We start from the raw sequence: 72,089 nt of genomic DNA, 5'->3' as shown, positions 1-72,089 counted from the left end.
TATGTGACATGACCAACCTACTGAAGCAGATACAGCTAAATCAACAATAACATCAGCCTCCCTCATCACAACAAAGTCAACAGTTGGTTCCTCAAAGAATATGCGGAATATGTGCTGATTACACTCATTACACTGATGAGTGTCCGCAGCTCCAACAAGAAGACAACAATATGGCAGCTACTCATAATTTCTATGACCGCCCGAATCAAGGATACAATCAACAAGGTGACAATTACAGCCAAGGTGGAAACCACAATCAAGGTTGGCAAGACAACTCCAACCAGGGATGGAGAGATAATTCCAAACAAGGATGGATGGACAACTACAACAGAGGAGGCAGAGACAACAATAGAAATTAGAGGTGGAACAACAACAAGAGACAGCAGAATCAAAACCAGCCTTACAAAGCACCTCACCAAAGGCAGTCCCAAGCGCCTCAGAACAACCAACAGCAGGTCCCTCAAATCACTTACCCATCTTCCTCTCCCAATGACAAGTTGCTTCACTCTCTTGCACAAAGACAAACGACCATGGAAAACACACTTACTGGTCTGACTTCTGCTATACAAGCTCTCATCTCTCAGATGGGATCGTCGAGTACCTCCAACACTCAACCTTCAAGCTCCAGTACAATTCCTTCTCAACCTATACCCAACCCCAAGGGTGGAATCAATGCCATTACTTTAAGGTCCGGAACCACACTACAGGAGAGGAATCATGAGGAGCCAAGCTCAGAGGAAAACATACAAGTTGAAGGCGTTGTGGAGGTAGATGATGCTTAAAAAGAGGATGTAGTACAAGACTTGGTTGAAGAAGAAGCAGCTCAGCCAAGGAATGGTGCACCGAGGGACGCAGAAGCTGCAAGTGGCACCATTCCTATCCCATTTCCACATCTAGCTAGGAAGTCCAGAAAGCAGATGGAACTAGACCCTAAAATGGTAGACATATTCAAAAAGGTTGAGGTAACCATTCTACTTTTTGATGCCATTCAGCAAGTACCTAAATATGCTAAATTTCTAAAGGATTTGTGCATGCATAAAGATAAATTACAGAATTTAGAAACTATTCCTCTAGGTAGTTCTATTTTTGCATTGGTAGGTAATATACCTGAAAAATGTAGTGACCCAGGTCCATGCATGGTTACTATTACTATAGATGGTGTGAAATTTCCTGAATGTATGTGTGATTTAGGAGCATGTGTTAGTATAATGCCATTATCTGTATATGATGCTTTGAGGCTCCCTCCCTTAAAAAGGTCGGCAGCTCATTTTGTTTTAGCAGATAAAAGTATTATCTCTGTCGTTGGAATTGCTGAGGACGTGTTGGTGAGCATTAAGGGGCTCACATTTCCAATTGACTTCTATATTTTGGAAATGCCCCTAATGACTCAGGAAGACCATCATCTATCCTACTTGGAAGGCCATTCCTGAAGACTTCAAAATTCAAGCTGGATGCCTTCTCAGGAACTTATTCTTTTGAGATAGATGGCAGAGCAGTGAGCTTCAATCTAGATGAAGCTATGAAGCATCCTCCTGAAGATCATTCCATCTTCCAGTGCGACATCATTGATGAGACAGTAGTTGCAATTCACCAGGAGGAAGTAGAAGAGAGGCATATGGAGCAAGATGCAAGTGTGGGGACACCCCCCGGACAAGATGAAGACACGTTACAACTATCAATGGTTCCAGACGATCAAGTGCCTAACCATGAGCAGAAATTGGAATTAAAGCCCCTTCCACCCCACCTCAAGTATGCTTACCTTGAGGATAATCAGAAGCTCCCAGTTATCATTGCAAGGGAACTCACTTCCCAACAGGAGGAGCAACTACTCAGTGTGCTGAGAAGACACAAGAAAGCAATTGGGTAGAGCTTGGCAGATATAGTAGGCATCAGCCCTCAAGTTTGTGAGCATAGAATATTTTTAGAAGAGGGAGCAAGACCTGTCCGTCAACCCCAAAGAAGACTGAATCCCACCATCTTAGAAGTTGTCAAGAAAGAAGTGACCAGGATACTTGAAGTAGATATCATTTACCCCATCTCAGATAGTGAATGGGTCAGTCCAGTACAAGTGGTACCCAAGAAGTCTGGAGTCACACCAGTAAAGAATGAGCATGGAGAGCTCCTGACAACTAGAGTGCAGAATTCATGGAGAGTTTGCATTGATTACAGGCGTTTCAACCAAGCTACTCGCAAGGATCATTACCCCTTACCATTTATTTATCATATGCTTGATCGCCTATCAGGTAAATCACATTACTGCTTTTTAGATGGTTATACAGGCTATTTTCAAATTCATATAGCTCTTGAAGATCAGGTGAAGACTACTTTTACATGTTCCTTTGGAACATATGCATACAAGTGGATGCCTTTTAGCTTATATAATGCACCGGCTACTTTCCAAAGATTCATGATGAGTATCTTCTCAGATCTTATTGAGAAATGTATATAAGTTTTCATGGATGATTTCAGCGTATATGGTGATTCATTTAGCCTTTGCTTGGATAGTTTAGCTCGAGTATTAGACAGGTGTGTTAGTTCAAACCTTGTATTAAATTTTGAAAAATGTCACTTTATGGTAAAACAAGGTATTGTACTAGGACATGTTGTTTCTAATACTGGTATTTCTGTTGATCCAGCAAAGGTAGATGTCATTTCTAGTTTACCTTACCCTCCTCCGTGAGGAAAGTCTGTCGTTCATGGGCCATGCAGGTTTCTACAGGAGATTTATCAAGGACTTCAGTAAGGTAGCATTGCCTTTATCCAGACTGCTGCAGAAAGATGTTGAGTTCGAGTTGAGTAAGGAATGCATTTGATCAGCTAAAGATCGCCTTAACTCAAGCTCCGATTGTGAGAGGACCAGACTGGAGCCAGCCATTTGAGATTATGTGTGATGCCTCCAACCATGCAGTAGGAGTGGCACTGGCTCAGCGTGAAGGTAAGGATCCTTTCGTAATTGCTTATGCTTCTAAGACCCTAGATGCTGCTCAGTCAAACTACACTACCACTGAAAAAGAGCTTTTGGCTATTTCTTTTGCTCTGGATAAATTCCGAGCCTATTTACTTAGTACTAAGGTGGTAGTGTACTCAGACCATGCAGCTCTAAAATATTTATTAGCAAAAAGGGAGTCCAAACCAAGGTTAATACGTTGGATACTGTTGCTACAAGAATTTGATTTAGAAATTAAGGATAGGAGTGGTAACCAGAATTTAGTGGCAGACCACTTGAGTCGCCTTGAGCACATTAAGACTGACTCAACTCCTATCAATGATGCTTTTCCATTTGATAGATTGCACACAGTATCTGAAGTAGTTCCTTGGTATGCACCTGTAGCTAATTATCTAGTTAGCCATACTTTCCCTCCTAATTTTACTAAGCATCAAAGAGACAAGCTAAAAAGCGAGTCTAAATATTATATATGGGATGACCCATATTTATGGAGGTGTGGTACTGACCAGGTAATTAGAAGTTGTGTGCCCCAATCAGAATTTCAGTCCATTTTAGAGGCCTGCCACTCTTCTGAGAGTGGAGGACATTTTGGCCCTCAAAGAACAGCTAGAAAAATTATGGATGAGATTCTGGTAGCCTACTCTTTTTAAAGATACTACTACCTTCTGTAAATCTTGTCCCCCATGCCAAAGGTTTGGTAATATATCCAAGAGGGATGAGATACCCCAACAAATTATGCTTTTCTGTGAAATTTTTTATGTTTGGGGCATTGACTTCATGGGTCCATTTCCAAACTCTAGTGGTTACCTTTATATACTGTTAGCTGTAGATTATGTTTCTAAATGGGTGGAAGCAATTCCTACCCGCACTGATGATGCTAACACTGTTATCTCCTTTGTTAGAAACCATATTATCTGTTCCTTTGGATCACCACGAGAAATCGTGAGTGATCAAGGCACTCACTTTTGTAACAGGAGACTAGCAGGACTACTGAAGAAGCATGGGATCGTTCATAAAGTGGCACCAGCTTACCATCCCCAGACCAATGGACAAGCAGAAGTGTCTAACAGAGAAATAAAGCACATTCTGGAGAAGATAGTGAAACTTCATAGGAAGGACTGGAGCACCAGACTTGTTGATGCGCTCTAGGCGTATCGGACAGCGTACAAGACACCCATTGGGATGAATCCCTTCTGCTTAGTGTACAGAAAGGCTTGCCACCTTCCAGTAGAGGTGGAACACAAGGTTTTCTGGGTTGTGCAGGAATGCAACATGGGATTTGAGAAAGCTGGTGCTGAAAGGAAGCTGCAACTGGCAGAACTGGAGACCCTTCGACTCGAAGCTTATGATAACTCCAGATTATACAAAGAGAAGGTGAAGGCTGTGCATGACAAGCATATCAAAAGAAGAGATTTCAGACATGGAGATCTGGTTCTTCTCTATAACTCCAGGCTGAGACTCATGCCAGGCAAGCTGAGATCCAGATGGGAAGGTCCCTATAGAATGGAGAATGCAGAGCCCTATGGAGTCTTCCACCTGAGTCATCCTTCAAGTTCCAATTTCATCAAGGTCAATGGACATCGCTTAAAGCTTTATCATGGTGAGAAGATGAAGGAACACAAAGAGCTAGAGGTCTTCCTATTGGAAGATCCACCAACAGAAACAGATTGAGCTTGTGGACCGTCCAACTTAAGGACGTTAAAGCAAAGTGCTGGGTGGGAGACAACCCACCATGGTATGATCGTTCTTTTCTCTCTTCTTAGTTTCAATTAGTGACTCTTCTCATGATTTCTGCAAATAGTCTGCATCTACATCTGCATTCTGCATAAAAAAAGGAGAAAGTGGCAGAAAGTTGCGTGGGAGCAATGCAAAAAGTGTGCCAATCGCACAAGCATCACCATGCGCACGCGTCCCTCACGCGTGCGCGTCACTTGATTATTTGGCACCTCACGCGTACGCGTCACTGACGCGCACGCGTGACCTAGGAAATCGATGTAAAAAGGTGTCAGGCCGAAAGTTGTTATGGCCTGGTGCGGGAACTGTGCCCAAGGCACTAAGTCACTCACGCATACGCGTCCTTGATGCGTGCGCGTCATTTTCAAATTCTGCACACTCATTGACGCGCACGCGTCGTATACCATTTTGGCACACACCCCAAGACAAACAGAGTGTTGTGCGTGCGCAAGGCTGCCTTCGCGCGAGTAGCACAAACACGGTCACGCATATGCGTGACCGACGCCTACGCGTCGCCTCCCTATTTGCGCGACCCACGCGTACGCGTGGAGTACGCGTGCGCGTCACTCGCGCAACACCACCAGATCCCTGCGCCGCCACTTTTCTTATCTTTTCTTTTCCAATCCTAATTTCTTTCTTCTTTCTTCTTTCTTTCTCTTCTTTCTTCTTTATTCTACATCCTTTTTCTCCTTCTTCTTTCCTTACTCTTTTCTTCTTCTTCCCCCTTCCATCATATTTTCTTCACCTCACATTCTCCATTACCTCTCTTTGTCACCTTCTTCTCAAGGTTCTTTCTCTCTATTTTCTTTCTTTTCTCCTTATTATTTATTTTTTTTGCATTATTTTACTTGGTGTTAGAAATCTAATTGGGTGATTATTTTCTTCCATAATTGCTTGTGGATTATTAAGGAGTTGTTTGATAAATATCACTAATTATTTTTGGGTTGCTTGCACATTCAAATTTAATACTTTCAATAACATATTTACCATGCATACTAAGTGTTTGTGAAAAAGCCCGTATGGCATTGTGCATTTTTAATTATTCTATCCTTCTACTCTAATGCCTGTTTTTCAGAAAACCCTTTCAGTATTTTATTAATTGAATATAATTGTCAATACAAACGTGATTGTTAGTTTCTTACGAGTGATAATACATTTTAACTATTGATGCTTGATCTATGCTACTCATGCCTTTGCTGGCATGCCAATAAACATCTTGCATCTACTTGCCATACTATGCACTTGCTATATTTCCATTGATGAACTGATCACATGTAGTCGCGACCATGTGTTAATGACATCTTTCTTTACCTTGGCATTGATTATCACTTGTAATGTCCTCCTCCTTGCTTTAACACTTGGCTTTACACGTTACTTTCTTTTTCCCTTTTCAGGATGGCCACCAAGAAGCGTAAAGAGAAAGCTGCTCCCAAACCACCGGCAAGGAGAGGAACAAAAAGAGCGCTATCTGCAGAACCATCCTCAGCATCAGTCAAGCCATCCACAAAGCGAGTCAAGAGGATCATCAAGGTCGATGAAACAGAGAAAGATTTTCCAGCAAGGGACACTGCGCGGTTCACTAACCGCAACTGTGAGCAGATGTTCCCCATCATGGCTGAGCGGAATTACAACAATGAACACCTACTCATCCTTCCTACCCACATTATTTAGTTGGTAGAGCCCCGCATTGAGCGCAGATAATGGAGATTCTTACGAAAACAGCCACGGCAGGTTAACCTTTCACATGCCAACCCTGTAGTCTGTCTATGTCTGTCAGAAGCAAGTCTCTATCTCTGAAGGGGCCATTCAGCAAGCATTGGATCTCTCCCCTGCTCCAGAAGGATTGGACGCATACCAAGAAGCCTCTGCCAAATGCCAAACATACCAATTCAACTAGGATGACGTCCTCTGAGTTATCGCACAACCTGGCAGCAGATGGATCTATGGATACCATCGATCCCGACCTAAGGGCATATTGGCTTCAGCACTTACATTGGAGGCTCGAGTGTGGGCACAGATTATGTCCCACTACGTCTTTTCGAGTACTCACGAGTCCTCCTTCACTGCAGATATGGCTGTTCTTCTCTGGTGTATCTGATAAACCACTATTTTATGGTTTATCTTGTGCTCAATTGAGTGGTTTTTATCAACACTTTACCCACTTATTCATACTATTTGCATGGTTTTACATTTGCCTTCCTAATTATGTGCTATGATTGAAAACATGCTTCTTTGATCTTATATTTGCTTATTATTAACCCTCTCTTATTACCATTAGATGCCTTGATATGTGTGTTAAGTGATTTCAGAGATTACAGGGCAGGAATGGCTCAGAGGATGAAAAGGAAGCATGCAAAAGTGGAAGGAATACAAGAAGTTGGAGAAATTGCTAAGCTGTCCAGCCTGACCTCTTTGCACTCAAACGGCTATAACTTTAGCTACAAAGGTCCAAATGACACAGTTCTAGTTGCGTTGGAAAGCTAACGTCCGGGGCTTCAATTTGATATATAATATGTTATAGTTTCCCTGACGCTAGATGACGCGACCGCGTGATCCATGCGGCCGCGTCGCAGTGACGGAAATCCAGCGTGGCAAAATTCGAAACCAGCGAATTCTGGACTGTTTCTGACCCAGTTTGCGGCCCAGAAAACACAAATTAGAGGATATAAAGTGGGGGACTGCATCCATTCATAAAGAGGCTCTCATAATTCATAATTTTAGGAGTAGATGTAGTTTTTAGAGAAAGAGGTTCTCTCCTCTCTCTTAGGATTAGGATTTAGGATTTCTCTTAGTTTTAGAGTGACTCTCAATCCCAGGTTCAATGTTCTTTTATTTCTTTTCTCAATTTTGTTTATGACTCTCTATGTTTAGATTGATTTTCTATTTAATATATTTTTGAGGTATTTTAGACTTATGATTGCTCTTTTTTATTATATAAATAATTTGGATTTTTCTCTTTTGGCTTTGGTTGAGGCCTTGGTAACTCTTGAGTTATCAAACTCATTGTTGATTGAAAATTAGAATTAATTTGTCCACTTAACTTACCTTCATAGTTAGAGGTTAATAAGGTGGGGAAAGAATCCAATTCTCATCACAATTGATAAGGATAACTAGGATAGGACCTCCAGTTCTCCATACCTTGCCAAGAGATTTTATTATTGTTAATTTATTTTACTTGTCATTTAAATATACCTGTGCACATTGCCCAAACTCCAAATTTCTCAAACCCCCAAAATTACAATCTCCATAAACAATAATAAGAACATACCTCCCTGCAATTCCTTGAGAAGACGACCTGAGGTTTGAATACTCGGTTATCAATTTCAAAGGGGTTTGTTACTTGTGACACCCAAAACGTTTGTATGAAAGGACTTTTGAAGGTTTAGAGACTATACTTGCAACGAGGATTTATCCGCAAATTTCTAGACCACGCAAAAGTTCTCTTATCAGTATCCTTACAGACCAGCCTCTCAACTTACCAAGACACCTCCGGCACACCATGGGACACGTACAGATTGCGGGCAACCTATCCTTTCCCGCCTTGGTTTCAGATCTAGTCTCGGCAGTCGGAGTCTTCTGCAGAGCTGGGGACACTAGAACCATACTTTCGTGGGATGATCAGATTGTCCCCAACGGGAAATACATCAGACCTCCAACAGCCACTATCAGTTAGACCACAGACCCGGCTGGAGATATTCCTTCTCCTTCCATATCACAAGCACCTTCAACAAATCAGCTGCTCCTATAGATACTTCAGAGGTTGGACCGGTAGGCAAAGCGAATAGAGTGCCGTAAAAAGCGCTAATTTACATAGCTCAAGGAGCTGATTATTAGCAACCACCCACCTGAAGAAGAACCAGACACTCCAGACTCCACCTCACCTACCAGCACCGGGAGCCATGACTGATAGCACCGAGGAGATGCTGTTACAAGCCCCCCTTTGTTCCTAACTGATAGCACCGAGGACGGTGCCAAGCTTTAAGTGTGGGGAGGTCGGTCAGTACCTGATTTCCGGTGGTAATCTCTCTCTTAACACCAACATTTTAGATTTTCTTTTGTTAGATAGAATAGATTGCATGATAATAATTGTTTGCATGTATGTTCGCTTGGTTAAAGTAATAAATTTCTTTTCAGGACTCTATTTTATAATATTTCACTAATTTAAATTAAAACTTTTTTTGTTAAACTTGTTTGAAGACTATAAATTGGAACATGAATCATAGCTAAGAACACACAACCCAGTGAGATTTTTGAGCCTAATTGTATGGTTACATCATCTAACCATGATATTTTATTCTTGTGTGTTTTCTTTTCTATAATTGTAATCTTTACTTTGTTCTTTTCTATATGTCCAATATTTAGTGTTGTTACGATGGGTAACTAGAGATTAATGGGCTGGACTTGCTGGGCTAGCCCTATCGTCTGAGGGAGGAAGCCTACGAGCAGGCTGGCCTTTAGGAGCCTCCTTCCGACTTGTAAGTGAGAATGAATGGGGGGCGGTACCTGCAAAGACACTCTGATGCTTAAGTCAGCAAGGGTCTAAGCAAGTTTAGAGAGTATTGGAACTTAGTGATACCTGAGGGGTGTCAGTGAATTTATAGTGGTGAAATAATGACCACTGCTGAAGTAGTTTCACCTTTTAAGGAGGATAACTGCCCCTTTATCTTAGGGAAGTTGGGATATGGCTCTTGGAAGTGGGTTGAGAGATTTTAGGGGCAGTTACTTATTTGAGTGTTATCTGCCAACTAATCTTTGTTCCCGACTTCTTTGGACCAAGTCGTTACTGAGACCGACTTCTTTAAGAGAAGGTCGGTGACGAGTGAAAGCCAATATTTGGATTGGGTTTCTTATTTGGGCCTTAGTGTTTGGGCTAGGGTATGAACAGTGCCCCTACTCGAGTCCAAATTCTTTGTAAGTTGGGCTCGAGTATGCAGCTCGGGACTCTAACCGATGTGTTGAGGAACCGACGTGGTTTTCAGGAACCGACGTGATTTAAGTTTTTCAACCGTCGCGTCTAATCAAACGTTGCGTCTCTTCGGGGGTTTGAGCATTTACGCGCGGGGAGCAATTACATTGGTAACGGTGCACCTCTTAAATGGTTACGTCATTTTACCTTTATACCCTTAACGCGTTTATAAATACTTTTCCCTCTCTTCCCTTGTTTCATTTCTGAAAATTTTCTCACTCACACACTCTGTTTTGGAGAAAGCTTCGTTTTTCCCTGGTCAACTACTGCTATACCTGTTACTTTGGAAGTAAAGGTCAGTTCTTTTTTCTTTTCCTCTTTTAAAAATACTTTTATTTGCGTGTTTTTTATTAGAGTGTTGACCGTAGTTCTAGCGATTCTGATGATTTAAAAAACTCACCTCAAACACTCAGAGACCCTATTTTGATTCTTTTCTTTCTCTTTGTACGATTTGCCACCCTTTCTTTTTTTAAAAAGATGTCTACCCTAGAGTCTCTTTCATCATGGGTTGATGGCACTGTTCTAGGGGAGAGCCCTCTGGTAGATGCCGATTATATTACTGATTTGCGTACCCATCACAGAATCTGCGTTCTTGATGAGGATGAGCCGAAGTACGAACTGGTTGCCCCGGGTCCGGAAGGCTGGGTGTATTTTGGGAGAGCGTATGACGCAGACCCTCACTTTTTCTTTATGTATGAAAGCCTGTTCACCTGTTTGGGCATTTTTCTTCCTTTTTCCGACTTCGAGATAGCCGTTTTATCTCATTGTCGTGTTGCCCCTACCCAACTTCATCCCAACTCTTGGGATTTTCTGAAAATTTATCAATTTATCAGCCATGCACTAGATTTTCCGACCTCTTTGAAGATTTTCTTTTTCCTCTTTCATATGACCAAGCCCTTCAGCGGGCAAAATAACAAGCAGTAGTGGGCGTCTTTCCGGGCTATACAAGGCCGGAGAGTCTTTACCCTCTTTGTTGAATCCTTTCATGATTTCAAAAACTTCTTTTTTAAAGTTCGAGCTGTAGAGGGTCACCACCCCTTTTTCTTGGATCAAAATTTGTCTCCTCACTTTCCCCTGTACTGGTTAGAGGCCTCTCCAGTGGAAAAATATAGTTTGGATGCCCTGGATGAGGTGGAGGCAGCCATTGTGAGATTTTTCATGAAATATGGGGGAGAGTTCCATATCTTGACACAAAGAGGTTCCTCCAGGTGTCTCCGACCTTTGTGCAGCCCCAGATAGGTAGCCCACCATTTTTTGTTTGTTTTTATTGTTGTTTTCTGACCTGATTAATATCCGAGTTGTTTGTTCTGACTTGTATGCTGACTCTTCTATTTCCTAATGTTTTTATTGCAGAAATGGCGAAGAAGAATTCTAGAGAGTCCTGTCAAAGAGTTCAGCAGGCCAAATCGAGGTCTCGCGCGAGGGTTGGTGCTGTCAGGGCTGCTGGCCCTCCCCCTCCTCCTCCCCTTCCTCCTTCTTCTCACAACTTGGGGACCCCCTCCAAACCTATTGTTATATCCTCTTTAGCCTCTTCTCTTCCATCCCCTCCACCTCGATCTTCCCCTGAGCTAGAGAAGAAAAAGCACAAGACTTTAGAGTCTGGCTCTTCTTTTGAGGGTGAGGCCAAGTCTAATGTGCCTCAATTTATTCGGAATCATATCTATCCTTATACTCGTATAAGTATGGATGATGCTTCTGTTCAAAACCACCTTAATGTTCTGATTGAGGGAAGTGTTAGGGCGGTGGGGGTGTGTGCAAAACTTCTAGATATTTTTGAGAAGACTCCCCTCAGCTCTTTGGGTTCATCCCTGAGGGTTAAGGAGCTAGAGGGGAGAATTCTCTTATAACAAGAAGAGGAGAAGCGGTTGAAGGTGGAGGTCGCCGAGTTGAAGGAGGAGAGGGATCGTCTCCGGGAGAGGGAAAAGAAGTTGCTGGGCCAGTATGCCATCGCAGAGGGCCTGAAGGAGAAGGCAGAGCAGAGTTATATGAGTTTGATTGAGGATCACGTGGACATGAAGAAGGAGCTAACGAGATGTCGGGAGGCTTATTTGGAGCTGGAGGACTCTATTGTTGAGGGAGCCGAGGAGGCATGGAGGATCTTCAAGGAACAGGTCGGGGTTATTGCTCCCGACCTGGATCTTTCTCCTCTGGATCCTGATAAGATCGTAGTTGATGGGGCCATTGTTTCTCCTTCCCGACCTTTTTCCGAATCAGAGTTGAAAACTCGGGGGCAGAGGATAGTGGAATCCCCTCCCCGATCTAAAGATGCCCCTTTTTCTTCAAAGGCTCATGAGAAGGGTCCCGGTCAACTTGCTCCGTCCTCCATTAGTGCTACTCTGACTTCTCTCCTTGGCTCTCGTGGTGATGGCCCTTTTCTTAGTGGTGGTGACCTTCCTCCTTCTAATTGAATTATAATGGCTATGTGGGGGCCCGGCCTGTGGGTCCCCCATTTTTTAAACAATTTTTCTTTTATGTCCTTGTGGTGGTATTTGCTGACACTTTTTAGGCCTTTTATGGCCATAAACAAAATATTAAAAATACCCTTTTTTGGATAAGGGTTTAGGATATCTTTCTTGTGTGTTATGCGCATGCTTTTTCTGTTTAGGTTTCGAAAAACCTTTTTGATCTTTCCTTTGAAAACCTTTTGTCCTTTGTCTAATTTTCTTTTAAATTTTTCTCAAAAACTTGGGACAGCCTCTGTCTTTGTGTTTTCGATGAGTTTTGTTATCCCTTTTTTGGTATTCCTGGTACTCAATTTTTTTTCTATTAAGTTTCTATAACTTAGGTTATTTTTGTGATGTATTTTGTTTCTTCTCGGGATTTCTGACTTGTAGGTAGATTAATCTCCGAGTTCTTACATGACCTACTTTTATAACCTCTTTACACCGACTTGTACCTCATCGTTTTATCCTAACGACCATCTAGGTCGGTTCATTGGATTTTCACGTTTTGTCGAGCTTAAGTTGGCGCGTTTCGTAGAATAATAAAATAAGAAGAAATTTTATAAAGAGATATTTGAAAAAAAAATCTTTATTTATTTGCAAAGGTACTTTATTGCTACTAAGGGTTTTTGACAATTTACAGTCCCTTAGCCTCCACTTTGATGCCTCGTTAAAAACCCCCCTTCAGTAAAATCCTATGGGAAACAACCATGAAGTTGGGAAAAGAGTATATCAGGGAATGGAGTTCTTATTTTAACTGTAGTACCTTTCCATATTACAAGCATGCCACGACCTAGGTAGCTCGGTGCCCTTTAAGTCGGTCACCTTATAGTAGCCTTTCCCTAAGACCTCACCAATTTTGTATGGTCCTTTCCAATTAGCAGCGAGCTTTCCCTCCCCAGATTTATTGACTCCAATGTAATTTCTAATTAAAACCAAATCGTCTGGTGTGAAACTTCTTCGAATGACTTTTTTGTTGTATCTGGTAGTCATCCTTTGTTTCAATGCTGCTTCTTTTATCTGGGCTTGTTTTCGGATTTTACGGAGCAGTTCAAATTCTTCTTTGTGCCCCTGTATGTTCCCGACCTCGTCATAGAAGATCACCCTTGGACTTTGCTCACTGATTTCTATTGGTATCATGGCTTCTACGCCATAGGCAAGTCGGATGGGCGTTTTCCCTGTGGCAGACTGAGGTGTCGTCCGATAAGCCCATAGCACTTGGGGGAGTTCTTCAGCCCAAGCTCCCTTTGCATCTTGCAATCTTTTCTTTAATCCTGCCAGTATAACTTTGTTGGCTGCCGCGGCTTGTCCATTTGCTTGCGGATGTTCCACCGAGGTGAACTGGTGTTTGATCTTCATACTGGCTACTAGGTTTCTAAAGGTTGAGTCGGTGAACTGAGTGCCATTATCCGTGGTGATGGAGTGAGGTACCCCATACCTTGTGATGATATTTTTGTAGAGAAACTTCCGACTTCTTTGGGCAGTGATGGTGGCCAATGGTTCTACTTCTATCCATTTTATGAAATAGTCTACTCCCACAATTAAGTACTTTACTTGTCCTGGAGCTTGGGGAAAGGGTCCTAACAGGTCCAATCCCCATTTAGCAAAAGGCCATGGAGAAGTTATACTTATGAGCTCCTCAGGGGGAGTGACATGGAAGTTTGCATGCATTTGACATGGTTGACACTTCTTCATGAACTCGGTGGAATCTTTCTGCAGAGTCGGCCAGTAGAACCCGGCTCGGATGACTTTCCTAGCCAGGGACCTTGCTCTGAGATGATTTCCACAGATACCATTGTGGACCTCTTCCAAGACTTCAGTCGTCCTCGAGGTTGGGACAAACTTCAACAATGGTGTTGATCTCTTTTGTAAAGGATATTTCTCACCAGAGTGTAGTTTTGTGCTTCCTTCCGGATTTTCTTAGCTTCTTTTTCCTCTTTGGGTAGGATGTCAAATTTTTGATATTCAATCAAGGGGTTCATCCACCCTAGGTCTAATTCAGAAACTTTGAGGACGTCTTCCTTGGCCTCTGTTTTTGCTACAGAGGGCTCTTGGAGGGTTTCTTGGATCAGGCTTCTATTATTTCCCCCTGGTTTGGTACTTGCTAGCTTGGAGAGGGCGTCTGCTCTACTGTTAAGATCCCGGGTTATATGCTTGATCTCAGTTTCTGCAAAGCGCCTAAGGTGCTCCAAGATTTTGTCCAAGTATCTCTTCATGTTGTGGTCTTTAGCCTAGTCCTCTCCACTTATCTGAGAGGTCACCACCTAAGAGTCGCTGTATACTACTACTTTTATTGTCCAAGTATCTCTTCATGTTGTGGTCTTTAGCCTAGTCCTCTCCAAGGCTTTGTATTCTGCCTGGTTGTTAGAAGCTGGGAATTCAAACTTGAGGGAGACTTCTATTTGGGTTCCCCCTTCGTTGACCAGTATTGTGCCTGCTCCACTTCCTATTTTGTTAGAAGATCCATCCACGTATAACTCCCACGTGGTGGATTCTTCCTCTTGGTCTCCTGCATATTCGGCCACGAAGTCGGTGAGGCACTGGACTTTTATTGCTGTCCGAGTTTCATACTTTAACTCAAACTCGGATAGCTCTATTGCCCATTGAACCATTCTACCTGCAATATCCGTCTTCTGGAGGATTTGCTTCATGGGTTGGTTCGTTCTGACTCTTATGGTGTGAGCTTGAAAGTAAGGCCGTAACCTTCAAGAGGCTACTATTAAGGCGTATGCAAACTTTTCGAGTTTTTGATACCTTAATTCAGGGCCTTGTAGAACTTTGCTGGTGAAGTATACAGGATGCTGCCCGACCTCGTCTTCTGTATTAGGGCTGATACTACAGCTTTGTCTGCTATGGACAAATACAGGACGAGTTCTTCCCCAACTTTAGGTCAGGTCAGAATGGGAAGTTGGCTTAAAAAATTTTTGAACTCCTGAAATGCTTCTTCGCATTTTGGAATCCATTCAAATTTGTATCCTTTTCTTAGTAGGGAGAAGAGTGGTAGGGATCTTAGTGTTGATCCTGCCAAAAACCTGGAGAGGGCGGCAAGTCGGCCGTTCAACTGTTGGACCTATTTTAAGCAAGTTGGGCTTTTCATTTCTAGGATTGATTTACACTTGTTGGGATTGGCTTTGATTCCTCTTTGTGTAAGCATAAAACCTAGGAATTTTCCATCCTCTACTATGAAGGTACATTTTGCGGGATTTAATCTCATCCCATGCGACCTTATGGTGTTAGATACTTGTGTGAGGTCTGCCAAGAGGTCGGTCTCATCCTTGGCTTTTACTAGCATGTCATCTACATAGACTTCCATCAGCCCTCCAAGGTGAGATGCGAACACCTTATTCATCAACCTTTGATATGTGGCTCCCGCATTCTTTAGCCCAAACGGCATAACCACGTAGCAATAGTTTGCTCTGGGTGAGATGAATGATGTTTTTTCTTGATCTGGCTTGTACATCGTTATTTGATTGTATCCCGAGTATGCATCCATAAACGACAAGTATCGATACCCTGAGCTGGAGTCTACTAGAGTATCAATGCTTGGAAGTGGATATGGGTCTTTGGGACACGCCTTGTTCAGGTCGGTATGATCGATGCACATCCTCCACTTGCCATTTTATTTTTTGACCAGCACTACGTTTGCTAGCCATGCCGGATATTTTACCTCTTTGATAAATCCGGCTTCTAAGAGTGCTTGTACTTATTCTTCCACCACTTGAGCCCTTTCAGGTCCAAGCTTACGCCTTCTTTGTTGAACAGGTTGTGATCCGGGATAAACTGACAGTTTGTGTGATAATAGTTTGGGATCTATCCTGGGCATGTCTGAAGCTTTCCAGGCAAAGAGGTCGGAATTTTCTTGTAGGAGCTTTATGAGCTTCTCTTTCAACTCTTCTTTCAGGTCGGCTCCTATGTTGGTGTTTTTTCCTCCCTCTTTTCCGACCTGTACCTCCTCAGTTTTTCCCCTGGTTGTGGTCGCAATTCTTCCATAGCTCTGACTCCTCCAAGCTCGATGGTGTGCACTTCTTTTCCTTTCTCTCTTAGGTTTAGGCTTTCATTGTAGCATTTCCTTGCTAACTTTTGGTCTCCCCTGATAGTCGCTATCCCCTCCGGTGTTGGGAATTTCATGCAAAGATGGGAGGTAGATACCACTGCTCCGAGTCGATTTAGGGTAGTCCTGCCGATTAAGGCATTGTATGCTAACCCTACATCGATAACTATGAAGTCAATGCTCAGAGTTTTAGATTTTCCCCCTCTTCCAAAAGTGGTATGAAGGGGGTATGTATCCTAGTGGTTTGATGGGTGTATCCCTGATGAGCGGATAATTTATACGCTTTTTGGCATTGTTTTTACATAGTTTTTAGTATGTATGATTTGATTAGTTTTTAGTATATTTTTATTTACTTTTAATTAAAAATCACATTTCTGGACTTTAGTAGGAGTTTGTGTGTTTTTCTGTGATTTCAGATATTTTCTGGCTGAAATTGAAGGACTTGAGCAAAAATCTTATTTAGAGGCTGAAGAAGGACTGCAGATGCTGTTTGATTCTGACCTCCCTGCACTCAAAGTGGATTTTCTGGAGCTACAGAGATCCAAGTGACGCGCTCTCAACTGCGTTGGAAAGTAGACATCCAAGACTTTCCTCAATATATAATAGTCCATACTTTGCACAAGTTTAGATGACGGAAACTGGCGTTTAACGCCAGTTTTCTGCCCTATTCTGGCGTTAAATGCCAGAAACAAGTTGCAAAGCAGAGTTAAACGCCATCAACAAGTTACAAACTGGCGTTCAACTCCAAGGAAGACCTCTACACGTGAAAGATTCAACGCTCAGCCCAAGCACACACCAAGTGGGCCCGGAAGTGGATTTCTGCATCATTTACTCATTTCTATAAACCCTAGTAACTAGTTTAGTATAAATAGAACTTTTTACTATTGTATTTATATCTATGGAAAGTCTTTGAATAATTTTGTGTTCTGAGATCACGTTTAGGGGGCTGGCCATTCGGCCATGCCTGGACCTTGTTCTTATGTATTTTCAACGGTAGAGTTTTTACACACCATAGATTAAGGTGTGGAGCTCTGCTGTTCCTCATGAATTAATGCAAAGTACTATTGTTTTTCTATTCAACTCAAGCCTATTTCTTCTCTAAGATATTCATTCGCACACAAGAACATGATGAATGTGATGATTATGTGACGCTCATCACCATTCTCACTTATGAACGCGTGCCTGACAAACACTTCCGTTCTACATGAAAGCAAGCTTGAATGCATATCTCTTAGCCTCCTGATCTACGATCAGAGTCTTCATGGTATAGGCTAGAATTATTGGTGGCCATTCTTGAGATCCGGAAAGTCTAAACCTTGTCTGTGGTATTCCGAGTAGGATCTAGGAAGGGATGGCTATGACAAGCTTCAAACTCGCGAGTGCTGGGCATAGTGATAGACGCAAAAGGATCACTGGATCCTATTCCAGCATGATCGAGAACCGACAGATGATTAGCCATGCGGTGATAGCGTATTTGGACCATTTTTACTGAGAGGACGGGATATAGCCATTGACAACGGTGATGCCCAACATACAGCTTGCCACGGAAAGGAGTATGAATGATTGGATGAAAGCAGTAGGAAAGCAGAGGTTTAGAAGGAATAAAAGCATCTCCATACGCTTTTCAGAAATTCTCACCAATGAATTACATAAGTATTTCTATCCTATTTTACATTTTAATTATATTTTAATTATCAAATCTCCATAACCAATTGAATCCGCCTGACTGAGATTTACAAGGCGACCATAGCTTGCTTCAAATCGACAATCTCCATGGGATCGACCCTTACTCACGTAAGGTTTATTACTTGGACGACCCAGTGCACTTGCTGGTTAGTTATGCGAAGTTGTGACAAAGAATTAAGATTATGAACGTGTGAAGATTGATGGTTTAGAAGTTATAGTAAACTCTTGTTGCAAGTATAGTTACGAAACCAAGCAATCAACCTTTCTTACAAATGTTTTTGTTGTCACAAGTAACAAACCCCTTTAAGATTGATAACCGAGTATTTAAACCTCGGGTCGTCTTCTCAAGGAATTGCAAGGAGGTGTTCTTATTATTGGTTATGAGTTTGTAAATTGGGGGGTTTTTAATGTATAAGATAAAAAGCAAGAATAGTAAATGGCAAGAAAGTAAATTGTATTAAATTAAATAGATAATAAAACTCTTGGCAAGGTATGAAAACTGAAAGTCCTATCCTGGTTATCTTTATCAATTGTAATGAGAATTGGATTTTTCTCCCACTTTGTTAACCTCTAACTATGAAGGTAAGTTAAGTGGATGAATTAATTCTAATTCCTCAAGTCCTAGTCTTTCCTTGGGAAAAGTTAGAGTTAGTGGAACTCGAATTAATTCTTGAAGAATTCCAATTTTCAATTAACAATGAGTTTGATAACTCAAGAGTCTCCAGTGACTCAACCAAAGCCAAAAGGGAAAAATCCAAATTATTTATATAATAAATAACGGAAAGCAATCATAATTCTAAAATACCTCAATTAGCACTAATAAAGATATCAAATATAACATGGAAGAGTTCATAAATTAAATTAGGAAAATAAATAAAAAGAACATTGAACATGTGATCGCAAAAGATGAAATAATCATAAAGTGAAAAGAATCCTAATTCTAAATCCTAAGAGAGAGGAGAGAACCTCTCTCTAAAAACTACATCTACTCCTAAAATTGTGAATATGAAAGCCTGTTTATGAATGGATGCAGTCCCTCTACTTTATAGCCTCTAATCTGTGTTTTCTGGGCCGAGAACTGGGTCAGAAACAGCCCAGAATTCGCTGGTTGCGAATTCAAACACGCTGATTTTCGTCACTGCTATGTGTCCGCATGGAGCACGCGGTCGCGTCGCCTAGCGTCAGGGTAACTATGGCGTATTATATATCAAATCGAAGCCCCGGACCTTAGCTTTCCAACGCAACTAGAACCGCGTCGTTTGGACCTCTGTAGCTAAAGTTATAGCCGTTTGAGTGCGAAGAGGTCAGGCTGGACAGCTTAGCAATTTCTCCAACTTCTTGTATTCCTTCCACTTTTGCATGCTTTCTTTCCATTCTCTGAGCCATTCCTACCCTGTAATCTCTGAAATCACTTAACACACATATCAAGGCATCTAATGGTGATAAGAGAGGATTAATATTAGCAAATATAAGGCCGAAGAAGCATGTTTTCAATCATAGCACATATTCTGGGAAGAAATTGTAAAACCATGCAAATAGTATGAATAAGTGGGTAAAGAGTTGATAAAATCCACTCAATTGAGCACAAGATAAACCATAAAATAGTGGTTTATCAACCTCCCCAAACTTAAACATTAGCATGTCCTCATGCTAAGCTCAAGAGAAGCTATAAAGATGAAGAGGAGTGGTAGATTAATATGAAATGCAACCTATCTATATGAATGCAACTAAATGCAAAAATGTTTCTACCTACTTGGTCAAAAGTAAATAAGTTCTCCAAGACAAATACAAACCAATTTCCACTAATTCAAATTAGACAATAAAAGACAAGTAAACTTGTAAGAAGATAGCTCATGAAAGCAGGGAACATAGAATTGAGCACTGAACCCTTACTGGTAGTGTATATCACTCTAACTCTCAAGTGTCTAGGGTCAATCACTCTACTCTTCTCTAGTCATGCTTTCTAAAATTTGTTCTTCACCTAACCAATCAACAATATTTAATATACCAATGCAAACATCATGAGATCTTTTCAAGGTTGTAATGGGGCTAAGGTAAGGGTAAGGGTATATGTATATGGCTAAGTGAGCTTTATAAATTGAATCTTTAATTAACCTAAGCTTTCACCTAACATACATATACTCTATATAACTCTAGAATCATGCCTAGCTACCCATAGTCTTCACTTTTGCATTACATACTTATGTATCAATTTTTTTTTTAATTTTATCACATATGCATTGATCTTTTATTAACTTAACATTGGGGTAATTTTGTCCCCTTATTTGTTTATTTATATTATATATATTTTTTCTCTTTTATTTTTCTCTTTTTTTAGAGGCATAAAAACTAGAATAACATATCAATGCATATGGAATTTTTAATTTTCTGTTTTACATGAGTAGGTACCCAAATTTTCCAATATTCAAAATTAGAAACATGATACATTCCCTTATTAACCCAGGTTCCCACAGTTTCCCCACACTTAATTGTTGCATAATCCCTATCTTAAGCTAACCAAAGATTCAATTGGGATATTTAATTGTTTTTCTGCTTAAGGCTAGTGATGTGGTAAAATACAGAACAAATGGGGATTAAAAGGCTCAAAGTGGCTGACAAGGGTGATTTAAAGGGTAGGCTTATTTGGGATGAGTGAGCTAAAATCAAACAATGGCCTCAATCATATGCAAGCATGTAAATACACTAAATAATGGACATATATATTGGAACAAAATATAGATTACAATCATAGAGAAGGAAACACACAGGAATAAAATATTTATGGTTAAATAATGTGACCATATAAATAAGCTCAAATCTCACAGGTTATGTGTTCTTTAGCTCAAAAATCATGTTCCAAATACAACTTTAAACAAATTTAACAAAAAAAATTTTGATTTAAATTAGTGAAATACTATAAAATTTCTTGAAAAAGAAAATATTACTTCAACCAAGTAGTAACTAAATGCATAAAATCAAACAAATATGCAATCAAATATGCAGATGCAACAATAAACAAATAAAGAAAATAAAACAATGGTGTTGAAAAGAAGGTAACTAACCTACGGAGATCGGTATCGACCTCCCCACACTTAAAGGTTGCACCGTCCTCGGTGTATGCTGAGATGTGCAGGTGGACGGGTTGTTTCAACTAATGCTTTTCTTCAAGGATTGTGCAGATGGACTTGTTTGTCTCCCCTTTTAGAATTTTCTCCCTTTTTCCGTCTTCGGTGGCCAGCCTGAAAGAAGAGAAAAAGAAGAACAATAATACCCAGAAGTAAAGATAAGAAAATAAATGAAGTATGGGTGGGTTAATGCCAAATGATAAGGGTCTCAATTACATGGAAGCTTCAACATGTACATGAGAAAACAATAGAAGCCATGGCATACCAGTGGTGCAAAATATGCAACAATGGGGAAGAGAGTGGGTAAGAAGAGATAATATAAATTCATGTCAATGCAAAAGTAATACAGATATAAAAGATTGGCATTGATTTAAATAATATTACTCAATCAGAATTAAACAAGTCACTAAGCACCCAAAATATTTCAAGAGAAGATGCAATAGTGAAATAAGAAAATTCAACACCAAAGGAAAAATAATAAATTTAGAAAAGAAAATAAAAATATGCACTAAATTAAAATGCATTGAATGAAATATTCAAATAAATTAAGTAAAATAAAGTAAAAGATAAGAAGAATGAGAAGGGAAAGAAGGGAAGAAGAAGTAAGTAAGAAAGGAGGGAGGAAAAATTAGGATTGGGGAAGAAAAGATAAGATATTTGGCAAATTAGGATAAGCTATGCGGCGCAAGCGACGCGGACGCGCGACTTGCGCTTATACTGATTGATTCGGTCGCGTCGGTCACGCGGTCGCGTGACACAGTTTATGATACTGGCGTGAGGGCAGCCTCGCGCTCGCACAACTCTCTGTTCGAAACTTAGTATTGCCAAAATCCAGGGTGACGCGATCGCGTGGGTCATGCGATCGCGTGAGTGGCCAATATTGGGATATGACGCGGTCGCGTCGGTCACGCGGCCGCATGGAAAGGATTATGTGTCCAACACCAATCCAGCACCACTCTGGCACAACTTTCGGTCGTGCACCCATTTTTACGTTGAAGTCCAGGTCACGCGGCAGCGTGAGTGATGCGGTCGCGTGGGAGGCCAATGTTCCCACTCGACGCGGACGCGTCGGCGATGCGGTCGCGTGGGGGTAATTAGTGCCATTGGCACGCCTCCAGCCATGCTCCTGCGTGACTCTCTGTTCATTTATTTTTTTTCTCCCATCTCCTTGCGACGCGGACGCGCCAATGATGCGGTCGCGTCGCGTGATTTTTTTTTTTTTTTTGATAATGCAGTATGCAGAATGCAATGCTAATATGAATGTTATGCAAAATTCCAGGTTCAATACAATAAAATAAAACTTAAAAACAAACAAAAAGAAATAAAATTAAAATTGAAAAAGAACGATCATACCATGGTGGGTTGTCTCTCACCTAACACTTTTAGTTAAAGTCCTTAAGTTGGACATTTGATGAGCTTCCTGTTATGGTGGCTTGTGCTTGAATTCATCCAGAAATCTCCACCAATGTTTGTATTTCCAGTAGCCTCCGGGATCCCAAACTAGGCGCAGAAAGCCTTCAAGTAAGTTAAAGCAAGTGACAAGGCCCTAAGAGTGTTGATTGCCAGAATGAATTCCGGGGTCCCAAATCTTGCTTTTGCACCCATCTTCTAGCCGATTATCATGATTCCATCTGGGTGGTTCAGTCTTAGAATCCTCACTGAAGCGTCTAAACAACTTCCTAGACCCATTTAATTGAGAATTATGCCAACTCTTGTATTTCAATTTGGAACATACAACCATATTGAGCCTTGCAAGATAACTCTTACCACTAACCATCTTCCTCTTGCTCTTATAGCCACAAAGAGCTCTAAGTTGACCATCCGTCTCCAGTAGCCCATATTCAAGTGGAATTAGAAAGCTAAGGGATATGAATTTTACCCACTTGAATGTTGTGAAGGATGATGGCAACTTAGGAGGGAGGGGTCTCCAATAACTTCGGCAAGGTGATTTCAAGCTCCACTCCCTTGTGCTCTTTGACAACTTCCACCTCTTTGCAAACTTCTTTAATTTCAACCTCTTCCTCTTGGTAGCTTTCTTCCAATTCAATCTTTTCTTCATTACTTACCAAGGGCATGGGAGGTTGTGCTTTTTCTTCTTTAATCTCCATCTCTTGATCAACCTTTTCCAAGTCTTCAACTATGATATGCCCTGGAGGTTGTACACCCTCCTTAACATCAAATGCAACCGTCTTGGAAGGAGGTTCTATGTCTTGACTTTCTGGTGTGCAAAATCGTGATCATTCCATTCCTTAGTAACGGCACTAAAAACTCAATACGCACATTCATGATCTTATATCTGTTTCACAACTTCGTATAACTAACCAGCAAGTGCACTGGGTCGTCCAAGTAATAAACCTGACGGGAGTAAGGATCGATCCCTCGGAGATTGTCGGCTTGAAGCAAGCTATGGTCACCTTGTAAATCTCAGTCAGGCGAATTAAATTGTATTAAGAAATTATAGTGGATGAAAATAAATAAAATATAAAATAGGATAGTGGTACTTATGTAATTCATTGGTGAGAATTTCAGATAAGCGTATAGAGATGCTTTCATTCCTCTGATCTCTGCTTTCCTGCTGTCTTCATCCAATCAATCCTACTCCTTTCCATGGCAAGCTTTATGTAGGGCATCACCGTTGTCAATGGCTACTTCCCATCCTCTCTGTGAAAATGGTCCGATGCACTGTCACTGCATGGCTAATCATCTGGAGGTTCTCAATCATACTGGAATAAGATTCACCCTCCTTTTGTGTCTGTCACTACGCTCAGTACTCGCGAGTTTGAAGTTCGTCACAGCCATCCCTTCCCGAATCCTACTCGGAATACCACAGACAAGGTTTAGACTTTCCGGATCTCAGGAATGGCCATCCATGGGTTCTAACTTATACCACGAAGACACTAATAACTCGGACTCGGTCCCCTGTATTAGATATCCAAGAGATATCCATTCAGTCTAAGGTAGAACGGAAGTGGTTGTCAGGCACGCGTTCATAAGTTAAGAATGATGATGACTGTCACGATCATCACATCCATCATACTGAAGTACGAATGAATATCTTAGAAGCGGAATAAATTGAATTGAATAGAAAAACAGTAGTACTTTGCATTAATCTTTGAGGAACAGCAGAGCACCACACCTTAATCTATGGTGTGTAGAAACTCCACTGTTGAAAAATACATAAGTGAAAGGTTCAGGCATGGCCGAATGGCCAGCCCCCATGATCTAAGAACTAAACGTCCCAAGATGTCTAATACAATAGTAAAAAGTCCTATTTATACTAGACTAGCTACTAGGGTTTACAGAAGTAAGTAATTGATGCAGAAATCCACTTCTGGGGCCCACTTGGTGTGTGCTTAGGCTGAGCATTGAGCTTTACACGTGTAGAGGTCTTTCTTGGAGTTGAATGCCAGTTTGTAACCTGTTTCTGGCGTTTAACTGACTCTAGAATGTAGCATAGAACTGGCGTTCAACGCGAGTTTACATCATCTATATTTAATCAAAGTATAGACTATTATATATTTCTGGAAAGCCCTGGATGTCTACTTTTCAACGCAATTAGAAGCGCACCATTTGGAGTTCTGTAGCTCCAGAAAATCTACTTTGAGTGTAGGGAGGTCAGAATCCAACAGCATCTGCAGTCCATCTTCAACCTCTGAATCTGATTTTTGCTCAGGTCCCTCAATTTTAGCCAGAAAATACCTGAAATCACAGAAAAATACACAAACTCATAGTAAAGTCTAGAAATGTGATTTTTAATTAAAAACTAATAAAGATATACTAAAAACTAACAAAATCATACTAAAAACTATGTAAAAACAATGCCAAAAAGCGTATAAATTATCCACTCATCACAACACCAAACTTAAATTGTTGCTTGTCCCCAAGCAACTGAAAATCAAATAGGATAAAAAGAAGAGAATATACTCTAAATTCCAAACTATCAATGAAACTTAGCTCTAATCAGATGAGCGAGACTTGTAGCTTTTTGCCTCTTGAATAGTTTTGGCATCTCACTTTATCCATTGAAGTTCAGAATGATTGGCTTCTATAGGAACTCAGAGTTCAGATAGTGTTATTGATTCTCCTAGTTCAGTATGTTGATTCTTGAACACAGCTACTTTATGAGTCTTGGCCGTGGCCCTAAGCACTTTATTTTCCAGTATTACCACCGGATACATAAATGCCACAGACACATAACTGGGTGAACCTTTTCAGATTGTGACTTAGTTTTGCTAAAGTCCCCAATTAGAGGTGTCCAGGGTTCTTAAGCACACTCTTCTTTTGCTTTGGAGCTTGACTTTAACCGCTCAGTCTCAAGTTTTCACTTGACACCTTCATGCCACAAGCACATGGTTAGGGACAGCTTGGTTTAGCCGCTTAGGTCAGGATTTTATTCCTTTAGGCCCTCCTATCCACTGATGCTCAAAGCCTTGGATCCTTTTTATTACCCTTGTCTTTTGGTTTTAAGGGTTACTGGCTTTTTGCTCTTGCCTCTTGGTTTTAAGAGCTTTTGGCTTTTTCTGCTTGCTTTTTTTCTTTTTTTTCTTTTTTTTTTGCCATTTTTTTTCGCAAGCTTCTGTATTCACTGCTTTTTCTTGCTTCAAGAATCATTTTTATGATTTTTTAAATTATCAAATAACATTTCTCCTATTCATCATTCTTTCAAGAGCCAACATATTTAACAATCTTAAACAACAACTTCAAAAGACATATGCACTGTTCAAGCATTCATTCAGAAAACAAAAAGTATTGTCACCACAACAAAATAATTAAACTAGTTTCAAGGATGAATTCGAAACCATGTACTTCTTGTTCTTTTGTTTTTAAAACATTTTTCATTTAAGAGATGTGATGGATTCATATTCACTACTTTAAGGCATAGACACTTAGATACTAATGATCATGTAATAAGACACAAACATAAATAAACATTTAACATAAAAGACGAAAAACAGAAAATTTAAGAACAAGGAATGAGTCCACCTTAGTGATGGTGGCGTTTTCTCCTTGAGGAACCAATGATGTCCTTGAGCTCTTCTATGTCTCTTCCTTGTCTTTGTTCCTCTTCCCTCATTGCTCTTTGATCTTTTCTAATTTCATGAAGGATGATGGAGTGCTCTTGATGTTCCACCCTTAGTTGCTCCCAATAATTGTGTGAAGGAAAATGTATCCCCTGAGGTATCTCAGGGATCTCTTGATTTGCAGTCAAATGTTCTACCACTGAGCTATAGACCCTTGAGATGAATCTCTCCATCTCCTATGACTCGGAGGTAGAAGCTTTTGTCTTCCCTTTCCTCTTTCTAGAGGTTTCTCTGGCCTTAGGTGCCATTAATGGTTATGGAAAATTAAAAAAAAGCTATGCTTTTACCACACCAAACTTAGAATGTTGCTCGCCCTCGAGCAAAAGAAGAAAGAATAGAAGAAGAAGAAGAAGATATGGATGTGAGTGGTGAAGAGGTGATGGGGAAGAGATTGAGGTGATATAGGATTATGAGGAGGGAAGGTGAGTGGAGGCATGTGGGAATCCTGTGGGGTCCACAGATCCTGAGGTGATCCTGTGGGGTCCACAGATCCTGAGGTGTCAAGGATTTACATCCCTGCACCAATTAAGCATGCAAAATGCCCTTGCATGAATTTCTGGCATTTAAACGCCGAAGTGATGCTTGTTCTGGGCATTCAATGCCCATGTGCAGCATGTTTCTGGCGTTGAACGCCAGCTTCATGCTTGTTTCTGGCGTTCAGCGCCAGCTCCATGCTCTGTTCTGGCGTTGAACACCAGCCAGATGCTCCTTACTGGCGTTTAAACGCCAGTAAGCCCTTCCTCCAGGGTGTTCTGTTTTCAATGTTGTTTTTCATTCTATTTTTGAATTTTTGTATTTATTTTGTGACTCCATATGATCATGAACCTAATAAAACATGAAAGAACAATAAAAATAAAAATAAAATTAGATGAATAAAAATTGGGTTGCCTCCCAACAAGCGCTTCTTTAATGTCAATAGCTTGACAGTGGGCTCTCATGGAGCCACACAGGTGATCAGGTCAATTTTATAGACTCCCAACACCAAACTTAGAGTTTGGACGTGGGAGTTCAACAACAAACTTAGAGTTTGGATGAGGCCTCCCAACACCAAACTTAGAGTTTGACTGTGGGGCTTTAGTTGACTCTATATTGAGAGAAGCTTTTCATGCTTCCTCTCCATGGTTATAGAAGGAGATCCTTGAGTTTTAAACAGAAGGTTGTCCTCATTCAGTTGAAGGACCAACTCTCCTCTGTCCACATTAATCACAGCTCTTACTGTGGCTAGGAAGGGTCTTCCAAGGATGATGGATTCATCCTCATCCTTTCCAGTGTCTAGGATTATGAAATCAGTAGGGATGTAAAGGCCTTCAACCTTTACTAACACATCCTCTACTAGTCCATAATCCTATTTTCTTGAGTTGTCTGCCATCTCTAATGAGATTCTGGCAGCTTGCACCTCAAAGATTCCCAGTTTCTCCATTACAGAGAGTGGCATGAGGTTTATTCCTGACCCAAGGTCACATAGAGCCTTCTCAAAGGCCATGGTGCCTATGGTACAAGGTATTAAGAACTTTCCAGGATCCTGTTTCTTCTGAGGTAATGTCAGTTGATCCAGATCACTCAGTTCATTGGTGAGCAAGGGAGGTTCATCTTCCCAAGTCTTATTACCAAATAATTTGGCATTCAGCTTCATGATTGCAACAAGGTACTTGGCAACTTGCTCTTTAGTAACATCCTCATTCTCTTCAGAAGAAGAATACTCATCAGAGCTCATGAAGGGCATAAGGAGGTTTAATGGAATCTCTATGGTCTCTAGATGAGCCTCAAATTCCTTTGGTTCCTCAGAGGGAAACTCCTTGTTGATCACTGGACGTCCCAGGAGGTCTTCCTCACTGGGATTCACGTCCTCTTCCTCCCTTGTAGGTTCGGCCATGATGGTCAATTCAATGGCCTTGCACTCTCCTTTTGGGTTTTCTTCTGTATTACTTGGGAGAGTACTAGGAGGAGTTTCAGTGACCCTTTTACTCAGCTGGCCCACTTGTGCGTCCAAATTTCTAATGGAGGACCTTGTTTCATCCATGAAACTCAGAGTCGCCTTAGATAGATTAGAGACTAAATTTGCTAAGCTAGATGAATTCTGCTCAGAATTCTCTATCTGTTGCTGAGTGGATGATGGAAAAGGGTTACTATTTTTAAACCTGTTTCTTCCACCATTATTAAAGCCTTGTTGAGGCTTTTGTTGATCCTTCCATGAGAGATTTGGGTGATTTCTCCATGAGGGATTATAGGTGTTTCCATAGGGTTCACCCATGTAATTCACCTCTGCTATTACAGAGTTCTCAGGATCATAAGCTTCTTCCTCAGAAGATGCCTCTTGAGTACTGTTGGATGCAGCTTGCATTCCATTCAGACTTTGAGAAATCATATGGACTTGCTGAGTCAATATTCTATTCTGAGCCAATATGGCATTCAGAGTATCAATTTCAAGAACTCTCTTCTTCTGAGGCGTCCCATTATTCACAGGATTCCTCTCAGAAGTGTACATGAACTGGTTATTAGCAACCATGTCAATGAGTTCTTGAGCTTCTGCAAGCGTTTTCTTTAGGTGAATGGATCCACCTGCAGAATGGTCCAGTGACATCTTTGATAGCTCAGACAGACCATCATAGAATATATCCAAGATGGTCCATTCTGAAAGCATGTCAGAAGGACACCTTTTGGTCAGTTCCTTGTATCTCTCCCAAGCTTCATAGAGGGATTCACCTTCTTTTTGTCTGAAGGTTTGAACATCCACTCTAAGCATACTCAGCTTTTGAGGAGGAAAGAACTTGGCTAAGAAAGCCGTGACCAGCTTATCCCAAGAGTTCAGGCTATCTTTGGGTTGAAAGTCCAACCACACTCTAGCTCTGTGTCTCACAGCAAACGGGAAAAGCATAAGCCTGTAGACCTCGGGATCAACCCCATTGGTCTTAACAGTATCACATATCTGCAAGAATTAAGTTAAGAACTGAAAAGGATCTTCAGATGGAAGTCTATGAAACTTGCAGTTCTGCTGCATCAGAGAAACTAATTGAGGTTTCAGCTCAAAGTTGTTTGCTCCAATGGCAGGGATGGAGATGCTTCTTCCATGTAAATTGGAATTAGGTGCAGTAAAGACACAAAACATCCTCCTTGCATTATTATTATTTTCGGCTGCCATCTCCTTTTCCTGTTCGAAAATTCCTGTAAGGTTGTCTCTGGATTGTTGTATTTTAGCTTCTCTTAGTTTCCTTTTTAGAGTCCTTTCAGGTTCAGGATCTGCTTCAACAAGAATTTTCTTGTCCTTGCTCCTACTCATATGACAAAGAAGGGAATAACAAAGAAAATATGGAATCCTCTATGTCACAGTATAGAGATTCCTTTGTGTAAGTAGAAGAAGAAAAGAATGTAATGTAAAGAAGAGAAGAGGAAAAAACTCGAACACAAAGAGGGAGGTGGTGTTCGAATTTTTGGGTGAAAGAGAAGTGTTAGTAGATGAATAAATAAATAGAAGGAGATGAGAGGTGAGAGAATTTGAAAAATTAAAATTAAAATTTAAAGTTAAATTTTGAAAATAGAAATAAAAAATTTTTTAAAATTAAACTTAGAATTCGAAAATTAAAAATTGAAATTAAATTAAATTTAAAATAATTAGTTAATCAAAATAAAATTTTGAAAAAGAGGGAGGTATTTTCGAAAATTTAAGAGAGATTGAATTAGTTAGGTGGTTTTAAAAGATATGATTGAAACAAAAAGATAAGATTGATTGAAAAAGATTTAAAAATCAATTTTAAAAAGATAAGAGGTTAGGAAAGAAGTTAGAAAAGATTTTGAAATTGAATTTGAAAAAGATATGATTGAAATAAAAAAAAAGGATATGATTGAAACAAAAAGATATGATTGATTGAAACTTATTTTGAAAAAGATTTGAAAAAGACATTTAAAAAGATTTGATTTTTAAAATTAAAGTTGATTACTTGACTAACAAGAAACAAAAAGATATGATTTTAAAAATTAAAGATTAATCTTTTCTTAAAAGGCAAGTAACAACTTAAAATTTTTCAATCAATCATATTAACTGTTAGTATTAATTTCGAAAATCATGGAATAAAGATAAGAAAAGGATTTTTGAAAATTAATTTTAAAAAATTTCGAAATTATTAAGAAAAATTTGAAAAAGATTTGATTTTTTTGAAAAAGTTTTGAAAAAGATAGGATTTTTAAATTGAAAATTTGATTTGACTCATAAGAAACAACTAGATTTTTTTAAAAAATTTTGAAAAAGTCAATCCAAATTTTCAAAATTTTAAGAGAGAAAAAGGGAAAGATATTTTTTTTATTTTTGAATTTTTAATGATGAAAGAGAAAAACACAAAATTGACTCAATGCATGAAAATTTTGGATCAAAACATGTGATGCATGCAAGAACACTATGAATGTCAAGATGAACACCAAGAACACTTTGAAGATCAAGATGAACATCAAGACTTATTTTTGAAAATTTTTAAGAAAAGAAAAACATGCAAGACACCAAACTTAGAAATTTTCAATAATTAGACACTAACAAATTAAAAATGCATATGAAAAATAAGAAAAGACACAAAACATGAAAATATGAAGATCAAACAAGAAGACTTACCAAGAACAACTTGAAGATCATGAAGAACACTATGAATGCAGGAATTTTCGAAAATTTTTAGAAAAATAAAAGTATGCAATTGACACCAAACTTAAAAATTGACTCAAGACTCAAACAAACAACATAAAATATTTTTGATTTTTATGATTTTATTAATTTGTTTTGGATTTTTGTATATAATTTTTTTTTCGAAAACATATAGGAAAAAGGAAGTAATGAATTCAAAGTCCTCAATCAAGATTCCAAGAACCATACCAGGTTAGTCTAAAGCTTGATGGCCAGCCAAACTTCAGCATACCATTTTGAAACTTTAGAATTCACTCATAAAAATTTTAAATTAATTTTCGAAAACAGAGGGAAAAAAATTTTTTGAAAGATTTTTGAAGAATTTTTTTCTTGAAAATAAAACAAAAAGAAAATTACCTAATCTGAGCAACAAGATGAACCGTCAGTTGTCCAAACTCGAACAATCCCTGGCAACGGCGCCAAAAACTTGGTGTGCGAAATTGTGATCATTCCATTCCTTAGTAACGGCGCTAAAAACTCAATACGCACGTTCATGATCTTATATCTGTTTCACAACTTCGTACAATTAACCAGCAAGTGCACTGGGTCGTCCAAGTAATAAGCCTTACGTGAGTAAGGGTCAATCCCACGGAGATTGTCGGCTTGAAGCAAGCTATGGTCACCTTGTAAATCTCAGTCAGGCGAATTAAATTGTATTAAGAAATTATAGTGGATGAAAATAAATAAAATATAAAATAGGATAGTGGTACTTATGTAATTCATTGGTGAGAATTTTAGATAAGCATATAGAGATGCTTTCATTCCTTTGATCTCTGCTTTCCTGCTGTCTTCATCCAATCAATCCTACTCTTTTCTATGGCAAGCTTTATGTAGGGCATCACCGTTGTCAATGGCTACTTTCCATCCTCTCTATGAAAATCGTCCGATGCGCTGTCACTGCATGGCTAATCATCTGGAGGTTCTTGATCATACTGGAATAGGATTCACCCTCCTTTTGCGTCTGTCACTACGCCCAGTACTCGCGAGTTTGAAGTTCGTCACAGCCATCCCTTCCCGGATCCTACTCGGAATATCACAGACAAGGTTTAGACTTTCCGGATCTCAGGAATGGCCATCCATGGGTTCTAACTTATACCACGAAGACACTAATAACTCAGACTCGGTCCCCTATATTAGATATCCAAGAGATATCCATTCAGTCTAAGCTAGAACAGAAGTGGTTGTCAGGCACGCGTTCATAAGTTGAGAATGATGATGACTGTCACGATCATCACATCCATCATATTGAAGTATGAATGAATATCTTAGAAGCGGAATAAGTTGAATTGAATAGAAAAACAGTAGTACTTTGCATTAATCTTTGAGGAACAGTAGAGCTCCACACCTTAATCTATGGTGTGTAGAAACTCTACCGTTGAAAAATACATAAGTGAAAGGTTCAGGCATGGCCGAATGGCCAGCCCGCATGATCTAAGAACTAAACGTCCCAAGATGTCTAATACAATAGTAAAAAGTCCTATTTATACTAGACTAGCTACTAGGGTTTATAGAAGTAAGTAATTGATGCAGAAATCCACTTCTAGGGCCTACTTGGTGTGTGCTTGGGCTGAGCATTGAGCTTTACACGTGTAGAGATCTTTCTTGGAGTTGAACGCCAGTTTGTAACCTGTTTCTGGCGTTTAACTCCACTTTGTAACCTGTTTCTGGCGTTTGACTCCAGAATGCAGCATGAAATTGGCGTTCAGCACCAGTTTACGTCGTCTATCTTTAATAATAGTATGGACTATTATATATTTCTGGAAAGCCCTGGATGTCTACTTTCCAACGCAATTGGAAGCGCGCCATTTGAAGTTCTGTAGCTCCAGAAAATCTACTTTGAGTGCAGGGAGGTCAGAATCCAACAGCATCTGCAGTCCTTCTTCAACCTCTGAATTTGATTTTTGCTCAGGTCCCTCAATTTCAGCCAGAAAATGCCTAAATCACAGAAAAATACACAAACTCATAGTAAAGTCCAGAAATGTGATTTTTAATTAAAAACTAATAAAAATATACTAAAAACTAACTAAATCATACTAAAAACTATGTAAAAACAATGCAAAAAAGCGTATAAATTATCCACTCATCACTTTCCCATGGAGCTTTAGCATCTCCTAAGTCTTCAACTACTTCTTCCTCTGCAACTATTATGGCTTTCTCCACTTGTTCCAATACAAAGCCATGTTCCTCATTGTCCACCGAAGTTTCTAGTGTCTCCTTCATGCTTTGCTCTTCTTTTGATTCTCCACATGTAGCCACGGGAGTTCTTTGAGTGCTCAGATATTGGGAAGCTACTATATTTACTAACTCGCCTAAGGTGGCCGCAAAATTTAGCATACTCTTATTCATCCTTTCTTGCCTTTGAAGAATAACACGAAGTCTATCATCCATTGGAGGTTGGGTGGATATGAGGATTCATTGGTTGAGAGAGAGGGTTCATAATAGGAATGTGATTCATCTTGATAATGATATGGAGATGGTGAATATTGAAGTGGTGGTTCATGAGAGTAGTTGTGTTGGAAAGGTGGTGGTTCTGTGTATGGTTCATTTGGCTCATAAGATGGTTGGTATGGTGGATGTGGGTTAGGGTCATATGGAGGTGAATGGTGGAAAGGAGCTTATGAGTATGGTGGTCCAAAGTCATGTTGAGGAAAGGGTTCATAGGCATATGGTGGTGGTTGTTGATAGTCCATTGGAGGTGGTTGTTGCAATGAGGGTTGATCAAATCCTTGTGGCTCCTCCCATCTTTGATTGTTCCAACCTTGATGTCTGTTCTCATTGTAATTTCTTCTTCCTGCAATATAATTGTAACCAAACTCATAGCCAAAGGGGTGAGAGTTCATAGTATCAAATAAAAATTAAAAATGAAAATAAAAACAATTTTAAATTAAAAGGTTATTCAAATTTTGAATTTGAAAATTAAATTTTGAAATTTGAAATTTGAAAATTTAAAATTTGAATTTTGAAATTTGAATTTTAAATTTTTGAAATTTGAATTTTGAATTTTGAGATTTGAAATTTGAAAAAAAAAAATTAAAATTGAATTTTGAAAATTTTTAAATTTGAATTTTGAAATTTGATTTTTAAATTTTGAATTTTTTTGAATTTAATAAGGAAAGAGAAAAATAATAAAATGACAAAAAACTTAAAAATTTTTAGATCAAAACGAAGAAAACAACTAAGAACAACTTGAAGATCAAGATGAACACCGAGAAAAATTTTTTTTTGAAAAATTTTTTATAATTAAATAAAAACCAATAACCTCTTAATTTATGAAAAAAGAAAAAATAAAAACAAAAATAAAAACAAATAAACAAATAAAAAGTAAATATTTACAATAACCAATAATAAGGTCCACGTTTGCAATTCTCCGGCAACGGCGCCATTGAACATTGATGGTTTAGAAGTTATAGTAAACTCTTGTTGCAAGTATAGTTACTAAACCAAGCAATCAACCTTTCTTACAAACGTTTTAGTTGTCACAAGTAACAAACCCCTTTAAGATTCATAACCGAGTATTTAAACCTCGGGTCGTCTTCTCAAGGAATTGCAGGGAGGTGTTCTTATTATTGGTTATGAGTTTGTAAATTGGGGGGTTTTTAATGTATAAGATAAAAAGCAAGAATAGTAAATGGCAAGAAAGTAAATTGTATTAAATTAAATAGATAATAAAACTCTTGGCAAGGTATGAAAACTGAAAGTCCTATCCTGGTTATCTTTATCAATTGTAATGAGAATTAGATTTTTCTCCCACTTTGTTAACCTCTAACTATGAAGGTAAGTTAAGTGGATGAATTAATTCTGATTCCTCAAGTCCTAGTCTTTCCTTGGGAAAAGTTAGAGTTAGTGGAACTCGAATTAATTCTTGAAGAATTCCAATTTTCAATTAACAATGAGTTTGATAACTCAAGAGTCTCCAGTGACTCAACCAAAGCCAAAAGGGAAAAATCCAAATTATTTATATAATAAATAATGGAAAGCAATCATAATTCTGAAATACCTCAATTAGCACTAATAAAGATATCAAATATAACATGGATGAGTTCATAAATTAAATTATGAAAATAAATAAAAAGAACATTGAACATGTGATCGCAAAAGATGAAATAATCATAAAGTGAAAAGAATCCTAATTCTAAATCCTAAGAGAGAGGAGAGAACCTCTCTCTCTAAAAACTACATCTACTCCTAAAATTGTGAATATGAAAGCCTGTTTATGAATGGATGCAGTCCCTCTACTTTATAGCCTCTAATCTGTGTTTTCTGGGCCGAGAACTGGGTCAGAAACAGCCCAGAATTCGCTGGTTGCGAATTCAAACACGCTGATTTTCGTCATTGCTATGTGTCCGCATGGAGCACGCGGTCGCGTCGCCTAGCGTCAGGGTAACTATGGTGTATTATATATCAAATCGAAGCCCCGGACGTTAGCTTTCCAACGCAACTGGAACCGTGTCGTTTGGATTTCTGTAGCTAAAGTTATAGCTGTTTGAGTGCGAAGAGGTCAGGCTGGATAGCTTAGCAATTTCTCCAACTTCTTCTATTCCTTCCACTTTTGCATGCTTTCTTTCCATCCTCTGAGCCATTCCTGCCCTGTAATCTCTGAAATCATTTAGCACACATATCAAGGCATCTAATGATGATAAAAGAGGATTAATATTAGCAAATATAAGGCCAAAGAAGCATGTTTTCAATCATAGCACAAATTCTGGGAAGGAATTGTAAAACATGCAAATAGTATGAATAAGTGGGTAAAGAGTTGATAAAATCCACTCAATTGAGTACAAGATAAACCATAAAATAGTGGTTTATCAACGTGCTTATTAAGTTTTTGGCGCCGTTACCAAGGAATGAACGATCACGATTTTGTGCACAAGTTTTTAGCGCCGTTACCGGGGAGTGTTCGAGTTTGGACAACTGACGGTTCATCTTGTTGCTCATATTAGGTAATTTTATTTTAATTTTAAGCTTTTTTATTATTTTTATTTTCGAGAAATTTTCAAAAAAAAAAAAATAAATTATCCTATGACTTCAGAATTTTTAAGAATGAATTCTAGAGTTTCATGAGATTTGTTGAATTCTGGCTCGCTGTTAAGCCATGTCTAATCTTTTGGACCGAGGTTTCAACTATCATTAGAAGAGCTTCTTTGTCTTTTTCAGCAATTTAGCTGTTGTATGTAATGTTCTGCTGAAGCTTGGTTGGCCATTAGCCATGTCTATTGTTTTGGACCGAAGCTTTCATTGAAAGCTTGGCTGGCTAGTAAGCCATGTCTAATTCCTGGACCGGAGTTTTAGACTAACAGTGCATGATTCCTGGAATTCTCATTAGAAATTGTGAAATCCTTATTTTTCTTTTTCCAATTAATTTTCAAAAAATACAAAAAAAATTTAATAAAATTATAAAAATAAAAAATTTGATGTTTCTTGTTTGAGTCTAGTGTCATTTTTTAAATTTGGTGTCAATTGCATATTTTTAATTTTTCTTTAAATTTTCGAAGAACCCCTGCATGAAACTGTTCTTCATGATCTTCAAGTTGTTCTTGATGATTTTCTATGTTTCATCTTTAATTTTTCTTGTTTTGTGTCTTTTCTTGTTTCTCATATGCATTTTCAATTTGTTAGTGTCTAAAGTTTGAAAATTTCTAAGTTTGGTGTCTTGTATGTTTTTCTTTTCTTAAAAATTTTCAAAAATAAGTATTGATGTTCATCTTGATCTTCAAAGTGTTCTTCGTGTTCATCTTGACATTCAAAGTGTTCTTGCATGCATCATGCGTTTTGATTCATAATTTTCATGTTTTGAGTGTTTTGGTTGTTTTTCTCTTTCTTCATTACAAAAATTCAAAAATAAAAAAAAAAATATCTTTCCCTTTTTATCTCATAAATTTTCGAAAATTTGGTTTGATTTAGTCAAAAAGTTTTTAAATTTAATTGTTTCTTATGAGTCAAATCAAATTTTCAATTTAAAAATTCTATCTTTTTCAAATCTTTTTCAAAAATCAAATCTGTTTCATTTTTCTTCCATAATTTCGAAACTTTCAAAATTTATTTTCAAAATCTTCTTCTTATTTCTATTTTATATTTTCGAAATTAATGCTAACAATTAATGTGATTGATTCAAAAATTTTAAGTTTGTTACTTGCCTAGTAAGAAAGATTCAATCTTTAAATTTTAAAATCATATCTTTTTGTTTCCTATTAGTCAAGTAATCAACTTTAATTTTTAAAATCAAATCTTTTTAAATTTCTTTTTCAAATCTTTTTCAAAATATATGTCAATCACATCTTTTTCAAAATCAATTTCAAAATCTTTTCTAACCTCTTATCTTTTCAAAATTAATTTTCAAATCTTTTTCAAATTAATCCTATCTTTTTGTTTGAATCTTATCTTTTTCAAAACTACCTAACTAATTTTCTCTCTCTAATTTTTGAAAATCACTAACCTCTTTTTCAAAATTTCTTTTCATTAACTAATTATTTTAAATTTTAATTTTAATTTTATTCCTTTTCGTATTTTCAAATTATAACTAATATTTAAAATAAAAACAAAAATATTTTTATTTTATTTTATTTTATTTTCGAATTCTTCTCCCTCTCATCTCCTTCTATTTATTTATTTATCTACTAACACCTCTCTTTCACTCAAAAATTCGAACCCACTATTCTCCTCTGTGTTCGAATTCTTATCTTTTCCTTCTTCCATTCTTCTCTTCTTATACTCGTATAAGGAATCTCTATACTGTGACATAGAGGATTCCATATTTTCTTTTCTATTATTTTTTTTTCATATGAGCAGGAACAAGGATAAGAACATTCTTGTTGAAACCGATCCTGAACCTGAAAGGACTCTAAAGAGGAAGCTAAGGGAAGCTAAAGCATAACTCTCTGGAGAAAATCTGACAGAAATTTTCGAAAAAGAAGGAGACATGGCCGAAAATAATAACAATGGTGGAGATGCAAGGAAGATGCTTGGTGACTTTACTGCACCAAATTCCAACTTACATGGAAGAAGCATCTCAATCCCTGCCGTTGGAGCAAACAATTTTGAGCTAAAGCCTCAATTAGTTTCTCTGATGCAACAGAATTGCAAGTTTCATGGACCTCCATCAGAAGATCCTTTTCAGTTCTTAACTGAATTCTTGCAAATCTGTGATACTGTTAAGACCAATGGGGTTGATCCCGAGGTCTACAGGCTTATGCTTTTCCCGTTTGCTGTAAGAGACAGAGCTAGAATATGGTTGGACTCTCAACCTAAAGATAGCCTGAACTCTTGGGATAAGCTGGTCACGGCTTTCTTAGCCAAGTTCTTTCCTCCTCAAAAGCTTAGCAAGCTTAGAGTGGATGTTCAAACCTTCAAACAGAAAGAAGGTGAATCCCTCTATGAAGCTTGGGAGAGATACAAGCAACTGACCAAAAAGTGTCCTTCTGACATGCTTTCAGAATGCACCATCCTGGATATATTCTATGATGGTCTGTCTGAATTATCAAAGATGTCATTGGACCATTCTGCAGTTGGATCCATTCACCTAAAGAAACGCCTGCAGAAGCTCAGGAACTCATTGACATCGTTGCAAATAACCAGTTCATGTACACTTCTGAAAGGAATTCTGTGAGTAATGGGACGCCTCAGAGGAAGGGAGTTCTTGAAATTGGTACTCTGAATGCCATGTTGGCTCAAAATAAAATATTGACTCAGCAAGTCAATATGATTTCTCAGAGTCTGAATGGATTGCAAGCTGCATCCAACAGTACTAAAGAAGCATCTTCTGAAGAAGAAGCTTATGATCCTGAGAACCCTGCAATAGCAGAGGTGAATTACATGGGAGAACCCTATGAAAACACCTATAATCCCTCATGGAGAAATCATCCAAATTTCTCATGGAAGGATCAACAAAAGCCTCAACAAGGCTTTAATAATGGTGGAAGAAACAGGTTTAGCAATAGCAAGCCATTTCCATCATCCTCTCAGCAATAGACAGAGAATTCTGAGCAGAATCTATCTAGCTTAGCAAATATAGTCTTTGATCTATCTAAGGCCACTCTAAGCTTCATGAATGAAACAAGGTCCTCCATTAGAAATTTGGAGGCACAAGTGGGCCAGCTGAGTAAAAGAGTCACTGAAACTCCTCCTAGTACTCTCCCAAGCGATACAGAAGAGAATCCAGAAAGAGAGTGCAAGGCCATAACCTTACTTGGTGTGGCCGAACCCAGAGAGGAGGAGAAGGACGTAAATCCTAGTGAGGAAGACCTCCTGGGACGTTCACTTACCAATAAGGAGTTTCCCTTTGAGGAACCAAAGGCTCTATGTGACCTTGGGTCAGGGATAAACCTCATGCCACTCGCTGTAATAGAGAAACTGGGAATCTATGAGGTACAAGCTGCAAGAATCTCACTAGAGATGGCAGACAAATCAATGAAACAGGCTTATGGATTAGTAGAGGACTTGTTAGTAAAAGTTGAAAGCCTTTACATCCCTACTTATTTCATAATCCTAGACACTGGGAAGGATGAGGATGAATCCATCATCCGTGGAAGACCCTTCCTAGCCACAGCAAAAGCTGTGATTGATGTGGACAGAGGAGAGTTGGTCCTTCAACTGAATGAGGACTACCTTGTATTTAAGACTCAAGGTTCTCCTTCTGTAACCATAGAGAGGAAGCATGAAAAGCTTCTCTCACTGCAGAGTCAACCAAAGCCCCCACAGTCAAACTCTAAGTTTAGTGTTGGGAGGCCACAACCAAACTCTAAGTTTGGTGTTGAACCCCCACATTTAAACTCTAAGTTTGGTGTTGGGAGGTCCCAACAATGTTCTGAACATCTATGAGGCTCCATGAAGAGCTCACTGTCAAGCTATTGACATTAAAGAAGCGCTTGTTGGGAGGCAACCCAATGTTATTTAATTATATCTATTTATTTTCTATTGCTATTTTATGTTTTCTTTAGGTTGATGATCATGTGAAGTCACAAAAACTACTGAAAAATCCAAAACAAAATGAAAAATAGCATTAAAAATAGCTCACCCTAGAGAAAGAGCTTACTAGCGTTTAAACGCCAGTAAGAAGCATAAAACTGGTGTTTAACGCCAGAAAGAAGCATCAAGCTAGCGTTAAACACCAGAAACAAGCACCAGACTGGCGTTTAACGCCAGAACAGAGCATGGAATTGGCGTTAAATGCCAGAAACAAGCAGCAAGCTGGCGTTTAACGCCATACATGCATTCTAAGGGCGTTTGCATGCCTAAATGGAGCAGGGATGTTAAGTCCTTGACCCCTCTGGATGGATCTGTGGACCCCACAAGATCCCCACCTACCCTACCTTTTATTCTCTCCTCTTCACACCTTTTCATACCTCTCTTCCCCAAATACCCTTCACCAGTCACCTCCACACCTCTTCCCTAAATACCCTTAACCACTCACATCCATCCACTCTTCCCCATAAACCCCACCTACCTCCAAAATTCAAATTCTTTTCCCTCCCAAACCCAACCCTAATGGCCGAAACCTACCCTCCACCCCACCCCTATATAAACCCCTCAATACTACTCCATTTTCACACATTACAACCACCACTTCTCCCCCTTGGCTGAATATACCTTCTCCCTCCATCTCCTCCAATTTCTTCTTCTTCTACTACTTCCTTCATCTTTTGCTCGGGGACGAGAAAACCTTTTAAGTTTGGTGTGGTAAAAGCATTGCTTTTTGTTTTTCTATAACCATTAATGGCACCTAAGGCCAGAGAAATCTCAAGAAAGAGGAAAGGGAAGGCAATTGCTTCCACCTCTGAGTCATGGGAGATGGAGAGATTCATCTCAAAGGTCCATCAAGACCACTTTAATGAAGTTGTAGCCAAGAAAAAGGTGATCCCTGAGGTCCCTTTTAAGCTCAAAAAGAGTAAATATCCGGAGATCCGACAAGAGATTAGAAGAGGATGGGAAGTTCTCTCTAATCCTATTCAACAAGTCGGGATCTTAATGGTTCAAGAGTTCTATGCAAATGCATGGATCATTAGGAACCATGATCAAAGTAGGAACCCGAATCCAAAGAATTGGCTTACAATGGTTCGGGGGATTGATAAACCCCGATTTTGTGATTTATCTTGTGCTTATTTTGGGGGATTTTGTCACCATTTCTCGCATTTATTCAATGAAATAGCATGGTTTTGTAATTCTCCCTTGAATTTTGCTTAAGTGTAAAAACATGCTTTTAGGCCCTAAATTGGTGATTTTAATTCACTTTAATTCCATTCGATGCCTTGATGTGTTTGATGAGTGAATTCAGGTTCATAAGGCAAGTATTGGATGGAAGAAATGAGGAGAAAAGCATACAAAAAGGGGAGAATGCATGAAGAAACAAAGATTGGGAATGCACCAAAGCACGCGCACGCGCACCAGGCGCACACGTGCAAAAGTGGTTTCGCCTATAGATGCACACGCGTACATGCCGCGTCCGCGCGGGTTGAGAATTTGCCAGTCGACGCGCACGCGCACATGGCGCGCACGCGCCGATACTCTCACGTGGCCCACTTGAAGGCAAAATGCTGGGGGCGATTTTTGAGCTGCCCAGGCCAAAATCTAACTTGTTTCTGAGTGTATTTCATGCAGAATTGAAGTCCAAGCAAGGGGGACAATTAGTTTAGCCAACATGAGCCTTTAGTTAGTTTTCTAGAGAGAGAAGCTCCCTCTTCTCTCTAGAATTAGGTTAGGATTAGGTTAGATTATCTTAAATTCATGTTTAATTACTTAATCTCATCTTATTTCTTTTATAATTTCTCCTTTCAACATCTTGATTCTCTTAGTTTTTTTTATGTTAATTTTCCATTTTGCTCTCTTTTGTGATGATGACTCATGTTGGATTTGTTTACATTTAATGCAATTTTGATGTTGATGTTTCTTTAATTGATGAATTGAGTTGTGATCTTACTTTTCTTGCAATTAATAGTGATAGATTTTAGTATTATTGCACTTTATGATATTGACTTTTATTGCATTCCAAGTGTTTGATGAAATGCTCCCCTTAGGTTTTGAGTAGTTTTGTCAACTCTTGGCTTAAGCCAAGGGGCTTGAGTGATCTTGAGTCTTTGGACATAATGGATTTGGTGATTTGAGAACCCTTGGTGATCAATTTGAAGCCCATTGATGCTAACCCACTACCAAGTCAACTAGTAGGTAGGTTAGGACTTAAGGGTGGATGTGATCAAGCCTATTTGACATACTTCAAGTCTAGGAGTAAATGTTACGTATTTAAGACTTCGAGAAGTAGACTTAATAGGCTGGCCTCTCATAATTGTCAATAATTGATTTGTTGACTAGGATGGTGATCTCAAGTACCCAAGTCTTAGCCAAGAGTTTTTTATTTTGCTTTCTTTACTTATTCACTCAGTTTACTTTCTTACCATCTCATAAACAAAACCCCCTTTTACCCCATCATAGCCAATACGCATGCACTTCATTGTTTCCTAGGGAGACGACCTAGAGTCTAAATACTCTGGTTAATTTTTATTGGGGTTCGTTATTTGTCACACAAACCCATATCTTAATTTGATGCGAGAATTGTTTGTTGGTTTGGGGCTATACCTGCAACGTAGATATTTTGTGAAATCCCTTACCGACAATAAATTCATGCCCCTGTTCTCTGTGCTGTTTGATTTGCTTTGTTGCTGAACTATTGGCTATCTGTTACATCCATATGAACTCATATATATGATTTTGTGTTTCTAATTGTTTATGAACTCATATGGAATCTAATTTGACTGTTTGAATTTGGAAAATAGCAAATTTGCTGCTAAAATGCTGCCGGATTTTTCTTAACCATAGTCCTTGAATTGACCTTGTATGATGGGTGTAGCAACTTCTAGTTGATGATTTCTGTTCAATTAGCACTTTGTTGCCCAATTGGTTTTGGAAAATCTTCAGGAACAAGTTTTGGTCTTGCTTATACTCTTTGCTTGTTATGCATGATAATTTGCGATAGGCATTGAATAGTTTGAATGAATTTTCTAATTGACCATCACTAAAAATTTCCTTAAAATCTTGTGTCCCTTTTGCATAGACACACAAGTTTGAATGTTCTAATCTATGTGACCAAATAGTTCATTATGTTCATACATAATCTTATTAAGTCACATGGACCATGAGGATTCCAATTCATATTTGAACTTGTGACTTGTATGCATTGTTAGAATTGGTGTTAAATGTGCTTGATTTACTTGTTTCTCAAGGTCTTGATTTTACCAACACTATTAGTGATCCTTGCAGTGATTGATGTTTTGTTCCATATTAGTTACTTTCTAGCTGTATCATATTTCATCATCAATGACTTGTTGCATTTCATGATTGTGAACGTGCTTACACTCCTAATTCGTGCATTCCTTTTGAATTGAGCTGGTAGCCACCATATCACTGATTTTCAACTTGATTTCTAACTTTAACCTGTTTAACCAACTAACTTATTTTCGTTTTAACTTGACTTTTTAGATCATTCTTTTGGATATGGTGTTTCCTAGGCTTAGTAAATAAGTAATGTAAAAATGTGGTGTGAATTCTTGGTTTGAAGTTAGTTTGCATTCTGAATTATGTTTGCTTGCATCCCAAGAAATCTCCTTTCTTTACTCACTTCATGAGTTTGCTTTGCTTTGAGTGCTTTATACCTATTTGGCTATCTGCTTATATTGTATCATCTTTGTTTTTCAGGATGTTGGATAAAGGAAAAGCTATAGCCACTACTTCCAAAAAGTGGAAGCGCTCCAAGACGTCTACCCCCTCGCCATATGCTAACTATGCCAAGAATCCGCTAAATGAAGAAGACAAAGAAAATCAGCTACTTCCATCCACTGATTCAACCAAATTCCCTAACTTCTACTGCGAGCTACGCTTCTCCAGTTATAAGAAGAAAAATCTAAACACTGAGAAGAAGCTGAATCTTCCCAATGAAGTGAGGCGTGCCATAAACACCCGCATCTTGGAGTTGGGATTGGATTTCGTTGATAGGGACTTAGGAAGGATTAACATCTCATGGGTTAAGGAGTTTTACTGTAACTTCTTCCGAGCGAACTTAGATTCAGTGCACTTAAGGGGTAGAGAGATTATTATCACTGAGGATGCTATAGGGGATGCACTACTTTGCAGAGTTGGTACTCCTGACATTTGTGCCTACCAGCAGGCAGAGGTAGCTCTTCTCTCCATGACTTTTGACTATGAGGCGCTTAAGCGCGTGATTGCTACACCAGACGCTCCCTGGGTGATGGATTCGAACAACAAGAAGCCTAAGGGGATGCTATCTACATATCTGTCTAAGGAGGCTAGGACCGAGCAGCAGATATTTGCCCACTATGTCCTGCCTACCGCTCACTTCTCAGAGATTCCGATGGATATGCTAGTTCTGATTGGGTGTGTCATGGAAGGGAAAGAGGTGTATTTCCCCCGGCTGATTAGGCATAGCATGTGGAGAGCTCATATTCGTGGGTTGCTCCCGTTTCCTACACTGGTTACTAGTTTAGCTGAGCTAGCTGATGTTCCGTGGGAGGATGACGACGTGACACCACCACCCCCAGATGATGACGAAAAGGAAGTTACTATTCCATGGGGTGGATGGGTGCACGAGAAGCCCCCGACCAGACGTCGTTCTCGGGCTAGAGCGGTAGTTGAGGTAGCCAGCCCTCTTCCTCCACAGCAGCAGCAGAACCCTCTTCCTCCACAGCAGTTGCAGCATCCTTACCACCGCCACCACCAGCACCTGAGCTGACTTATCTGTTAGTGCAGCACCTTCTTCGCTTCATGGTGCGCTTCGAGCGTCGTGTCATGCGACGTCTTGACTTTATAGACCAGGTGTTTGCATCGCAGGGCATTAAGCTCCCTCCACTTCCAGAGTCTCCCGCCTCTGACGAACAGGATCAGGAGGAGGAGCATAGTGAGGAGCCGACACAGCAGGAGGCACCACCAGAGACGCAGACTACCACTAAGGTCCAGCAGCCTCCTAAGGTCCAGCATGACATTCCAGAGCCATAGCCAGTACCTAAGCCACAGCCAGTACCACCTCCAGTCCTACAGCCTGAGCATGAGCCATAGCCTAGTGCTATTGTTGACCCCATCCCGAGCTTCAGTAGTAGCATCGAGGACGATGCTTAATTTTAAAGTGTGGGGTGGTCACCGTTCGTGACCGGTGCTTACATTTATGGAGTGAACTTTCAGACTTCTATTTCTATTTGCTACTACTTTATTTTGTTTTATTCTGCACTTTATGTTTTAGATCATTTTGGGATTACTGTACATATTTATACTGTGCGGATACCCTTATCTTGGTTGTTGCACACTTTTAGTATATATATATATATATGTGTGTGTGTTTTGCATCATAGTTGTTGATTGTGATTAGAAAATTTCTTGATTGCTGAAATCAAGTCAACCCTTTTTAGACAAGAAATGTGTTTTGATTGAAAAAGGGGTAAACTAGGAGAATTTTTTTAATATTTTTTAAATCACAATATTGCATTAGAATAAGCGTAGTCAATATGATGAAAATTTCCAAGAAACTCATTTTTAGGGCAACACCCCAATTGGTTGAATTTTTTTTAGAACTTGCTTGAGTTATACACGTTGTAGATCATGTTTTGAGCTAAGAACACAAGCATGTGAGAATTGAGCTTAATTGTGTGGTTACATCATACAAAACCACCTACTTCCATTCTTGTGTGCATTATTCTCTTCCTATGATTGTAATCCTTGATTTGTTTGATTCTTTAAGTCCATTATCTTGTGTATACATGCATTTATATAATTGAGGCCATTGTTCAAATAGCTCAAAATAAGCTTACCTTTTATCTTCCATTGCTAGCCAATTTTGAGCCTATGATTAACCCATTTGTTCTTAATTGTAGCACATTACAAGCCTAAGTGGAAAACAATAAATGTCCTTAATTTGGATCTTTGATTAGCTTAGACTAGTGAGAGTGTTCATCAATTGATTTTGGGAAGCTGGGAACATGGGGTAGAGATAAAAGTGTGTTTATTGAAAAATCTTGGGAATTGGGTACATACTCATGTATTAATCATGTGTAAACTATATGCATTGATGTTCTTGTATATATTTTAGTTATAAAAAAAAAGAGAAGGGGACAAATGCCCCAAAGTGAAGCTCAATAAAAGTCAATGCATATGTGTGGTGATCAAAAAGAGAATACATGAGTGTGTGAGAAAAGTGATGAATGGGTAGTTAGGTTTGTTTAGAATTGTATAGTTTGTCATAGGTTATGTGGGAAGTTTAAGTTAATCAAAGATTCGAATTTCTAGCTCACTTAACCATATGCATCCTACCTTAACCCTAGCCCCATTACAACCTATGGGAAAGACCTCATGATATTTGTATGCATGCATAAGGTAATTGTTGATTGTTAGATGAAAAACAAATCCTGGAAAGCATGATTAGAGGAGAATTGAGTGAATCAACCCCAGACACTTGAGTGCATAGAGCGGATACACATCCGTTGAGGGTTCGATCGCTCAATTACATGTTTCCACCCATGATCATCTTTTCTTGCAAGTTTGTGAACTCTTTCAATAACTCAATCCAATTGTGGTTTGCTTAATTGCTAACACCTTGGCCCTTGTGCTTGTAAGCGTATTCTTGGAGGCTGATTCATTTTGACTATGCCATTGCATTCGTGTAAATAGATTGCATATAGATAGATTGCATTTAGTAGTTGCATTGAATAAATGTTAATACCCTTTACTTCTTCTTGATTTTAGCATGAGGACATACTTAGTTTAAGTGTGGGGAGATTTGATAAACCCCGATTTCGTGATTTATCTTGTGCTTATTTTGGGGGATTTTGTCACCTTTTCTCGCATTTATTCAATGAAATAGCATGGTTTTGTAATTCTCCCTTGAATTTTGCTTAAGTGTAAAAACATGCTTTTTAGGCCCTAAATTGGTGATTTTAATTCACTTTAATTCCATTCGATGCCTTGATGTGTTTGATGAGTGAATTCAGGTTCATAAGGCAAGTATTGGGTGGAAGAAATGAGGAGAAAAGTATACAAAAAGGGAGAATGCATGAAGAAACAAAGATTGGAAATGCACCAAAGGACGCGCATGCACACCAGGCACGCATGCGCAAAAGTGGTTTCGCCTATAGACGCACACGCGTACATGCCGTGTCCGCGCGAGTTGAGAATTTGCCAGTCGACACGCACGCACACATGGCGCGCACGCGCCGATATTCTCACGTGGCCCACTTGAAGGCAAAACGCTGGGGGCAATTTCTGAGCTGCCCAGGCCCAAATCCAACTTGTTTCTGAGCGTATTTCATACAGAATTGAAGTCCAAGCAAGGGGGCAATTAGTTTAGCCAACATGAGCCTTTAGTTAGTTTTCTAGAGAGAGAAGCTCCCTCTTCTCTCTAGAATTAGGTTAGGATTAGGTTAGATTATCTTAAATTCATGTTTAATTACTTGATCTCATCTTATTTCTTTTACAATTTCTCCTTTCTACATCTTGATTCTCTTAGTTTTTTTATGTTAATTTCCCATTTTGCTCTCTTTTGTGATGATGACTCATGTTGGATTTGTTTACATTTAATGCAATTTTGATGTTGATGTTTCTTTAATTGATGAATTGAGTTGTGATCTTACTTTTCTTGCAATTAATAATGATAGATTTTAGTATTCTTGCACTTTATGATATTGACTTTTATTGCATTCCAAGTGTTTGATGAAATGCTCCCCTTAGTTTTTGAGTAGTTTTGTCAACTCTTGGCTTAAGCCAAGGGGCTTGAGTGATCTTGAGTATTTGGACATAATGGATTTGGTGATTTGAGAACCCTTAGTGATCAATTTGAAGCCCATTGACGCTAACCCACTACCAAGTCAACTAGTAGGTAGGTTAGGACTTAAGGGTGGATGTGATCAAGCCTATTTGACATACTTCAAGTCTAGGAGTAAATGTTACGTACTTAAGACTTCGAGAAGTAGACTTAATAGGTTGGCCTCTCATAATTGTTAATAATTGATTTGTTGACTAGGATGGTGATCTCAAGTACTCAAGTCTTAGCTAAGAGTTCTTTATTTTGCTTTCTTTACTTATTCACTCAGTTTACTTTCTTACCATCTCATAAACAAAACCCCTTTTTACCCCATCATAGCCAATACGCATGCACTTCATTGTTTCCTAGGGAGACGACCAGAGTCTAAATACTCTGGTTAATTTTGATTGGGGTTCGTTATTTGTGACACAAACCCATATCTTAATTTGATGCGAGAATTGTTTTTTGGTTTGGGCTATACCTGCAACGTAGATATTTTGTGAAATCCCTTACTAACAATAAATTCATGCGTGTCAGGGAAATACTTAGATTTCAGTCCGTAAAATGTAAGGTTGGCGTTCAACTTGCCAATGATGCAAGAAAAAGCACGCCCCTACACTAGAAGGGTCAACTTTGATCGAAGGTTGGACCAAGTCCTCATGGACATATGTGTGGAAGGAGCTCAATGGAAAGTTGACTCAAGAGGCAAGCCAGTTCAATTGAGAAGACCGGACCTTAAGCCTGTAGCTAGAGGATGGTTGGAGTTCATCCAACGCTTAATTATTCCTACTAGCAACCGGTCTGAAGTTACTGTAGACCGGGCCATCATGATCCATAGTATCATGATTGGGGAGGAAGTGGAAGTTCATGAGATTATACCTCAAGAACTCTACAAGGTGGCTGATAAGTCATCCACTTTGGCAAGGTTAGCCTTTCCTCACCTCATTTGCCACCTCTGCAATTCTGCTGGAATTGACATAGAGGGAGATATCCTCATTGATGAGGACAAGCCCATCACTAAGAAAAGGATGGAGCAAACAAGAGATCATGGACCTCAACAAGAGCATGAGGAAATTCCTCACCATGAAATCCCTGAGATGCCTTAAGGGATGCACTTCCCTCCACAAAACTATTGGGAGCAAATCAACACCTCCCTAGGAGAATTAAGTTCCAACATGGGACAACTAAGGATGGAACACCAAAAGCACTCCATCATTCTCCATGAGATTAGAGAAGATCAAAGAGCTATGAGGGAGGAGCAACAAAGACAAGGAAAAGACATAGAGGAGCTCAAGAGCACCATTGGTTCTTAAAGAAGAGGAAGACACCACCCTCACTAAGGTGGACCCGTTCCTTAATCTCCTTGTTCTTATTTTCCTGTTTTTTGGTTCTTGAGCCTTATGTTTTATTTATGTTTGTGTCTTTACTATATGATCATTAGTGTCTAAGTGTCTATGTCTTAAAGCTTTGAATGTGCTATGAATCCATCACCTTTCTTAAATGAAAAATGTTTTAACTACAAAAGAACAAGAAGTACATGAATTTCGAATTCATCCTTGAAATTAGTTTAATTATTTTGATGTGGTGACAACACTTTTTATTTTCTGAATGAATGCTCGAACAGTGCATATGTCTTTTGAATTTGTTGTCTATGAATGTTAAAATTGTTGGCTCTTGAAAGAATGATGAAAAAGGAGAAATGTTATTTGATGATCTGAAAAATCATAAAAATGATTTTTGAAGCAAGAAAAAGCAGTGAATAGAGAAAAGCTTGCGAAAAAAAAAATAGAGAAGGCGAAAAAAAAAGAAAGAAAAAGAAAAAAAAAGAAGCAAGCAGAAAAAGTCAATAGCCCTTAAAACCAAAAGGCAAGGGTAATAAAAAGGATCCAAGGCTTTGAGCATCAGTGGATAGGAGGGCCCAAAGGAATAAAATCCTGGCCTAAGCGGCTAAACCAAGCTGTCCCTAACCATGTGCTTGTGGCGTGAAGGTGTCAAGTGAAAAGCTTGAGACTGAGCGGTTAAAGTTGAGGTCCAAAGCAAAAACAGAGTGTGCTTAAGAACCCTGGACACCTCTAATTGGGAACTTTAGTAAAGCTGAGTCACAATCTGAAAAGGTTCACCCAATTATGTGTCTGTGGCATTTATGTATCCGGTGGTAATACTGGAAAACAAAGTGTTTAGGGCCACGGCCAAGACTCATAAAGTAGCTGTGTTCAAGAATCAACATACTGAACTAGGAGAATCAATAACACTATCTGAATTCTGAGTTCCTATAGATACCAATCATTCTGAACTTCAAGGGATAAAGTGAGATGCCAAAACTGTTCAGATGCAAAAAGCTACTAGTCCCGCTCATCTAATTGGAGCTAAGTTTCATTAATATTTGGAATTTATAGTATATTCTCTTCTTTTTATCCTATTTGATTTTTAGTTGCTTGGGGACAATCACATTTTAAGTTTGGTGTTGTGATGAGCGGATAATTTATACGCTTTTTGGCATTGTTTTTACATAGTTTTTAGTATGATTTGATTAGTTTTTAGTATATTTTTATTAGTTTTTAATTAAAATCACATTTCTGGACTTTAGTAGGAGTTTGTGTATTTTTCTGTGATTTCAGGTATTTTCTGACTGAAATTGAAGGACTTGAGCAAAAATCTGATTTAGAGGCTGAAGAAGGACTGCAGATGCTGTTGGATTCTTACCTCCCTACACTCAAAGTGGATTTTCTGGAGCTACAAGAGTCCAAATGGTGCGCTCTTAACTGCGTTGGAAAGTAGACATCCAGGGCTTTCCAGAAATATATAATAGTTCATACTTTGCCCAAGTTTAGATGACGCAAACTGGCGTTTAACGCCAGCTTTCTGCCCTATTCTGGCGTTAAACGCCAAAAACAAGTTGCAAAGCAGAGTTAAACGCCAGAAACACGTTACAAACTGGCTTTCAACTCCAAGGAAGACCTCTACACGTGAAAGCTTCAACGCTCAGCCCAAGCACACACCAAGTGGGCCCGAAAGTGGATTTCTGCATCATTTACTCATTTCTGTAAACCCTAGTAACTAGTTTAGTATAAAAAGGACTTTTTACTATTGTATTTACATCTCTGGAAAGTCTTTGAATAATTTTGTGTTCTGAGATCACGTTTAGAGGGCTGGCCATTCGGCCATGCCTGGACCTTGTTCTTATGTATTTTCAACGGTAGAGTTTCTACACACCATAAATTAAGGTGTGGAGCTCTGCTGTTCCTCATGAATTAATGCAAAGTACTATTATTTTTCTATTCAACTCAAGCCTATTTCTTCTCTAAGATATTCATTCGCACACAAGAACACGATGAATGTGATGATTATGTAACGCTCATCAAAATTCTCACTTATGAACGCGTGCCTGACAAACACTTCCGTTCTACATGAAAGCAAGCTTGAATGCATATCTCTTAGCCTCCTGATCTACGATCAGAGTCTTCGTGGTATAGGCTAGAATTATTGGTGGCCATTCTTGAGATCCGGAAAGTCTAAACCTTGTCTGTGGTATTCCGAGTAGGATCTGGAAAAGGATGGCTGTGACGAGCTTCAAACTCGCGAGTGCTGGGCGTAGTAATAGATGCAAAAGGATCACTGGATCCTATTCCAGCATGATCGAGAACTGACAGATGATTAGCCATGCGGTGACAACGTATTTGGACCATTTTCACTGAAAGGACGGGATGTAGCCATTGACAACGGTGATGCCCAATATACAGCTTGCCATGGAAAGGAGTATGAATGATTGGATGAAAGCAGTAGGAAAGCAGATGTTTAGAAGGAATAAAAGCATCTCCATACGCTTATCTGAAATTCTCACCAATGAATTACATAAGTATTTCTATCCTATTTTACATTTTAATTATTGTTTAATTATCAAATCTTCATAACCAATTGAATCCAGCTGACTGAGATTTACAAGGTGACCATAGCTTGCTTCAAACTGACAATTTTCGTGGGATCGACCCTTACTCACGTAAGGTTTATTACTTGGACGACCCAGTGCACTTGCTGGTTAGTTGTGCGAAGTTGTGACAAATAATTAAGATTATGAACGTGCGTATTCAGTTTTTGGCGCCGTTACCAAGGAATGAACGATCACGATTTCGTGCACCAATCCCCTAATCCATACAGGGTGTCAAGGTAGGCTCTCAACTCCTTCTCATCCAACCCCAGCTTGTCAAATGCTGGTTTGAAGAGGATCTCGGCTGAGCTTCCCTGGTCCACCAGAGTTCTATGAAGATGAGCATTGGCAAGGACCATGGTTACCACTACCGGATCGTCATGTCCAGGCAAGATTCCTTGTCCATCTTCTTTGGTAAATGAGATAGTGGGAAGATTGGGAACCTGGCCCCCGACCTGGTAGACTTCCTTCAAATGCCTTTTGCGAGCCGACTTTGTGAGGCCGCCTCCCCCGAATCCCCCCGAGATCATATGTATGTGTCTTTCTGGGGTTTGTGGGGGTGGATCTCTCCGGTCCTTGTCGTCTCGCTTCCTTTTCCCCTGATAGTCCGACCTTTCCATCAGATATTTATGGAACCGACCTTCTCTGGCCAACTTTCTATCACATTTTTAACGTCGTAACAATCATTTGTTGAGTGACTATATAGCTTATGGTACTCACAATAGTCGCCACGACTTCCTCCCTTTTTGTTTTTGATGGGTCTAGGGGGAGGTAGTCTTTCAGTATGGCAGATTTCCCTGTAAACATCAACTAGGGAAACTCTCAGAGGAGTATAAGAGTGATATCTCCTAGGCCTTTCGGAGACGACTTCCTCTTTTTTCTTTGGCTTTCTTTCTTTCTCTTTTGATGAGTTAGAGTGCCCAGGTTGCCAACTCAGTTCTCACAATCTGGAATTTTCCTCCATGTTGATGTACTTTTCAGCTCTTTCTTGTACATTGATGAGCAGATAATTTATATGCTTTTTGGCATTGTTTTTACATAGTTTTCAGTATAATTTAGTTAGTTTTTAGTATATTTTTATTAGTTTTTAAATAAAAATCACATTTCTGGACTTTACTATGAGTTTGTGTATTTTTCTGTGATTTCAGGTATTTTCTGGCTGAAATTGAGGTACTTGAGCAAAAATCAGATTCAGAGGTTGAAAAAGGAATGCAGATTCTGCTGGATTCTGACCTCCCTGCACTCAAAGTGGATTTTCTGGAGCTACAGAACTCCAAATGGTGCACTCTTAATTGCGTTGGAAAGTAGACATCCAGGGCTTTCCATCAATATATAATTGTCCATACTTTGTCCGAGTTTAGACGACGCAACCTGGCGTTCAACGCCAGTTCCATGCTGCATTCTGGAGTTAAACGCCAGAAACAGGTTGCAAAGTGGAGTTAAACGCCAGAAACAGGTTACAAACTTGCGTTCAACTCCAAGAAAAGCCTCTACATGTGTAAAACTCAATGCTCAGCCCAAGGACACACCAAGTGGGCCCCAGAAGTGGATTTCTGCATCATTTACTCATTTCTGTAAACCCTAGTAACTAGTTTAGCATAAATAGGACTTTTTACTATTGTATTTACATCTTTAGTTTCATCTTTAGATCACGTTTGGGGGCTGACCATTCGGCCATGCCTGAACCTTCATCACTTATGTATTTTCCACGGTAGAGTTTCTACACACCATAGATTAAGGTGTGGAGCTCTGCTGCTCCTCATGAATTAATACAAAGTACTATTATTTTTCTATTCAATTCAAGCTTATTCCGATTCTAAGATATTCATTCGCACCTCAATATGAATGTGATGATCGTGACAGTCATCATCATTCCCAACCTATGAACGCGTGCTTGATAACCACTTCCGTTCTACCTTAGATTGAATGAGTATCTCTGGGATTCCTTAATCAGAATCTTCGTGGTATAAGTTAGAATCCATGGATGGCCATTCTTGAGATCCGAAAAGTCTAAACCTTGTCTGTGGTATTCCGAGTAGGATCTGGGAAGGGATGGCTGCGACGAGCTTCAAACTCGCGAGTTCTGGGCGTAGTATGGTACGCGGAATCGTGATTACACTTTAATTATGTAAAGTTCATTGCTCTTTCTTTCCCTGGAAATGGCGCCAAAAACATGATGCCAAAATCACGGTTCACAACTCCGTGTAACTGACCAGCAAGTGCACTGGGTCGTCCAAGTAATACCTTACGTGAGTAAGGGTCGAATCCCACGGAGATTGTTGGTATGAAGCAAGCTATGGTCACCTTGCAAATCTCAGTTAGGCAGATATAAATTGATAATGGTGTTTTCGAATTTAATATAATAAAATATGAATAGAAATACTTATGTAATTCATTGGTAGGAATTTCAGATAAGCGAATGGAGATGCTTTCATTCCTCTGAACCTCTGCTTTCCTGCTATCTTCATCCAATCAGTCTTACTCCTTTCCATGGCTGGCTTTATGTGATACATCACCACTGTCAATGGCTACTTTCGGTCATCTCTCGGGAAAATGATCCAATGCCTTGTCACGGCACGGCTAATCATCTGGAGGCATCACCCTTGTCAATGGCTTCATCTTATCCTCTCAGTGAAAATGGTCAACGCACCCTGTCACGGCACGGCTATTCATCTGTCGGTTCTCGATCATGCTGGAATAGGATTTACTATCCTTTGCGTCTGTCACTAACGCCCTGCAATCGCGAGTTTGGAGCTCGTCATAGTCATTCATTCATTGAATCCTACTCGGAATACCACAGACAAGGTTTAGACTTTCCGGATTCTCTTGAATGCCGCCATCATTCTAGCTTATGCCACGAAGATTCTGATTAAGAGATCTAAGAGATACTCATTCAGTCGAAGGTAGAACGGAAGTGGTTGTTAGGCACACGTTCATAGGGAATGATGATGATTGTCACGTTCATCACATTCAGATTGAAGTACGAATGAATATCTTAGAAGAGAAATAAGATGAATTGAATAGAAAATAGTAGTACTTTGCATTAACCTTTGAGGAGCAGCAGAGCTCCACACCTTAATCTATGGAGTGTAGAAACTCTACCGTTAAAAATACATAAGTGAAAGGTCTAGGCATGGCCGAGATGGCCAGCCCCCAAAACGTGATCACAGGATCAAAATACAATCCAGGATGGTTAAAAAGACTAGTAAAATGTCCTATTTATAATAAACTAGCTACTAGGGTTTACATGAGTAAGTAATTCATGCATAAATCCACTTCCGGGGCCCACTTGGTGTGTGCTTGGGCTGAGCTTTAACTTTCCACGTGCAGAGGCCATTTGTGGAGTTGAACGCCAGGTTTTGATCCATTTTTGGCGTTCAACTCTAGTTTTGGATCCTTTTCTAGCGCTGGACGCCAGAATTGGGCAGAGAGCTGGCGTTGAACGCCAGTTTGCGTCGTCTATTCTTGGCCAAAGTATGGACTATTATATATTGCTGGAAATCCCTGGATGTCTACTTTGAGTGTAGGGAGGTCAGAATCCAACAACATCAGCAGTCCTTCTTCAACCTCTGAATCTGATTTCTGCTCAAGTCCCTCAATTTCAGCCAGAAAATACCTGAAATCAAAGAAAAACACACAAACTCATAGTAAAGTCCAGAAATGTGAATTTAACATAAAAACTAATGAAAACATCCCTAAAAGTAACTAGATTCTACTAAAAACATAGTAAAAACAATGCCAAAAAGCGTATAAATTATCCGCTCATCACAACACCAAACTTAAATTGTTGCTTGTCCCCAAGCAACTGAAAATCAAATAGGATAAAAAGAAGAGAATATACTATAAATTCCAAACTATCAATGAAACATAGCTCCAATCAAATGAGCGGGACTTGTAGCTTTTTGCCTCTTGAATAGTTTTGGCATCTCACTTTATCCATTGAAGTTCAGAATGATTGGCTTCTATAGGAACTCAGAGTTCAGATAGTGTTATTAATTCTCCTAGTTCAGTATGATGATTCTTGAGCACAGCTTCTTTATGAGTCTTGGCCATGGCCCTAAGCACTTTGTTTTCCAGTATTACCACCGGATACATAAATGCCACAGACACATAATTGGGTGAACCTTTTCAGATTGTGACTCAGCTTTGCTAAAGTCCCCAATTAGAGGTGTCCAGGGTTCTTAAGCACACTCCCTTTTTTTTTTTTGCTTTGGACCTTGACTTTAACCGCTCAGTCTCAAGTTTTCACTTGACACCTACACGCCACAAGCACATGGTTAGGGACAGCTTGGTTTAGCCGCTTAGACCAGGATTTTATTCCTTTAGGCCCTCCTATCCACTGATGCTCAAAGCCTTGGGATCCTTTTTATTACCCTTGCCTTTTGGTTTTAAGGGCTATTGGCTTTTCGCTCTTGCCTCTTGTTTTTAAGAGCTTTTGGCTTTTTCTGCTTGCTTTTTCTTTTTCTTTCTATTTTTTTTCGCCTATTTTTTTTTCCTGCAAGCTTTGTTCTTTGCTGCTTTTTCTTGCTTCAAGAATCATTTTTATGATTTTTCAGATTATCAAATAACATGTCTCCTAGTCATCATTCTTTCAAGAGCCAATATATTTAACATTCTTAAACAACAACTTCAAAAGACATATGCACTGTTCAAGCATACATTCAGAAAACAAGAAGCATTGTCACCACATCAATATAATTAAGCTAAGTTCAAGGATAAATTCGAAACTCATGTACTTCTTGTTCTTTTGAATTAAAACATTTTTCATTTAAGAGAGGTGATGGATTCATAGGACATTCACAACTTTAAGACATAGTTACTAACTACTAATGATCATGTAATGAAGACACAAACATAGATAAGCACATAACATAGAAAACAAAAAAAACAGAAGAAATAAGAACAAGGAATGAATCCACGTTAGTGATGGTGGTGTTTCCTTCTTGAGGAACCAATGATGTCCTTGTGCTCTTCTATGTCTCTTCCTTGTCTTTGTTGCTCCTCCCTCATTGCTTTTAGATCTTCTCTGATTTCATGAAGGATGATGGAGTGCTCTTGATGTTCCACCCTTAGTTGCTTCTAGTAATTGTGTGGAAGAAAATGTATCCCCTGAGGTATCTCAGGGATCTCTTGATTTGCAGTCAAATGTTCTACCACTGAGCTATAAACCCTTGATGGAAGCTTTTGTCTTCCCTTTCCTCTTTCTAGAGGTTTCTCTGGCCTTAGGTGCCATCAATGGTTATGGAAAAAACAAAAAAGCTATGCTTTTACCACACCAAACTTAGAATGTTGCTCGCCCTCGAGCAAAAGAAGAAAGAATAGAAGAATAAGAAGAAGATATGGAAGAGATGGATGGGAGGGTGTATTCGGCCATATGGGTGGGATTGGGTGGGAGAGAGATGTTGAATTTTGAAGGTAGTGGGTGTATGGATGTGAGTGGTAAATGGAAAACAGAAGGGATGATCATGAATGGAAAGAGAGATGATGAGGTAGGTGGGGATCCTGTGGGGTCCACAGATCCTGAGATGATCCTGTGGGGTCCACAGATCCTGAGATGATCCTGTGGGATCCACAGATCCTGAGGTGTCAAGGCATTTACATCCCTGCACCAATTAGGCATGTAAAATGCCCTTGCACACAACTCTGGGCGTTCAGCGCCAGGTTGGTGCCCATTTTGGGCGTTCAACGCCCATTTGTTGCCATTTCTGGCGTTGAACGCCAGAACCATGCTTGTTCTGGGCGTTCAGCGCCAGAAACATGCTCTGTTCTGGCGTTGAACGCCAGGCAGATGCTCCTCCAGGGTGTGATTTTTCTTCTACTGTTTTTGATTCCATTTTCAATTTTTATTTTTATTTTGTGACTCCACATGATCATGTACCTAATAAAACATGAAAAACAAAAACAAAATTAGATAAATAAACATTGGGTTGCCTCCCAACAAGCGCTTCTTTAATGTCAATAGCTTGACAGTGGGCTCTCATGGAGCCTCACAAATGTTCAGAGCATTGTTGAAACTCTCCAACACCAAACTTAGAGTTTGGATATGGAAGTTCAACACCAAACTTAGAGTTTGGTTGTGGCCTCCCAACACCAAACTTAGAGTTTGACTGTGGGGGCTTGGGGTGACTCTGCTTTGAGAGAAGTTTTTCATGCTTCCTCTCCATGGTTGCAAAGGGAGATCCTTGAGTTTTAAACACAAGGGAGTCCTCATTCCATTGAGGGACTAGTTCACCTCTGTCAACATCAATCACAGCTCTTGCTGTGGCCAGGAAAGGTCTTCCTAGGATGATGGATTCATCCTCTTCCTTTCCAGTATCCAGGACTATGAAATCAGCAGGGATGTAAAGGCCTTCAACCTTTACTAACACGTCTTCTACTTGTCCATATGCCTGTTTTCATGAATTGTCTGCCATCTCTAATGAGACTTTAGCAGCTTACACCCCATAGATTCCCAGTTTCTCTATTACAGAGAGGGGCATGAGGTTTATTCCTGAACCAAGGTCACACAGAGCCTTAAAGATCATGGTGCCTATGGTACAAGGTATTATGAACTTTCCAGGATCCTGTCTCCTCTGAGGCAATGTCAGTTGATCTAGATCACTTAGTTCATTGGTGAACAAGGGAGGTTCATCTTCCCAAGTTTCAATACCAAATAATTTGGCATTCAGCTTCATGATTACACCAAGGAACTTGGCAGCTTGCTCTTCAGTAACATCCTCATTCTCTTCAGAAGAGGAATACTCATCAGAGCTCATGAATGGCATAAGGAAGTTCAATGGAATCTCTATGGTCTCTAGATGAGCCTTAGAGTCCTTTGGTTCCTCAGAGGGAAGCTCCTTATTGATCACTGAACGTCCCAAGAGGTCTTCCTCCTTGGGATTCACGTCCTCCTCTCCCTCTTTGGGTTCGGCCATGGTGCTTATGTCAATGGCCTTGCACTCTCCTTTTGGGTTCTCTTCTGTATTGCTTGGGAGAGTACTAGGAGGGATTTCAGTGATCCTCTTACTCAGCTGGCCCACTTGTGCTTCCAAATTTCTAATGGAAGACCTTGTTTCATTCATGAAACTCACAGTGGCCTTGGACAGATCAGAGACTAAGTTTGCCAAATTAGAAGTATTTTGTTCAGAGTTCTCTGTCTGTTGCTGAGTGGATGATGGAAAAGGTTTATTATTGTTAAACCTGTTTCTTCCACCATTATTAAAGCCTTGTTGAGGCTTTTAATCCTTCCATGAGAAATTTGGATGATTTCTCCATGATGAGTTATAGGTGTTTCCATAAGGTCCAGCTAAGTAATTCACTTCTGCTATTGCAGGATTTTCAGGATCATAAGCTTCTTCTTCATAAGAAGCCTCTTGAGTACTGTTGGATGCAGCTTGCATTCCATTCAGACTCTGAGAGATCATATTGACTTGCTGAGTCAATATTTTATTCTGAGCCAATATGGCATTCAGAGTATCAATCTCAAGAACTCCCTTCTTCATAGGCGTCCCATTACTCACAGGATTCCTCTCAGAAGTGTACATGAACTGGTTATTAGCAACCATGTCAATGAGTTCTTGAGCTTCTGCAGGAGTTTTCTTTAGGTGAATGGATCCACCTGCAGAAGTGTCCAGTGACATCTTTGATAGCTCAGATAAACCATCATAGAATATATCCAGGATGGTCCATTCTGAAAGCATGTCAGAAGGACACTTTTTGGTCAGCTGTTTGTATCTTTCCCAAGCTTCATAGAGGGATTCACCATCTTTTTGTTTGAAGGTTTGAACATCCACTCTAAGCTTGCTCAGCTTTTGAGGAGGAAAGAACTTGGCTAAGAAAGCCGTGACCAGCTTATCCCAAGAGTTCAGGCTATCTTTAGGTTGAGAGTCCAACCATATTCTAGCTCTGTCTCTTACAGCAAAAGGGAAAAGCATGAGCCTGTAGACTTCAGGATCTACTCCATTAGTCTTAACAGTATCACAGATCTGCAAGAATTCAGTTAAGAACTGAAAAGGATCTTCAGATGGAAGTCCATGAAACTTGTAGTTCTGCTGCATCAGAGAAACTAATTGAGGTTTAAGCTCAAAATTGTTTGCTCCAATGGCAGGAATGGAGATTCTTCTTCCATGTAAATTGGAATTAGGTGTAGTAAAGTCACCAAGCATCTTCCTTACATTATTATTATTTTCGGCTGCCATCTCCTCTTCCTGTTCGAAAATTTCTGACAGGTGCTTGCTAGTTTGTTGTAATTCAGCTTCTCTTAGTTTTCTCTTCAGAGTCCTTTCAGGTTCTGGATCTGCTTCAACAAGAATATTCTTGTCCTTGCTCCTGTTCATATGACAAAGAAGAGGGCACAGAAAAATAATAATAATAGAGATCCCTTTTTTTTTTTGAGTAAGGGAGAGATGTTAGTAGATGAATAAACAAATAGAAGGAGATGAGAGAGAAGAAAATTTTCGAAAATTATTTTTGAAAAAGGAGTGAGTGATTTTCGAAAATGGTTTTTGAAAAAGGTTAGTAATTTTCGAAAATTAAAATTAAAAATTGAAATAATTAGTTAATTAAAAAGAAATTTTGAAAAAGAGGGAAGATATTTTCGAAAATGAGAGAGAGAGAATTAGTTAGGTGGTTTTGAAAAAGATGAGAAACAAACAAAAAGTTAGTTAGTTAGTTGAAACAAATTTTGAAAAGATAAGAAGTTAGGAAGTTAGAAAAGATATTTTGAAATCATATTTTTGAAAAAGATAAGATAAAAAGGTATTTTTGAAAAGATATGATAGAAATTAGTTTTTGAAAAAGATTTGATATTTAAAATCTCAATTAATGACTTGATTCACAAGAAATCACAAGATATGATTCTAGAATTCAAAGTTTGAATCTTTCTTAACAAGTAAGTAACAAACTTGAAATTTTTGAATCAAAACATTAATTGTTATTGTTATTTTCAAAAATTTGGTATAAAAATAAGAAAAAGATTTTTGAAAAATATTTTTAGAATTTTCGAAAATAACTAAGAAAAATGAAAAAGATTTGATTTTTGAAAAAGATTTTGAAAAAGATAAGATTTTAAAATTGAAAATTTGATTTGACTCATAAAAACAACTAGATTTTAAAAATTTTTGAAAAAGTCAAATCTAATTTTCGAAATTTTGAGAGAAAAAAGGAAAGATATTTTTTTTTTTTTTTTGAATTTTTATGATGAGAGAGAAAAACAAGAAAAATGATGCAATGCATGAGAATTGTAGATCAAAACATGTGATGCATGCAAGAATGCTATGAATGTCAAGATGAACACCAAGAACACTATGAAGATCATGATGAACATCAAGAACACATTTTTGAAAAATTTTTAATGCAAAGAAAACATGCAAGACACCAAACTTAGAATTCTTTAATGCTTAGACACTAAGAATTCAAGAATGCATATGAAAAACAAGAAAAGACACAAAACATGCAAATGCAAAGATCAAACAAGAAGACTTACCAAGAACAACTTGAAGATCATGAAGAACACTATGAATGCATGAGAATTTTCGAAAAATGCAAGATGCACATGCAATTGACACCAAACTTATAACATGACTCAAGACTCAAACAAGAACACAAAAATTATTTTTGATTTTTATGATTTTCTAAATTTTTTTGTATTTTTTTTGAAAATTATTTGAAAAACAAAAATAAGGATTCCAAAATTTTTAATATGAATTCCAGGAATCTTGCCATGTTAGTCTTAAAGCTCCAATCAAAGGGTCGGGCATGGCTTAATAGCCAGCCAAGCTTTAGTATGTAACTCAGACATGACACGCCTGACATACCCTATCCAGAAGGATTGGGCATGACTCCACTGAGGTGATTAGTTGAAGGCCAATCCCAAAGCAGTTTGGGTATGGCTTTACAGCCAGATAGGATTCAACATGTTACCATGAAACTCTAGAATTCATTCTTAAAAGTTTTGAAGCCATAGAATAATTTATTTTTGAAAACATTATTTTTATTATTTTTTTTTTCGAAAACAAAAGAAAAAAAAATTTTTTTGAAAGATTTTTGAAAAATTTTTGAAAACAAAACAAAAAGAAAGTTACCCAATCTGAGCAACAAGATGAACCGTCAGTTGTCCAAACTCGAACAATCCCCGGCAACGGCGCCAAAAACTTGGTACGCGAAATCGTGATTACACTTTAATTATGTAAAGTTCATTGCTCTTTCTTTCCCTGGAAATGGCGCCAAAAACATGATGCCAAAACCACGGTTCACAACTCCGTGTAACTGACCAGCAAGTGCACTGGGTCGTCCAAGTAATACCTTACGTCAGTAAGGGTCGAATCCCACGGAGATTGTTGGTATGAAGCAAGCTATGGTCACCTTGCAAATCTCAGTTAGGCAGATATAAATTGATAATGGTGTTTTCGAATTTAATATAATAAAATAGGGATAGAAATAATTATGTAATTCATTGGTAGGAATTTCAGATAAGCGAATGGAGATGCTTTCATTCCTCTGAACCTCTGCTTTCCTGCTATCTTCATCCAATCAGTCTTACTCCTTTCCATGGCTGGCTTTATGTGATACATCACCACTGTCAATGGCTACTTTCGGTCATCTCTCGGGAAAATGATCCAATGCCCTGTCACGGCACGGCTAATCGTCTGGAGGCATCACCCTTGTCAATGGCTTCATCTTATCCTCTCAGTGAAAATGGTCAACGCACCCTGTCACGGCACGGCTATTCATCTGTCGATTCTTGATCATGCTGGAATAGGATTTACTATCCTTTTGCATCTGTCACTAACGCCCTGCAATCGCGAGTTTGGAGCTCGTCACAGTCATTCATTCATTGAATCCTACTCGGAATACCACAGACAAGGTTTAGACTTTCCAGATTCTCTTGAATGCCGCCATCATTCTAGCTTACGCCACGAAGATTCTGATTAAGAGATCTAAGAGATACTCATTCAGTCGAAGGTAGAACAGAAGTGGTTGTCAGGCACGCATTCATAGGGAATGATGATGATTGTCACGTTCATCACATTCAGATTGAAGTACGAATGAATATCTTAGAAGCGAAATAAGATGAATTGAATAGAAAACAGTAGTACTTTGCATTAATCTTTGAGGAGCAGCAGAGCTCCACACCTTAATCTATGGAGTGTAGAAACTCTACCGTTAAAAATAGATAAGTGAAAGGTCCAGGCATGGCCGAGATGGCCAGCCCCCAAAACGTGATCACAGGATCAAAATACAATCCAGGATGGTTAAAAAGACTAGTAAAATGTCCTATTTATAATAAACTAGCTACTAGGGTTTACATGAGTAAGTAATTCATGCATAAATCCACTTCTGGGGCCCACTTGGTGTGTGCTTGGGCTGAGCTTTAACTTTCCACGTGCAGAGGCCATTTGTGGAGTTGAACGCCAGGTTTTGATCCATTTCTGGCGTTCAACTCTGGTTTTGGATCCTTTTCTAGCGCTGGACGCCAGAATTGGGCAGAGAGCTGGCATTTAACGTCAGTTTGCGTCGTCTATTCTTGGCCAAAGTATGGACTATTATATATTGCTGGAAAGCCCTGGATGTCTACTTTACAATTCAGTTGGAAGCGCGCCATTTCGAGTTCTGTAGCTCCAGAAAATCCACTTTGAGTGCAGGGAGGTCAGAATCCAACAGCATCAGCAGTCCTTCTTCAACCTCTAAATCTGATTTCTGCTCAAGTCCGTCAATTTCAGCCAGAAAATACCTGAAATCACAAAAAAACACACAAACTCATAGTAAAGTCCAGAAATGTGAATTTAACATAAAAACTAATGAAAACATCCCTAAAAGTAACTAGATCCTACTAAAAACATACTAAAAACAATGCCAAAAAGCGTATAAATTACCCGCTCATCATAGTGACAGACGCAAAAGGATCAATGGATCCTATTCCAGCATGATCGAGAACCGACAGATGATTAGCCATGCAGTAACAGCGCATTGGACCATTTTCACTGAGAGGACAGGATGTAGCCATTGACAACCGTGATGCCTAACATACAGCTTGCTATAGAAAGGAGTATGAATGATTGGATGAAGACAATAGGAAAGCAGAGGTTCAGGAGGAACGAACGCATCTCTATACGCTTATCTGAAATTCTCACCAACGAATTACATAAGTATCACTATGTTTATTTTACATTTTATTTATCTTTTAATTATTAAATATCCATAATCCATTGAATCCGCCTGACTGAGATTTACAAGGTGACCATAGCTTGCTTCACGCCGACAATCTCCGTGGGATCGACCCTTACTCACGTAAGGTTTATTACTTGGACGACCCAGTGCACTTGCTAGTTAGTTGTGCGAAGTTGTGACAAAGAACTAAGATTATGAACGTGCGTAGTGAGTTTTTAGCGCCGTTACCAAGGAATGGAACCGTCACGATTTCTGCGTAGTGACTTGTCAATTGCATGCTTTTAACTTTTCTTAAATTTTTGAAGAACACATGCATTGAGTTTCTTTCTTGTTCTTCATGATCCTCAAGTTGTTCTTGACAAGTCTTCTTGTTTGATCTTCATATTTTCTTGTTTTGTGTCTTTTCTTGTTTCTCATATGCATTTTCAATTTGTTAGAGTCTCAACATTAAAAATTTCTAAGTTTGGTGTCTTGTATGTTTTTCTTTTCTTAAAAATTTTCAAAAATAAGTCTTGATGTTCATCTTGATCTTCAAAGTGTTCTTGGTGTTCATCTTGACATTCAAAGTGTTCTTGCATATTTTTCTTGTTTTGATTCATAATTTTCATGTTTTGAGTCTTTTTGATGTTTTTCTCTTTCATCATTAAAAATTCAAAAATCAAAAAAATATCTTTCCCTTTTTCTTCTCATCAAATTCAAAAATTTGAGTTGACTTTTTCAAAACTTTTTAAAATTTAGTTGTTTCTTATGAGTCAAATCAAATTTTCAATTTAAAAATTCTATCTTTTTCAAATCTTTTCAAAAAAATTCAAATCTTTCTCATTTTTCTTTTATGATTTTTGAAATTTTCAAAATGATTTTCGAAAATCTTTTTCTTATTTTTGTTTCATATTTTCAAAATTAATGCTAACAATTAATGTGATTGATTCAAAATTTTTAAGTTTGTTACTTGCCTAGTAAGAAAGGTTCAATCTTTAAACTCCAGACTCATATCTTTTTAGTTTCTTGTTAGTCAAGTAATCAACTTTAATTTCAAAATCAAATCTTTTTAAATATCTTTTTCAAATCTTTTTCAAATTAAGTTTCAATCACATCTTTTAAAAAAATCAATTTCAAAATCTTTTCTAACTTCTTTTCTAACTTCTTATCTTTTTAAAATTGATTTTCAAATCTTTTTCAAACTAATCCTATCTTTTTGTTTCAATCATATCTTTTTCAAAACTACCTAACTAATTCTCTCTCTAATTTTTGAAAATCACCTTCCTCTTTTTCAAAATTCCTTTTTAAATTAACTAATTGTTTTAAATTTAATTTAATTTGATTCAATTTTCCTTTCTTAATTTTTGAATTCTAATTTTAATTTTAAATTAAAAAAAAATATTTTTATTTTATTTTATTTTATTTTCAAAATTCATTCCCCCTCTCATCTTCTTCTAATTATTTTATTTATCTACTAACACTTCTCTTCTTCATCCCTCTATTCTTTTCCTCTTCTACTCACATAAAGGAATCTCTATACTGTGACATAGAGGATTCCATATTTTCTGTTCTCTTCTTTTTCATATGAGCAGGAACAAGGACAAAAACATTCTTGTTGAAGCTGATCCTGAACCTGAAAGAACTCTGAAGAGGAAGCTAAGGGAAGCTAAAGCACAACTCTCTGGAGAAAATCTGACAGAAATTTTCAAAAAAGAAGGAGGAATCGCCAAAAATAATAACAATACAAGGAACTGACCAAAAAGTGTCCTTCTGACATGCTTTCAGAATGGACCATCCTGGATATATTCTATGATGGTCTGTCTGAATTATCAAAGATGTCATTGGACCATTCTGCAGGTGGATCCATTCTCCTAAAGAAAATGCCTGCAGAAGCTCAAGAACTCATTGACATGGTTGCAAATAACCAGTTCATGTACACTTTTGAAAGGAATCCTGTAAGTAATGGGACGCCTCAGAGGAAAGGAGTTCTTGAAATTGATACTCTGAATGCCATATTGGCTCAGAATAAAATATTGACTCAGCAAGTCAATATGATCTCTCAGAGTCTGAATGGATGGAAGGAATCATCCAACAGTACTAAAGAGGCATCTTCTGAAGAAGAAGCTTATGATCCTGAAAACCCTGCAATAGCAGAGGTGAATTACATGGGTGAACCCTATGGAAACACCTATTCCATCATCCACTCAGTAACAGATAGAGAATTATGAGCATAATCCATCTAGCTTAGCAAATATAGTCTCTAATCTATCTAAGGCCACTGTGAGTTTCATGAATGAAACAAGGTCCTCCATTAGGAATTTGGAGGCACAAGTGGGCCAACTGAGTAAAAGAGTCACTAAAATCCCTCCAAGTACTCTCCCAAGCAATACAGAAGAAAATCCAAAAAGAGAGTGCAAGGCCATAGCCTTACATGATGTGGCCGAACCCAAAGAGGAGGAGGAGAACGTGAATCCTAGTGAGGAAGACCTCCTCGGACGTTCAGTGACTAATAAGGAGTATCCCTTTGAGGAACCAAAGGAATCTGAGGCTCATCTAGAGACCATAGAGATTCCATTGAACCTCCTTCTGCCCTTCAAGAGCTCTGATGAGTATTCTTCCTCTGAAGAGGATGAAGACATCACTGAAGAGCAAGTTGCTAAATACCTTGGTACAATCATGAAGCTGAATGCCAAATTATTTAGTAATGAGACTTGGGAAGATGAACCTCCCTTGCTCAGCAATGAACTAACTGCATTGGATAGGCAGAAATTACCTCAAAAGAAACAGAATCCAGGTAAATTCTTAATACCCTGTACCATAGGCACCATGACCTTTGAGAAGGCTCTGTGTGACCTGGGGTCAGGAATAAACTTAATGCCACTCTCTGTAATGGAGAAACTTGGGATCTTTGAGGTGCAAGCTGCCAGAATCTCATTAGAGATGGAAAACAACTCAAGAAAACAGACTTATAGACAAGTAAAGGACGTGTTAGTAAAGGTTGAAAGTGTTTACATCCCTGCAGATTTCATAATCCTAGACACTGGGAAGGATGAGGATAAATCCATCATCCTTGGAAGACCCTTCCTAGCCACAGCAAGAGCTGTGATTGATGTGGACAGAGGAGAATTGGTCCTTCAACTGAATGAGGACAACCTTGTGTTTAAGACTCAAGGATCTCCTTCTGTAACCTTGGAGAGGAAGCATGAAAAGCTTCTCTCACTGCAGAGTCAACCAAAGACCCCACAGTCAAACTTTAAGTTTTGTGTTGGGAGGCCGCAACCAAACTCTAAGTTTGGTGTTGAACCCCCACATTCAAACTCTAAGTTTGGTGTTGGGAGGTTCCAACCTTGCTCTGATTATCTGTGAGGCTCCATGAGAGCTCATTGTCAAGCTATTGACACTAAAGAAGCGCTTGTTGGGAGGCAACCCTATGTTATTTAATCATATCAATTTTATTTTCTTTTTGTTATTTTGTGTTTTATTAGGTTGATGATCATGTGAAGTCACAAAAACTACTGAAAAATCAAAAACAGAATGAAAAATAGCATTGAAAATAGCACACCCTAGAGGAGAGCAATCTGGCATTTAGACGCTAGAAACAAGCATCTGTCTGGCGTTTAACGCCAGAAACAGGCACCAAGCTGGCGTTTAATGCCCGAAACAAGCATCTGCCTGGCGTTAAACGCCAGAAAAAAGCTACATTTGGGCGTTTAACACCAGAAACAGGCAGCAGTCTGGCGTTAAACGCTAGGATTGCACAGCAAGGGCGTTTTACATGCCTAATTGGAGCAGGGATGTTAAGTCCTTGACCCCACTTGATCTGTGGACCCCACAGGATCCCCTCAGGATCTGTGGACCCCACAGGATCCCCAAATTTTTCTTCTCTCCTCTTCACACCTTTTCATAACTCTCTTCCCCAAATACCCTTCACCAATCACCTCAATCACTCTTTCCCATCACCTCTTCACCACTCACATCCATCCTCTCTTCCCCATAAACCCCACCTACCTTCAAAATTCAAACTAATTTCCCTCCCAAACCCAACCCTAATGGCCAAACCCTACACCCCCCCACTCCTATATAAACCCCTCACTCCTTCTTCATTTTCACACAACACAACCCTCTCTTCTTCTCTTTGGCCGAATACATCTTCTTCCCCCATCTCCTCAATTTTCTTCTTCTTCTACTACTTTCTTTCTTCTTTTGCTCGGGGACGAGCAAACATTTTAAGTTTGGTGTGGTAAAAGCATAGCTTTTTGTTTTTCCATAACCATTTATGGCACCCAAGGCCAGAGAAACCTCTAGAAAGAGGAAAGGGAAGGCAATTGCTTCCACCTCTGAGTCATGGGAGATGGAGAGATTCATCTTAAAGGTCCATCAAGACCACTTCTATGAAGTTGTGGCCAAGAAGAAAGTGATCCCAGAGGTTCCTTTCAAGCTCAAAAAGAATGAGTATCTAGAGATCCGACTTGAGATCCAAAGAAGAGGTTTGGAAGTTCTCACCAACCCCATTCAACAAGTCGGGATCCTAATGGTTCAAGAGTTCTATGCAAACGCATAGATCACTAGGAACCATGATCAAAGTGTGAACCCGAATCCAAAGCATTGGCTCACCATGGTTCGGGGGAAATACTTAGATTTCAGTCCGGAAAATGTAAGGCTAGCGTTCAACTTGCCAATGATGGAAGAGAATGCACGCCCCTACATAAGAAGTGTCAACTTTTATCAAAGGTTGGACCAAGTCCTCATAGACATATGTGAGGAAGGAGCTCAATGGAAAATTGACTCAAGAGGCAAGCCGGTTCAATTAAGAAGGCATGACCTCAAACCAGTGGCTAGGGGATGGCTAGAGTTCATTCAACGCTCAATTATTCCTACTAGTAACCGGTCTGAAGTTACTATAGACCGGGCCATCATGATCCATAGTATCATGATTGGAGAGGAGGTGGAAGTTCATAAGATTATACCTCAAGAACTTTACAAGGTGGCTGACAAGTCCTCCACTTGGGCAAGGTTAGCCTTTCCTCACCTCATATGCCACCTTTGTAATTCGGCTGGAATTGACATAGAGGGAGACATCCTCATTGAAGAGGACAAGCCCATCACTAAGGAAAGGATGGAGCAAATAAGAGATCATGGACCTCAGCAAGAGCATGAGGAAATTCCCCACCATGAAATCCCTGAGATGCTTCAAGGGATGCACTTTCCTCCACAAAACTATTGGGAGCAAATCAACACTTCCCTAGGAGAATGAAGCTCCAACATGGGACAACTAAGGATGGAGCACCAAGAGCATTCCATCATCCTCCATGAAACTAGAGAAGATCAAAGAGCTATGAGGGAGAAGCAACAAAGACAAGGAAGAGACATAGAGGAGCTCAAAAGCACCATTGGTTCTTCAAGAAGAGGAAGACGCTACCCTCACTAAGGTGGACTCATTCCTTAATCTGATTGTCTCTTTATTTTCTGTTTTTGGTTTCCATGCTTCATGTTTAATTATGTTTGTGTCTTTACTAGATGATCATTAGTGTTTAAGTGTCTATGTCTTAAAGCTATGAATGACCTATGACTCCATCACCTCTCTTAAATGAAAAGTGTTTTAATTACAAAAGAACAAGAAGTACAGGGTTTCGAATTCATCCTTGAAACTAGTTTAATTATTTTGATGTGGTGACAATACTTTTTGTTTTCTGAATGAATGCTTGAACAGTGCATATGTCTTTTGAATTTGATGTTTATGAATGTTAAATATGTTGGCTCTTGAAGAATAAGGAAAAAGGAGAAATGTTATTTGATAATCTGAAAAATCAAAAAAACGATTCTTGAAGCAAGAAAAAGCAGTGAATACAAAAGCTTGCAGGAAAAAAAAAGAAAGAAAAGAAAATGGCGAAAAAAAAAGGGAAAAGAAAAAGCAAGCAGAGAAAGCCAAAAGCTCTTAAAACCAAAAGGCAAGAGCAAAAAGCCAATAGCCCTTAAAACCAAAAGGCAAGGGTAATAAAAAGGATCCAAGGCTTTGAGCATCAGTGGATAGGAGGACCTAAAGGAATAAAATCTTGGCCTAAGCGGCTAAACCAAGCTGTCCCTAACCATGTGCTTGTGGCGTGAAGGTGTCAAGTGAAAACTTGAGACTGAGCGGTTAAAGTCAAGGTCCAAAGCAAAAAAAGAGTGTGCTTAAGAACCCTGGACACCTCTAATTGGGGACTTTAGCAAAGCTAAGTCACAATCTGAAAAGGTTCACCCAATTATGTGTCTGTGGCATTTATGTATCCGGTGGTAATACTGGAAAACAAAGTGCTTAGGGCCACGGCCAAGACTCATAAAGTAGCTGTGTTCAAGAATCAACATACTGAACTAGGAGAATCAATAACACTATCTGAACTTCGAGTTCCTATAGATGCCAATCATTTTGAACTTCAATGGATAAAGTGAGATGCCAAAACTATTCAAGAGGCAAGAAGCTACAAGTCCCGCTCATCTGATTGGAGCTAAGTTTCATTGATATTTTGGAATTTATAGTATATTCTCTTCTTTTTATCCTATTTGATTTTCAGTTGCTTGGGGACAAGCAACAATTTAAGTTTGGTGTTGTGATGAGCGGATAATTTATACGCTTTTTGGCATTGTTTTTACAGAGTTTTCAATATAATTTAGTTAGTTTTTAGTATATTTTTATTAGTTTTTAAATAAAAATTACATTTTTGGACTTTACTATGAGTTTGTGTATTTTTCTGTGATTTCAGATATTTTTTGGCTGAAATTGAGGGAGTTGAGCAAAAATCAGATTCAGAGGTTGAAAAAGGACTGCAGATGCTGCTGGATTCTAACCTCCCTGCACTCAAAGTGGATTTTCTGGAGCTACAGAACTCCAAATGGCGCACTCTCAATTGCGTTGGAAAGTAGACATCTAGGGATTTCCGGCAATATATAATAGTCCATACTTTTCTCGAGTTTAGATGACGCAAACTGGCATTCAATGCCAGTTCCATGCTGCATTCTGGAGTTAAACGCCAGAAACAGGTTGCAAAGTGGTGTTAAACGCCAGAAACAGGTTACAAACTGGCGTTCAACTCCAAGAAAAGCCTCTACATGTGTAAAGCTCAACGCTCAGCCCAAGCACACACCAAGTGGGCTCCGGAAGTGGATTTCTGCATCATTTACTCATTTCTGTAAACCTTAGTAACTAGTTTAGCATAAATAGGACTTTTTACTATTGTATTTACATCTTTAGTTTCATCTTTAGATCACGTTTGGGGGCTGGCCATTCGGCCATTCCTGAACCTTCATCACTTATGTATTTTCAATGGTAGAGTTTCTACACACCATAGATTAAGGTGTGGAGCTCTGCTGTTCCTCATGAATTAATACAAAGTACTATTGTTTTTCTATTCAATTCAAGCTTATTCCAATTCTAAGGTATTCATTCGCACCTCAATATGAATGTGATGATCGTGACAGTCATCATCATTCCCAACCTATGAACACGTGCTTGACAACCACTTCCGTTCTACCTTAGATTGAATGAGTATCTTTGGGATTCCTTAATCAAAATCTTCGTGGTATAAGTTAGAATCCATGGATGGCCATTCTTGAGATTCGGAAAGTCTAAACCTTGTCTGTGGTATTCCGAGTAGGATCTGGGAAGGGATGGCTGCGACGAGCTTCAAACTCGCGAGTGCTGGGCGTAGTGACAGACGCAAAAGGATCAATGGATCCTATTCCAGCATGATCGAGAACCGACAGATGATTAGTCATGCAGTGACAGCGCATTGGACCATTTTCACTGAGAGGACAGGATGTACCCATTGACAACTGTGATGCCTAACATACAGCTTGCTATAGAAAGGAGTATGAATGATTGGATGAAGACAATAGGAAAGCATAGGTTCAGGAGGAACGAACGCATCTCTATACGGTTATCTAAAATTCTCACCAATGAATTACCTAAGTATCACTATCTTTATTTTACATTTTATTTATCTTTTAATTATTAAATATCCATAATCCATTGAATCCGCCTGACTGAGATTTACAAGGTGACCATAGCTTGCTTCAAGCCGACAATCTCCGTGGGATCGACCCTTACTCACGTAAGGTTTATTACTTGGACGACCCAGTGCACTTGTTGGTTAGTTGTGCGAAGTTGTGACAAAGAACTAAGATTATGGACGTGCGTAGTGAGTTTTTAGCATCGTTACCAAGGAATGGAACCGTCACAATTTCTGCGCACCATACATCACTCAAGGAGGCGGGGTGCCTTTTAGATATGGACTAGGAGAAGGGGCCTTCTCGAAGTCCATTTACTAGCCCCATGATAACTGCTTCTTTGGGCAGGTCTTGAATCTCCATGCATGCTTTGTTGAATCTTTCCATGTAGTCCCGCAAAGACTCCCCGACTCCTGTTTTACCCCCAGGAGGCTCGGTGCGTGCTTTACTTTATCTTTCTGGATGGAGAACCGCATTAAGAACTTCCACGAGAAGTCTTCGAAGCTAGTGACTGACCTTGAAGGAAGGCTGTCGAACCACTTCATTGCTGCTTTCGACAAGGTGGTCGGGAAAGCTTT

At 39.0% G+C, this 72,089-nt stretch overlaps 3 non-coding genes across 3 annotated transcripts; 2 read left to right on the top strand and 1 right to left on the bottom strand.

Annotated features, from left to right (window-relative positions):
- Positions 1-28,666: 28,666 nt before the first annotated feature.
- LOC148571372 (small nucleolar RNA R71) lies at positions 28,667-28,774 on the top strand. The gene has a single exon (XR_015907832.1). It is a non-coding gene; the product is annotated as a small nucleolar RNA R71 (small nucleolar RNA).
- A 9,238-nt stretch (positions 28,775-38,012) lies between these two features.
- On the bottom strand, positions 38,013-38,120 carry LOC148571371 (small nucleolar RNA R71). Its single transcript, XR_015907853.1, has one exon. It is a non-coding gene; the product is annotated as a small nucleolar RNA R71 (small nucleolar RNA).
- A 20,955-nt stretch (positions 38,121-59,075) lies between these two features.
- On the top strand, positions 59,076-59,183 carry LOC148571370 (small nucleolar RNA R71). The gene has a single exon (XR_015908583.1). It is a non-coding gene; the product is annotated as a small nucleolar RNA R71 (small nucleolar RNA).
- Positions 59,184-72,089: the final 12,906 nt, after the last annotated feature.

The sequence above is a fragment of the Arachis ipaensis genome, chromosome B3, assembly GCF_059453495.1.
Source record: "Arachis ipaensis isolate K30076 ecotype BB chromosome B3, ASM5945349v1, whole genome shotgun sequence".
Taxonomy (NCBI): Eukaryota; Viridiplantae; Streptophyta; class Magnoliopsida; order Fabales; family Fabaceae; genus Arachis; species Arachis ipaensis.
Note: the sequence above shows the minus strand (reverse complement) of the source record. Positions and strands in the feature narration are given on the sequence as shown.